Here is a 72,089-nt window from a genome sequence, read left to right as displayed (position 1 = left end):
GACCCAAAGGTCTGATTTTGTGTGTGCTTCAGCACTAGAATTATCCCCGTGGGATTACAGCTTCATTGCATGGTGGAGTTTTGCTGCACAGAGAACCCGCGTGCAAAGGAGAGAGTTCCCGCCACTTCGCAGCTGTCTTTGCAGGGTGCATTTTCTTTGCAGCACAAAAATACACGGTGCAAAGAGTTCCCGCTCTTCAAATGCAAATTTGTGTCCCGCTATTGGCTAGTGCTAAATTATTCCCACGTGGCGGCTAGCGATTGGCCTGCTAGCCGTATAAGAGGCTCGAGCAGTTTCCGCCCAAGCCGAAGAGGACTCCACATCCATCTCGTGGGGACTCTGGGTACGCGGCAGGGTCATAGAAACCCTGTGTGGGACTCAGAGGAGTTTGGCGGCCTGATCCACCGCCCACCTCTTCCCGTCTTCAAGCGGTAACCTTTTATAAGACGTATAGACGAGTTTTGAGGCGCGCTTGTCCTGGACATCCAGAGTTCTGTCTGCGTGGAGCCTAGCAAACTCCACGTGATTGTTCGTGTTCTGTTTGTAACCGCAACTCAAGCAAGTTTTCAGCCTGCACTGCGACCATCTCGGTGTAAGTAAACAATCTTAAAATCAACCGTTACGTGTCTGTGCCTAATTCTAGCTTGGCACCCGCCCTCTCCAGCCCAGCGTGCCCAGGCTGCCGGCCACAGCCCGCGTGCAGCGCGACAAAGGGCCACAGGTTCGCACCTGGCCTGCACATAATCCATACCATCCATTAAATTGAGACTTGAAAGGAAGACTATATATATGCATGTACTATACACACACACAACATTGCTACAATCTTCATATAAATTATTCATGAAAGGTTTCAATGATCTGACCATGTGGCAGTAACAACTCTGTGATAAAACTGAAGAGTTATTCTTTATGGAAAAGGTCTTTACAATGTAATAGAAGGTGACAGGCTCTAGATCAGAATTTTAAACCAAGTTTCATCACGTGGTGGAGACACTATTAAGTGTCATGTCAAAAATCAAATGTTCCATAGATGAGATATTCTCTATTACATTTCATGGGTTTAAAGCATCGTTTCTATAGAACCAAATTCGTTTCTATGGAACCTTGCTGGCTCTGTCCCTATGACATTCCATAAGAGATGTAATAAATTTCATTTTTTCACTCCTTTGCCTGCCTCGCCTGCACTCTGCCCACTGATCCGTCTCCCTAAGGACCAATTTTAAGTCCCAAACCTCTGAGCAGTGCCATCTCAAGCAACCCCTATTAAAAAAACCAAACTGGTTCCATCTTCCCAGCAGCGATTTTCTCATCAAAATTCCTTGTCCAAAGCGCAGAAAAGAACTTTTAGTCCAAGTCCCATGACAGAAACTTATTCTCTGTTTTCTCACAGACCATTTGAGAAAGAAATGGCTGATAAAGGCAATTTAAAGGAGAGAGGGAAATCCCTAGGTTTCCAGTGAGATATATAGCACTGCCTTCATACACCATAAAAATCAGATCCTTCTGTAATGAAGAGGTACATGAAGCAGTTTTTAATAACTTATGGTAAGGCTGTCCAAAGCTTCAGTCCCCGATTCGATTTGGTGAAGATTCGGCTCAATTTGGTGGCCAAATCTCCAAATCCGAATAGAACCAGAGGACCCTTTAATCTCTCTGAATCGAATTGGAACCCTCCGAATTGATTCAGAGAGATTTGGAAAGATTCGGACATAAGCACAGCTTTAAATATTTTTTCTGCATACTTCTAGGTAGCAGGTGGCTCGTGTATGCTGAGATGCTGGGCTGCATGGAGCATCCCACAGGATCACAGGGGGCTCCCCAGCACACTCGGCAGCAGAGCAGAAGTGGACCAGAAGCACTTCCAGTCCACTTCCAGGTCCGCTGGGGAGTGTGTGGGGGAGGCCCACCTGCACCCCTCTGGCTCAGTGACTGGTGCCTCCTGGGTCTGGGGGGGCACCCGCAGCCAATCACCAAGCCGGGGGTGGGTCCCCCGCACTCCTGTGGGACGCTCCATATGCCTCAGCATCGCAGAGATCACAAGTCGCACTGGTAACGAAGGTACATACACAAAACTTTTAAAGCTGTGTCCATGTCCGAATCACTGATTCTCCAAATCAGCATTGAATCTTCAGATTCGGATTCAGCCAAATCGAATCAAGGACAGTGATCTGAATCAACAATTCGAATCATTGTCCCTGATTTGGACCGAATCCAAATCAAATAAGGCCAGCTTTGCATACCCCTAGCTTATGGCATTCATTTATCATTTATTTCCATCTTAAGACTCTAAAGTTTGAATTAAGAAAAAGAAGGTTTTTTAGGCAGTGATGCAAAAATTTCTACTAATAAAATGATTTCAAACTGAGATATAGCTAAAATAATTTCTTTAAAATATACACTATATAAAAATAGTTCATGGTGAAATGTAAAGATTTTCTATGTAGATATCTGAGGTGACTTACATAACTCACACACATTCACTTCATGCATTTGACAAAAGCAACACACTGTCAGGTATTCCACATTACCGGTTCCAGTTCAGTACGCTCACTTATGCCGAGTTATACCTTCCTTTAAACAGCCTAAGTGGAATTGCTCTCTGAGTAAAGAACTGACCACAGCAAAATTATTGAATCAGGTTCATTGGGAATGTAAATATTTAACAGAAAGTAATATTAGTGGAAAGATATTTGGCGTATGTGCTCAGTACTGCAACTTTAATGTAGGGGAAAGTCTTGTCTAAAAACTCTCACACCTCTTTTGGACATGAGGCACCTCTTGCTGGACTCATGGGCACCCCCCCCCCCATACCTTTGTGAATTGATTGGTGCCCTATTTCAAAAAATAATGTATATACTACAATGCTTACCTCCTTGCTGAGGGCATAGGTGCTAACTCCGTGGGTGCTGCGGGGCTCAAGCACCCACTGAAAAAAATTAGCAGGTGCTCAGCACCCACAAGCCATGGCAGGCTGCTGCTTGCAGATGTTAAAAAAAACCAAACAAAACCAAAAAACTGCACTTTACCAGAAGAAGCAGAAGCAGTACTTTACTTCAACCTGACTCTGCAACAGCTGTTAAGATCAGGCGCTTTAGCAGGGCTTTTTGACTCTTTTAGCTAAAGCTGATTCAATCAGCTATTAGATAAAAACACCAAAGAAAAGCCCCACTAAAGCACCCAATTTTTACAGATGCTGCAGAGCCAGGTTGAAGTAATCCACTGCCTCTTCTGGGCATTTTAAAGTAAAGCATCTTTTTTGGGTAGTATTTTTTTCTGTCTGCCAGTACCCACTGGAAAAACCCAAAGTTGGCACCTATGGCTGAAGAGCTAGGCATTTGGGGTGGGGGAACTGTCGAGGCAGGGACAAGCCTGGGCCTGTGTTTATCTGCTTATCTCCTCACATCTTATGGCACCCTGATTGAGAATCACTGGTCTATGCTCTTCCACCACAGCTGCAACTACCAGGGTCTGTATCCTTGCTGGCAGTAGTGGCCACAAGGATCAGGCTGGCTCCGGCAGCAGTGACGGTTGCCATTCTCATGTCCCTCTCTTATGTGGTGCCCTGATCACCCACCTCACCTCTCATTACACTATCGTCTCCTATGTATTCACAGATTTGGAGGCAGAAGGAATTGTTTTGATCTTGTATTCTGAATGCCTGTATAAACAGGTTATAGAATTACATCAGATGTTGTTCCTTTATCAGATATCAAATCTTGAGCTCCGAGAAGCTTTCATATGCCAACTATTTCACAGAAGAGATGCTCTGTCAACTAGTATGTTCACTTTGGGAGCAATATTAACAATTTCACAATTAACTCTCATGCAATTCACAATTAGCTTTTATGCAACAACAGGCTGTAACACAACTAAGCAGAAATTAATAGAGTGCTTTTTCTCCCATTTATATTACAGAGTTTGTTTTGATCATAAATTTGAGGAAAAATTGCAAAGCTAGTGGTTTGGAAAAAGAGAGAGTGGCAGCACTGTTCACCATTGACTGCAGCCCTTTGCTCCCCCTCTTTCTTGTGTATTTACTACATATGCTACATTTTCAAGAGCCTGACTTTTCCTTTTAATACAACTTCAGGTTGCTCAGAGGACTCTTCATACCAGGGACAATATATGGGACTACTCAGTTTTATCAGCAATGGAAGACACAAGGACCTCCCTTCTTTTGGCATGCTGCACTGAGCCTAAGCACAACCCATGTAGATACTAATATAGCCTTTGTTACCATAGTATCTGAGCTCATGCTCATCAGAGGAATTACTGCCAAGACAACCTGCAGACAAGGAGAAAATGTTATTCTTAGGTTAAGACAGCAAGCTGAGAGGCACAGTAAAAGGCACAGTAGTTAAGAGACTTAATCAAGGACACACTGGAAGTCTGTGGCAGAGCCTAGAATGAACTCAGATTTCAGAGTCCCACCGAAATAGTTTAAAACCATCCTGTCTTCCCACTCCTCATGTTCCCAGCTGATGCAGACTACAGCAGTCCAGCATAAAGAGAGTCACATCTATAGGGAAAGGATTAACACCAGGCAGGGAACAGGCTACATGTATATCTTTTCCAAACCAGCCAGCAGAGGTAGGCTTGTGCAGAGGGCTCATGTCCTCTTTAAGAGTGAAGAGGAGCTAGCACACTCATTGTTACCCATTCTTGTGATTGCATCTGAATCCTGCAATGTTAGGTATCTTTCACACAAGTCCAGGAGCTGTCGCTTAAAGATTAGGTCAGAATCAGCTATCCTATATAAAATATCTGTGGTTATCACATTCACAGTTGTAAGCTGATGCTTACCTTGGCTGATGTTTGATTTGACAATGCCGAGGGAAGGAGAAAAAAATTAATGTTTTGTCCTCTCTCGTGACAGTCTTGATGCCACTCTGAGGCAGTGATTACCTCCTTTCTTGGCCCGTGCTAATGCCAATTATGAAGATATTTATTTCCTACCTTTTAGCAATGCCTTTGATAGAGGCATTTTATAACAGTGCTTCCACCAAATAATGATTCTTTTCCCATGAAGTGCCTGCCAGGGGTTTAATTTTTTGCATGGTTGGCTTTATAACCCAGCATCTCCAATTCTTGAGTGTATGTATATAAATAAGTTGGTATTAATTACTATTAACTAATCTTTTAATACTCACAAACCACAATTCAGATCAAGACTGAGATGAAGGGTGGAGGAGGTCAAGGATTTGCCAACATCCATGCTTTGAGAATATATTTATATTCTGTTTAGACAATATTTTCTAGTAGTTCGAGTGCTAGAACTATTGCCATATTCAGTCACCCAGAATTTTAAGTACATATCTTCTACAAACCCATGCTATAACAGTTAAGAGCTGCTTCTTACTGTGGTGAATTACACTGATCAAAATTATATACATCAGGGTCAAACAGTAAGGTTCCTTTTTTCACATTACAATGGAAACAAGTGAGAATCTACCACAGAGTAACTTTTCTGCATGCAGCCTATGTATTCTCGCACAGAAGGAATTGCTTCATGAACTATAATGGTATGTAAGAAGGAGAATCACATGACCAGAATTTGACATATTCTGTTAACTTGATTAAAGTCCTCTTCAAGCTGTACAAATCCATGCTGTAGTCCAGTTACAATGCACTGGTCCCCTACTATGGTTAAAACAGTTTGATAGCACAGATTTTTGGAGTAATTGGGTGTGTCTACACATGCTATTAATGGACAGTAAAGTTACTGTGCATTAAAAAAGGAGTAGTAAATTGCCCCAGGGGAAATGGTCTACATATGCTTCAACTTGGGAGCAAATTTGCTCCCAACCAGAGCAGGTGAGACCAGGGATGTTCCTGGCTGCTGTCCTGCTCTGTCCTGTTGCAGCAGCCAGGGAGAGCTCCAGTCTCCCCCAGGGGGCCAGCTCAGGGATGGCCAGGGGTAAGGGGCTGGTGGACTGCTGCGTCTCAGCCACATGGGGATCAGATCCAATCCCCATGTGACTGGGAGAGGTGTCTCCATGGGGATGCTGTCTGGCAGCCATGTGGGTATTAGGTGGGTCCCAATTCTCCAATGTGGTGGGGAAAGGAGTCCTTCCCCGAGGGGGACAGCCATTTGAGGATAAGGAGGGCCTAATGATGCTTCTCCTGGCAACGTGGGGATTGGGACCCTCCTGATCCCCACATGGCTGCCAGGCAGGGGCTCTTCTCCCAGCCATGTGGGGATCAGGACCCCCCTGATCCCCACATGGCTGTCCCCGCTAAGTGGAGACACCTCTTCCTACCATGTGGGGATCGGGTCCTGACCTGATTCCCACCTGGCTCGGATGCAGCACTCCTAGCTGCCAGGACAGCTCTCTCAGCTGGGGGGGGGGAAGCGGGGGCGGGGATCAGGAGTGTACTCACCTATTTTACTGTGCAGTAGCTTAATGCACGGTTAAATAGGGACACTTTACTGGACAGTAAAGCATCTCATGTAGACACACCCACTGAGTCCCAGGACTACGTTAAGGCTCCTCTGGACTGCAAGATGGCCTGTGTTTCAACTTCATCAGAGGATTATTGGGTTGTCCTGCATGGCATGTTCAATAAGACACACAGAAGTGAACATGATTCAACAGGCACAGGCAGCAGTAGCTGTTCATTTTGGTGTTTTTGGACCTTAATACCCTCCTCTACTGTCATATCAATGCACTGTAATAAAACCTGGCCAGCTACCCTATACTGCCTTGGTCCCTGGTGTTCCAGGACAGAGAATGGTAGGTATTTGCCACATGGTACTTATTTTGGGATAGAAACATAGAATCATAGTGTTGGAAGGGACCTCAAGGGTCATCTGGTCCAACCCCTGCACAAATGCAAGAATGTTACTCCTAAACCATCCCTGGCCAATGCCAATGCTATCCAGTCTCCTTCTGAAATTCCCCTCCGACCAGAGGCAGCCTTTGGGGTGGGCAACTGCCCAGGGTGCTGTGGTCAGGGAGGCGCTAATCCCACCCCCCCCCCACACACACACAGTAGTGCTGTCTCCCTACTCTCCCCTGGCCAACTCCTACCCTAGGCAGGAGGAGCAGTGCCCAGCCCCTCCTGCCCCTGCCCCCCCCCCCCCAGCCAGTGCTCAGGAGGAGCTGAGCTGGGCACATGCAGGTGGGGTGGTACCTGCCCCAGTCTCCCTCATGCCTCTGCTTGCCTGTCTCTGCCTCAAGCAGTGCCACTGACTTGGGGGAGGGGGAGGAGGGGTGCCAAAATACATGTTTGCCCATAGCGCCATTTTCCTTAAGACTGACCTGGCCTACAATGAAAGGGATTCCATAATTTCCCTGGGCAGTCTGCTCCATAGCCTTGCTACGAGGATATACCATTCCAGGTTAATCTGGTTATGCAAATGGGTTAGTTGGTCCCATTTATCCAGTAAAACCACATTAGAAAGCAGTTTTGGCTTAGTGACCATGTTACCATCCTGTTAAAAAGCAACAGCAAATCTATTATACCCATGCAGTTAAGAATAATAGGGCAAAGCTATAAATTTGGGTGGGTCAAGTTAGGCACTTAAACCTATCTCTTTAGACAGTTAAAAAAATGATACTGTTTGTGGGCTCAACTCGTGTTAGTCGGGTTACAAAAATATGCAGTGGGCATTATTTATCTTGCCTGGTGACCTCGAGCCCTACCAGGAAAATAAGCACCAGTTTGCAGCAAGCACTTTTGTTAAACTAGGAAACAAATGCAGAAGGCATCCCATCCACCTTCCCTTTTCCAAAGGGAGCAAAATGGGGCCTTTGGTAACAAAGTTTCGAGCAGTTCATGATTCAGATGAATGAATTTGAGCAGATGGATACAGCTCTCATTAAGAGATAAACCTAAATAACTTTACTAAAGGTTTTACCCCTTCTGTTATAGTGAATTGAAATGCTTAGCTTATTTTTCACTACTTAGAAGAGCTTATGCTGGATTTAAAACTGGTGAGTCTCAAAATGCTGTGAACTACAAGAGCATTACAAAATGCAATTAATTTTTTTAAAGCTTTTAAACACTTGAAAATGACATGCCAGGCTAAAAGCTTCTGCTGCAATATATTGTTCTGTTCTGTTTTCTTTTTATTAATGCTCAAATAGTGCCTGATGATTCACCTGCAAGATATCTAAAACTGTCCTAAAACCAGATAACAAGAGATGGAGAGAGAAATTATATTTAAGAGGCATAAGCTGTTTTTTATTGTTTTGTGCAGAAAATACTCCCCATCTCACCAGTACTGTAGCAATGGCAGTGCCAGTGGAATAGGGGCACTGGGAGCCCTCACTCAGGGGATGCCAAATCAAATGGAAGTAATGTTTTGCCAAAAAAGTATGCTTCCATATTTAATTTTAAACAGCCAGAATGTAATGACTTTTATGACACTGAGATATGATATTCATTATACGCTGCACACAAAAACAAGTATCTTGTTGGATTTTATAAATGTATCATTATGTTGACAACTAGGGAACCAGAAGTCCAACATCACACCCATTGTGCCTGACTGTACAAGCTACGTAAAGGCATAAAACACTTAGCTAGTCTTGTATACTACCTATTGTAAAAACAATGAATATTGTAATAGAATTTGAAAGTTTCAGTAGTGATTTTTTCCAATTGAATGTTGACATGAATTAAAATGTTTGTAATTACTACTTATTATTAATGTTGTGTCAGCCAGTGAAATGATATTCATAGATTCATAGATGTTAGGGTCGGAAGGGACCTCAATAGATCATCGAGTCCAACCCCCTGCATAGGCAGGAAAGAGTGCTGGGTTTAGATGACCCCAACTAGATGCCCATCTAACCTCCTCTTGAAGACCCCCAGGGTAGGGGAGAGCACCACCTCCCTTGGGAGCCCGTTCCAGACTTTGGCCACTCTAACTGAGAAGAAGTTCTTCCTAATGTCCAGTCTAAATCTGCTCTCTGCTAGCTTGTGGCCATTATTTCTTGTAACCCCTGGGGGTGCCTTGGTGAGTAAAGCCTCACCAATTCCTTCTGTGCCCCCGTGATGAACTTATAGGCAGCTACAAGGTCTCCTCTCAACCTTCTCTTGCAGAGGCTGAAGAGGTCCAGGTGCCCTAGCCTCTCCTCATAGGGCTTGGCCTGCAAGCCCTTAACCATACGAGTGGCCCTTCTCTGGACCCTCTCCAGGTTATCCGCATCCCTCTTGAAGTGCGGCACCCAAAATTGCATGCAGTACTACAACTGCGGTATGACCGGCGCCCGATAGAGGGGAAGTATTACCTCCTTGGTTCTGTTCGTCATGCATCTGCTGATGCACGATAAAGTGCCATTAGCTTTTCTGATAACTTCGTCACACTGACGACTCGTGTTCATCTTGGAGTCCACTAGGACTCCAAGATCCCTTTCCGCTTCCATGCCACCAAGCAGGTCATTTCCTAGGCAGTAGGTATGCTGGATATTTTTCCTCCCTAGGTGCAGCACTTTGCATTTCTCCTTGTTGAATTGCATTCTGTTGTTTTCTGCCCATTTGTCCAACCTCTCCAGGTCTGCTTGTAGTTGTTCCCTGCCCTCCGGTGTGTCCAGCTCTCCCCACAGCTTTGTGTCATCCGCAAACTTGGACAGAGTACACTTCACTCCCTCGTCCAAGATGCTGATGAAGACATTGAAGAGTATCAGTCCAAGGACCGAGCCCTGCAGGACCCCACTGCCCACACCCGTCCAGGTCGATACCGACCCATCCACTATGACTCTCTGGGTACGACCCTCTAGCCAATTCGCCACCCACCGGACTGTGTAGTCATCCAAGTCACAGCCTCTTAACTTGTTCACCAGTATGGGGTGGGATACTGTATCAAAGGCCTTCCTGAAGTCTAAATAAACGACGTCAACCCCTACTCCTGCATCCAGGTGTTTTGTAACCTGGTCATAAAAAGAGACTAGATTAGTCAGGCATGATCTACCTGCTACGAACCCATGCTGGTTTCCCCTCAGCATAATTTTTCCTTCTGGGCTCTTGCAAATGTGAGTCTTGATAATTTTTTCAAAGACTTTTCCAAGGATGGAGGTGAGACTGACTGGCCTATAGTTGCCTGGGTCCTCCTTCCTCCCCATCTTGAAAATGGGGACCACACTGGCCCTTTTCCAGTCCTCCGGGACCTGGCCCGTGCGCCATTAGTGTTCAAATATTCCCGCCAGTGGCTGTGCAATGACGTCAGCCAGTGCCTTCAGTACCCTCGGATGGAGCTCATCCGGGCCTGCCGACTTAAACGCATCCAGTTCCTCCAAGTGACTCTGCACCATCTCAGGGTCTACACTTGGTAGTCTGGCGCCCTGCTGTTGCCTCTCTACAATCCCAGTGAGAGACTTGTCGTGCCTCTCGCTTAGGAACAGAGGCAAAGAACTCATTGAGGGGTTCAGCCTTGTCCCCCCTGTCTGTCACCAATTGCTTCTGCCCATTTAGTAGAGGTCCTATTCCACCCTGGACCTTCCATTTACTCCTTATATATCTAAAAAACAATTTCTTGTTATCCTGTACTTGGGATGCCATCCTCAGCTCCATGGTAGCTTTGGCCTGTCCACCTGCCTCCCTACAAGAGCGAGCAGAGGCGGTATACTCCTCTTTAGTAACTATGACTCTCTTAAGGAGGCGCCTCCTTTAAGGGCAATGGTCTGGTTACACGGTCGCAGCAGGTTTGTGCCGGGTACCTCCCCGTGGTTCCCGCCGGGCGTCGAAGCCCCAGGGCTGTCGGCAGCTAATCTCGGCACAGTGCGGCCTGGGGAGTTCCTCCCTGCTGCCGAGCGACTCACCATCGCTCACAGCCATCGCCTTGCGGCGAAAAACACATACACCCCTTTGGATGGGTGCTAGCTAGTCGGTTCTGCCGCTAGCCAAACCTGGTCGCCACCCAGGGTCCTGTGGCGAATGGCCGGTCGTCGCCGTGCCAACGTCTTGTGCCGCTAGAGGGGGACCTCAGTGACCGGTGCAAGCCGACCTAGCTGTGGCTACAGCATGGCCAGGCGGGGGGCACGAAGCCCTCTTTCCGTCCCGGGGGAGTCCCTGCGTCTTGTCCCGGGAGAGCGGAATCTTGTTGATCGGGGCAACACGAACTGAAAACCTGTTAGTCAGCCGGGGGCAACCCCCCTGGCTGAGGGCCCGCCAGGGCTGAAAGACCGGCGGGGGGCCCCAGCCTCCTTTCGGTCTACGTCTTGTCCCGGGAGAGCGGAATCTTGAAGATCGGGGCAACACGAACTAGCTGAGACCCGTTCCCTTCCCGAGGGGCATGAGGCATGTGTGCTGTGCCGGGAGGGGTGAGACCCGGCGATCGGTGCAGCACAGACTGAAGGGAGGCACTTGCCGAGAGTGTACCTCTCCCCATTTCCATTTTTTATATGCCCCCCTTTTAGCCCGTAGGCTGCTCTGGATTTCTTTGGTCAGCCAAGGAAGCCTCTTGGGTCCTTTCCCCCCACATAGGGATCATCTCCCTCTGTGCCCGAAGGATCATTTCCTTAAGGCACAGCCACACTTCCTGGGCTCCCATGTCTTCAAAACTCTTACTCTGCAGTGCGTCCTTGACTAAACGCCTGAGTTCATTGAAACCAGCTTTCCTAAAGTCTAGCACTTTCACCCTACTAGTTACCTTACCCACTCAACGTCTTATGATGAATTCTATTATTTGGTGATCACTGTCCCCCAGGTGACCACCGATCTGTAGGTCTCCTACTATGTCATCCCCCGTTGCCAGTACCAGGTCCAGTAAGGCATTCCCCCTAGTGGGACCGTGTACCTCCTGCGTCAGATGGAGGTCCTGTACACAGGATAGGAACCTGCGTGAACGGTGGGACTTTGCTGTCTGCGTCTCCCAGCAGATGCTATCTGCGTCTCCCAGGTATTATATTTACCTACCAGATAACTGTAAAAATTCCAAGTGTGTTTGATTAGCAGCATAACATTTCATGTTATTTTAATATAGGTAAGAAAATTGTATGTTTTATATTGTGAAATAAATGTTACATCAAACAACTGTGATACGCAACAAATTAAAATATATTACAGATTTACTGTATTTTTAACTGCCGAGAGGAAATAACTTCCGTTTTTGACACTGGGCCCAAGAAGAGTCAGGTGTACAAAGAGCAAAGCTGCAGAAGCAGTCAGAAAAAGAAAATAAACTTACAAATCATTTTAAAAAGTGTGTTTCTGCAGCAGAAGAACACATTTTAGATCTAATGATAAGACACCTAACCAAACAGAGAATGATGGTGGATACTCATACTTGGACAAATGCAAAAATGAAGGTGACCATGAAGGAGAAGTGGCAGATAGTGAAAGACTTTCAAACATGTCAACCCAGGCAAAAGATGGCAATTATTGTTCAGACTTGGATGAAAAAGAAAATACTGCGGCTACAGGTTTTGGTTTAACCAAAACTCAAGCTGACTGAAAAAAACCAGTACCTGCTTAGACAGAAAAATTGATTTTGATGACCCATCCAGTTGCTTGCACTTTACCAACATTAGAAGTATTTTGGTAGAGCCTGGGGCTGACCAAAACGCTCAGTATGATTTCACTCAAACTGTGTCAGGTAATTACAAATGAAAGGCATTTGAAATTGGCGATGGGTAGGGGATGCACACGGGTGCACGTGCACCCCCTGAGATGGGCAGTGCACCCATGAGACAACTGCAACTGATCTTGCTGGCGGCACCTGCTGGTGGTTGCCGCTCACCGCCTCCCAGCTGCTGACACTACCAGCGGCGTCTGTGGGTGCTCGCTGACTGCTAGTGGGCGCTCAACCCCACCCGCCCACTGCTGACAACACCATGGCCGCCTTCAGGGGCTCCCCGCTACCATGCCCCTGCCACCACCGCAGCCACCTGCAGGCGGTTGCTGTGCCCTGCCAGCCTTCAGGGACATGTGTCATTCATTCATTTGAGTAAAGAGTGGTTTGATAAGAAACTGCCTAATGGCAAACATGGAGCAACAATGGCTTTAAGTACAATAAAAAAGCATTATTTTGCTATCCTTGCATACTCCTTTTAAAGCGAATTTCAAATATTTCCAGTCTGGCCAATCCAACGAAGGGATTTTGCTAATGGGGGCACTTGCGCCCTAGAATACCTAAACATGAAAACTCAGTGGAACACAGGAAAAGCTATACAATATAATAGGACTTAGAAAAAAAGACCAAAAGGAGGTGCTGCTGCTTAGCTTTACACTTCTCAAACAATTTGGATGCTGCAGAAATTGCAGAGAAATAAAGTTTTCAATTTTGAGGTGCATCATTCATGGGAAACTTTGAAACTGTTACAGCACTTGATCATCAAAAAAGGGCACTGTAAGAGAAATCTATCCTAATATTGAAATTGCCTGGAGGATATTTTTTATATTACCCATAACTATTGCTACTGCCAAGCACAGCTTCAGCAAATTAAAACTAGTTAAAAACTACCTAAGGTCCTTGATGAGATGAGAAAGGTTATCTAACCTAGCAATCCTGTCAACTGAGTAAGACGTAACAAATTTGCTAAACTACAATCTCCTAACTGACAGGCTTAGAATGTTAAAGGTGAATGAAATTAATGTAACCCTTCTGCTGGGCACCACTCAGCAGCAAGAGCTGGGTTCAAGTTCTGGGGTGCCCAAGAAGTTTTCACTGTGGCTCAAGCCCCCACCAAGATATCTAGGATCACCAAATTTGGCTGAGGTGTGTGTCCTGCATAACCAAAGCTCTGTCCTTGCAAGCACTGTAAACATAGAAAGCAGATTTATTACAGAAAATAGGGGCAAGGAAAATGCCAAATGCAATTTAAAAGACTACCAACTACAAAGGGCACTCCCTATTTTGCACCCCTTTTGGGGAGACTCCACCCATGCCCAGACAGTCTGAGACATGGGGGTTCACTCAAGGGTTAGTTCTGGGGGACCTCCACCCCTATATCTGCTACTCAGCAGGAGACTCCTAAGCTGCTCCTTGGGTTTCGCTGCATCTTGGGAGATGCTAGTGAACGTGGGTCCTTCAGCAGTGTAAGAGGCCCCTCGTTGCGCCCTGGGAAGCTGCAGAGCAGCAATCTCCACTTCCATTTGGTGGCTTTGGGAGGTGACCACACCTCAAAACTCCTAGTCCCAAATCCCACAGCTCCAGCTGGGGCAAAAACTGGAAAAGAATTCAAGAGAAGGGGAGCCAGGCCTAGGCTGGTTCCTGGGCCTGAACTGCAGATAGGCAGCTACCCAGTTAGGCTGAGACACAAGAACTGCAACAGCCACAACAGGGACCAGGCTCCAAATCCTGACCCACATAGGGATTAATACCCGCCACAGTGTTATCCCACCCAAAACACAGGAGGGCAAAGAGGTGACAAAGAAAGGAGGAGGAGAGAAGAGGGGAGGAGAGCCAAACTCAGAGACTCTCTCCCTTCCCGTTGGTTTCTCCAGCTGGGGCCCTCCTGGGATCTACCCCCAGCCCCCACCTCTCTCTTCCTATGAACCTGGCATGACATCACCCCAAGCATCCAATCAGGGGTCAGCCAGGCCTTTCTCTTAGCCAATTAATGTAAAAAGAACACTGTCCAGTTTAACCAATCAGGCTAGGGGTCTGATCTCCCCCTCTTTAAACCTGACTGAACTAGCTTTTGTTTCCAGTACATAGCAGGGGGCACTCCCAGATAATAGGCCTAACAAAAGCCACAGATATTTGCCTACATGCAGTATCTCCTGTCTCTTCCAGCTTGCCGGAGCAGGGGAGAGAAAACAAGATACTCAGTTATAGAAAACATGGTTACATACAAAACAGAAAAAAATACATATATACAAACATATTTAACTAAAACCATATTTTACAGCAGCATGAAATGAGAACATTTTGCAGTACAAGATGCTTGCACATTTTGTGTGTGTGTTACATTAATATTTAAACTAGATGTTGTAGCAAGCCCGAGGTATCTCAGGCAGTCTGACAGCACCCCTGGAGGCCTTCCTCAACCTGCTGGATTCGCGGGCACCTGGCACCTTCTCCCTTGCCACACCTTGATTGTCTCCAATAACAGTTGGGACACTATCCTTAACTGGTCAGATGGCCGGTCTAGACCCCTTTTCTGCTGTGGAGGTCTCTGTTTCTCTACCACCGTGCTCTTGGGCCCTCCTCAGTCTCTCTGGGCCTTGCAGTAGCAGTAGCCTTGCAGTAGCAGTAGCCCACATATCATTTCTGGACTTTGCAGTAGCCTCCAGAGGGTTCACTTGCAACATGTTTGCCAGGCACCCTCAGTGGCTTCCTCCTGCCCCTTTTCAGTTCCATGCCAATTACAAGCAAACAAGAAAAAATATCAACTTCTCACTACCTGAGAGTTGCTTTCCTGATGAGCTCCTTCTGCTACCACAGTCTGAGCCAGACTCCCTCTAGCCCAGGAGCCAGGCTTTCATTCCTCCTGTCTCTTCCTCCTGCTCATCATCACACTCACCTCCCCTTGCAACAAGGCGCAGATACCACTCATCCTCTATCCACAGGTCTACTGTTCTGCAACCTGTGGTTTGTCCCTGCACCTAACTACCAGGCTCAAAACCCTGCAGTTCTGCCTTTTAGAACTAGGTATAGGAGGTTTCTATGATCCCACGTGTAGGCTTGATTACATGATGGTCCTCCAAACAAACTGCACTTTGCGTTTATTTAATTAGCTGACTGTCCCTTACTCTCAGTAACATTCAATGTGACCCCTGTTACAAATGTGAACTAGCCCAGGATTTCCTGAAAACCCTGGAAACATCTGAAATTTTGTCTTTAACACTAGGTTTCTCAAAAACTCTGGAATTTATATTATTTTGGGTTATTTTAATAATTATTGTTTTTAATTTGAAAAAGGGCTCATTTTAATAAATTACTATTGGTACATTTGAAACCAAAAGTGCCATTTTAGTTGGGGAAAATCTAGTACCTAGGAAATGTGATAACCTGCCCCCTCCATATTATTAAATGGCAGGGGAGTATTTTCTAGACGGCAGGTGGGTTCTTGATGGAGAAGACTGTCAGTTTGGAAAAAGGCTGAGGATCCATAATGCCATGTGTATAAACACCATGGTATACAGTGGGGGGGAAATAAAAGCTACAGCATTGTGTGTCCATTACAGTTTTCTGTTTCATAGGATCATCTGCAGTTTCAGTGTCAGCCTTTGGAACCTATAGGGAACCTATAGAATCCTACACCCTAGGAAGGAGAAACTACATGTAATTTCAATAGAAAATAATGCTTGTAACAGGATACATTCAATAATGCCTGCAGTACAGAAGTTCTATTAAAATAGAATCAAAGCATAAAGTCATAAGCATTGCATCTTCTAAAGCTGCAAGACAGAGGTGATTTTGGTTAAGTGTAAACAGTTTCTCCATCTACACTAGTTAGCAGGCATAAGCTAACTGATATCTGTGTTAAAGAATGAGCACAAGTCATACAATAGTACAATCTATTTTTTTGCTATTTTCAGGACTGTTACTATCATTTATATTTGTTACAGAAGATGGAACAATTTTTATGAAACAATCAAGATCAATAAATATTTGGAACTTAGGTAGCACTTCTTCATCCAGAGGTGATCTTGCATTTTATGAAGGTTGAGTGTCAATTATTATGTCCATTTTCTGGATGAAGCAGCCAAAGCACAGAAAAAATAAGTGACTAGCTTAACATTGTGCAGGAAGTTTTGTGATAAGGTTGAGAATGTAAATATGGTTTTCCAGATATAGATTTTAAATGATTTGATAAAACTCCTTAAAGCTATTTTTCCTATATTTTTAGTACAATGTAAGTACAGAAAAGGTTTTTTTTTAGTTTTTATACCATTTTGGGGGGGAGAGGGAGTTCAAATTCTATTGATTATATGCCAGGATTTTTTGAGAAGAAGTTAAGCACATTTAAATCCAATATGTTTTCAGCTGGTCCATTTAGAATATTTCTAGCCATTGATGCCAATTCATTATTGTTTATGAGCAGATAAAGATATATCTGATTCTCTGTCTTTGATCTAGCTGAGATTTTGATCTTCAGAAAGTAATTAAGAACCAGTTTTTTGGGTAGAAAAGAAGTAGAATTGAACTCCTACCCCCAATAAGAGATACATTTTATTACTATTCACTTGAACACTCAAGAACACAAAAAGGGTATCAAAGCCTGGTCTGTAATGGGGATAAGTGGCATTATGTTTGTAAAAAATATTATGTGTAAAAAACAAAATAAAGAATCACGGATTCATGTGCTTAATGCATAGAAGATAACTGAGTTGCTATAGTTAAAGATAACAATTTTAAAGTATGTTTTTAATGATTGGTTTACATCTCCTTGTGTTTCAGTAACAAAAGAATACCTGTATTGTTTTAACTGAATTAATAGCACCAAATATATGGTGCTGACGCACATTTTCCTTCAGAAGGAAGATGAGCCTTTAACAAAAATAAAGCTATTTCAGGGGTTTGTTACACAGTAAGTTTAGGTAGCTTCTGGAGCTCTTAACCCCTGGATTGGCTGCACTCATTCAAGTGGCTTAAAGCACTCATTATTAGGCTTAAAGTTACCTTATTTGTTACAAGAAATAATGGCCACAAGCTAGCAGAGAGCAGATTTAGACTGGACATTAGGAAGAACTTCACAGTTCGAGTGGCCAAGATCTGGAACGGGCTCCCAAGGGAGGTGGTGCTCTCCCCTACCCTGGGGGTCTTCAAGAGGAGGTTAGATAAGCATCTAGCTGGGGTCATCTAAACCCAGCACTCTTTCCTGCCTATGCAGGGGGTCAGACTCGATGATCTATTGAGGTCCCTTCCGACCCTAACATCTATGAATCTTATCTCTAATCTGCCTAATTTTGCTCCTCTTCCGTTAAGGCATGACGGCTCCCTACAGTTATTCTGCCCAAGCTGAAGTCCTCCAGCATCCCAAGATGCAGCAGCTCCTCCAGAGTTAAGTGCAGCGGGGACACTGGGGCACAGTGGATCTGGGCACAGTGCCTTGCTCCCTGGGGATGTCAGGCAGAGTGAGCAACACAGCCTCAGAGCGCCTGGCAGCCATGGTGCTTCCTGCTGCCACCTGGACCAGCTCACTGCTCCCACTGGCAGCAATGTGAGGGGGGCAGAGTGAGCTCAGGAGAAAAAAAAGATCAGGCCCCTCAGAGCTCAGGTGGTGCCCAGCCAGCCAGCTGCTTGCCCCCCTGCATTGCTGTTGGTAAGGCTACCAGCTGGCCAGGCACTGCCTGAGCTCTGAGGAGCCTGATCCTTTTTTTCTCTGGAGCTTGTCCACTGTGCTGCTGCTGGCTGGGCTGCTGGCTGGCCAAGTGCCACCTGAGCTCTGAGGGGACTTATCCTTTTTATAGCTCAGGTGGCACCTGGCAGCCCAGATAGGGGTAGCACAGGGGGGCAGTCTCTGGAGAGAAAGAAAAGAAGCAGGTCCCTTGGAGTTCAAATGGCAAGCTGGTCCAGGCGATGGTGGGAGGCCGCTGGGCGCTCCAGGGCTGTGGCACTTATTCTGCCTGGCAGGAGTAGCGAGCCAGTCCTGCCCATAGCTCCTAGTCCAGTGCCTGCTCACCATGCTGCTAGTGGCAAGTCACAGCTGTGCAGGTGAAGGACAGTTAGAGATGGCTTTTAGCCTTAAGGTGCAACTGCTCCATTAAGCCAAACTACACTGAGCTAATTAACGTTTGTTCATCTTACAATGTAAGGTGTAACAAGGCCCTAATAGTGCTCTCTGTGCTTAGGTATACTTCCAGATACAATTCTTTGGGACAGAACCTGAAGAATTTCAGTTGCATTAGCTAAGTGAATGCATTTCCCACTCCTATTTTCATCTTCCTAATCATACGGCGCAGTAGCCTCAAGATGGCGATGTTTCCCCCTCTACAATGACCTAGATTGAAACCTACTATAACCAAACTCATTTTGAAGGCAACAAAGTGAATTTCTTCAGTATTAGATACAAAAGTGCACCAGGCAGTAAAAATCTTCCCAACTCCCTTCAACATGCATGCTTAACTGCCACTGGAAAGTAATAAATCTTGCAGGCTTGTAGTGAGGGAAAAGTGCAGTAGTTTCTTGAACAATTTACTGCTTCTCTATCTTGTTAAATCTCCAAATTCAAATCTGTTTTGTAGTTGGTAAGCGATCTTTATCTGCCTTCTCTATTTAAAGTTATTCACTGAGAAACAGATTGTATTCAATATGTAAGGAAGAACTAACAAGCATCTGCAAAGTTTGAAGATGCTACCTGTCAATTAAACGTTCTATTTGAGTTAACACAAAGGCACACAATCTACTGCTTGGGGCTAAATATGAAAGATCTATTTCAAACAAGAGGATCCTGATCATTATGAAAATGTATTTCAGTAATGGGCTTTGAATAAACACAGTTACACACACGTGCGTGCCTGCACACACACATACACACACACACACACACACACACACACACACACTCACTGTATATATTAATGAAAAGTAAACTGTTACCAGCATCTGTGTTCCCTCACCTGCAATACTGTGCTATTTTCTGAGGATCCTTCTAGCAAGGGAGCTCGATTTTCTCATACTGTGCCTTGTCAGCTTCTGAACAAGAAGGCAAGCACCAGAAGTTCTTTCAGCTTTACAGTTCCTCAAGAGTACAACAATTTAAAATGTGGTTGAACAAATGCCATTTCAATACTAAACTTTAAGCAAGCAATAGTAAACGTTAACAAACTCATGCCAAAGATTTACATTCAGCTGTGAAAGGTAACATGACAAACATGCAGCTTCTACAGAGGCTTCTTCTTTCACCTTTGGCCTTTTGTTCTCTGAGCAGAACATCAATCTGAGATTGAACTGTATGCACTGCTGAACTGCCATACTTGTTAGCTGTGTCATAACTAAGGCCTCTGATAGATGCTAATATTATAGCGTGATTGAGATCTGAGTGATTTTATGCCGCATCCCATTTTTGCGATGAAGCATAAAATTCCTCAGGTCACAATCATATGACAGCTAGAGCTAAACCAGGATCCTGGAGCTGCCCCCTGCCCAATCCAATCAGGCATGGGGCAGCCCAAGTCTAGGATACATGTCACAAATTCAATTCAAGGCATGATACAAGCCAGTCACAAAGATGTTAAATGTGGAACATCTTTGTGGCTGGTTTGCCAATTTATCATGCCATAAGTAGGCTGAACATGCAGCATATTGCAGTTGACTATGCAATAAATGTAATATCTAACAGGGCCTTACAGCTGCTTTATATTACCAGTGAGGTTGAAGAACTCATTCTGTTTGTGGCCATTTTCACTAATGCTTTAGGGTGAGATCTTTATGAAAATATCCTAATCTTTCAACTGACATAAAGAATTGTAAAGGCTTCTGGGTAGAGGAAGGAAGGAATATATTGGATCTGTGGGAAAACTTTTTTCTTTTAAATCTTTTGTGACTTAGACATATGGATGAGACATGACTAAGGAATTTAGGAAGAAAAGTTATATAGAGGATTCTAATGCTGCATCAGGAACTCTTTGGCCTCTGGCTGAAAGAAGCCATCTTGCTACAGAGGCTTGTTCCCTCAAATGGAACTAGTCCCCCATGTAAGAGAGTAGAACACATTTATCACTCAAGAAAATTCCACAGTTTAATACTTAGATGAAATATTTAGAGGGTATCAGACCTTGAGGTAGACCAAGGAAACAATGGGAAGACAATATAAAAACTTATCTAGAAGGGACAGGCAAAGATGCAACAAGATGGAAGGAGACTGCAAGATAGGAGGAGATGGAAGATTTTACTTAAGGTGGTTATTGGTCCTCAAGGCCTGTGAGACCAAAGAGAGAGAGAGAGAGACTTAGATACAGGGTTTTAATTATGGGGGAGCTCAGGGAGTGGGGGGGGCTGAGCCCCCTCATAAGAGATGAAAGGCCCCCTGTAAGATTTTTAAATCATAATCTGGGGGGGCGTCTCCGATTTTATTAGGGCATCGTGATGGGCAGCCCAATTTTTTTTGCAGACACCCCCAAGAGTCAAAGTGGCATTCAAACACTGCTTAGATAAAGCACGGAGAGCTCATTCCCACAGTCCTTATTCGGTCATGGCTCCCAGTAATATCATTATGAGTGCATGGCTAAGGCAATAATATTTAAGCTACCTAAAAAAAAATCCTTTTTAGATTTTTTCAGTAGCAATAAAAACTGTTCAGAAGCAATAAAAACTGTTTTAGTCCCCCGCCCCCCCCCCCAAACATACAGTCCACCCTACACATGATGGCATAGTCCAATCAACTGCATGCTTTCAAATATGGGGCAAAACAGCCTGTTTCAATTAAAACTTTGGCTTTAATGTGAAACAGTTCATACCATAGATGAAGGAAAATCTCTCATCCCATGGATGCTCACAATCCTGTGCTAAACCAGTAATCTGCTGCTTGGTGGTGGGCATGAGGTGGAATAATTTTCCCCTCCAGCAGCTGACCCAGAGGAAGGAGGATATAGGACCTCCTACTATCACCACATGAAGCTAAAGGACTAGAACCCTGTGATTCTGCAAGTCAGGAACAGGCATCTATCCCACAGTCCGAGCTTCCTGCATCTCTAGCAATTGAGTCTTTTGTTTTAAAACAGATCAGAGATTCACAGCAAGACTTGGTTTATAACTCTTATCATATGTATCTTTTAGTCCTCACCTCCCCTTCAAATGCACCAGACTTGTGCATCCCTTTTTCAGCCTCAGCTGGTATCTTTGCACAGTTTACAAGACTGTGCACTTTCTGTCCCCTTCTTCTGTACCTCTTGCTAGAAGGAAGAAAGCTAAATTGCCTTGCCTTCAGAAATGGACACAGTGGTGTCCCCAGTAACACCACAGTGCCTCAGTGATCTAAGGACCCTGTTTATGAAGCAAGAAGGTAAATCTCAATTAAAGTTAGATGGAATAAAACCCTGTATAGCAGCTGGGTACCAGACTTGAAAAATAATTAGAGTGGCTTAAGGCAGGGTTTATTTATATCCTATATATAGCTAAAGAATGTGGGTCATTTTTGGGTTTCCCATATAAGTCCCTTTCTTCTGTCAGTGAACCTTTGCCACTCCTTTGGAAATCTTCCTTTTAGGTCATTTTGATGACTCACTGTGAACTGCCTGTATTAGTGTTCTAGCAAATAGGCAGCTAGAACATGTCTCTTATAAGCAACAGATAACAATATTCATTCAAGTTCAGCTTTGCAATTGTCATTATATTTTAACCTTTTAACTGAAGCCATAGCCACCCATTTCCAGTTATCTGCCCTTGTTTTTCAGATTTCCCTCGTGGAACGTGCACATCCAGGGAAACCTCTGAATCTTACCATCTACTGCTTGTCTCTAATAATGTTCATGACTTTTCTTGACCCAATGTAGCACTGCTTCCCTCCTTCAGCAACCATCTCCCATGATTTAGCACACTTTGGGATATTAGGCATGTTTCAGAAGCCTGTGCAAAGGTATTAGGCCACTCTCTTGTCATAAACTTACAATGTCCAGTATACAGTTATATTTTGGGCCCTGTCCAATAATTTACTGGACTGAAGACAAGGTTTTAACTGTATGCTTTTAATAAACAATTGTGTCCCATATGAGGGAAGTAATTCTTATAAAGCTCAGTTAAGTATACTTGAAAGAGAGCAAGAACACACTGAAAGAAGAGCACTTGAGACTATCATTAGCAACATGAAGCCTGTATAAAGATTTTAACTAAAATATTTTCCTGGATCAAGAGAAGCCAGAAACTTCTATAGCAATATTTTCCAGCAACTGTAGTTCATTAATAATTATGCTTCTCCTTTTTAGAACCATTTATATTACAGTAACACCTAGGACTCTCAACCAGCTCAGGGTGTCATTTCATTCCTGCCCCAGGAACAATTCCTGTTCCACAGCGTTCACAATTTGAAAGAGACTTTGTAGATGGATAAGTGGAAAAAAGCTGACAGACGACCTATCACAGGCCATGATATATAGCTGCACAGGCATTTTTACTACTCCGTAAATGCTCTTATCCATAATATATTTCTTGTAACACCCTACAAAAACTATTTTAATTTACAGTAGAATTCACCCAGTCTTCCTGCCACTAGGCATCATGAAAGAACTGACCAATTATTTAGAGCACCCTGTTTGGAGGGCATCCCAAACCTGAAACATCTTAAAAGAGTCTTATTTACAAGAATGGGTGCTCTCCCTTTCTGAAAATCTGGTTCCTTTAAGCGGGCAGGTGATGAGAATTGAAGAACTCTAAAACCACTACCCAATTTTAAAATCCAAGGCCAACATTTTTAGCAATATGCATTTACTTATGCAATATGCAACAAGTACCCAGTTTCTGAAACTGGGTGATTCCAAATTAAGCTATGCAGTATTCTAAATCTTATTTATATTCAAAGATACAATAAAAAGATTCTCAAAAGTAACTATAACATGGTTCCCATATTGAGTGCTATAAAATGTATTACAATTCAATAACTGGTTCTAGCGGTTGCAATAACCGCCCCCTGTAGGCGCTAGTCTATGGAAGCTCATGCCTCTGAACAAGTTAATCTATAAAGCGCCCTGCCTTCTGCCTGAACTTCAGACTCTGCCTCCCTTTGTTCAACTAGCAACAGATTTAAAAAACAAGACAACTCCCCACCCCAAAAATGTTAAAGGGAATTAAATCCAAATTGACTTTTAAACCTGAAACAATATCCATTCCTTAAAAAGGCTACTACTAGACAATAAAGAAATGTAAGATACAATTATGCAGGCCAGCTTACTCTACTGAGTGTATTGACTCCTTTTTGTAGAGCATTGCTGAGATGTGTCTTGCTCTAGGATTAAGAACAAATTTTAAGCACTTCTTTGGTGCAAAGTCAGTCAGTAGGAAACACTAAAACATATTTTCATGGTTAACACAGAAGCCATTTTGGTTTTTAGTGAGAAAGATATTAGGTTGTTAAAGGAATGCGGTACAAGTTTATAACAAAACAATAAAAAGCACAATTTAAATACTTAATGTTTAAAATAGTTCTGTATATGCTCAACTATAAGCAGATAAATAGTCTCAAAGAGCCAATCTAACTTCATTTGGGTAAAGTGGGTCTGGCTTAAGAGCTTAAATTTTCATTTTTTCCCTGCAGATAGTTCTATAAAATTCAAACAAGCGACCTTACTAGTAGTCATATTTAAAAACAGCATTTATCATTTAGGTCATTACTCATCTTAATGTAAAACTGCACTGTTGGACAAATTAGTGTTACAAAGCCTCAACTGAATTTAAAAAATAGATTTAAAGTGCCTTGCTTTAAATTATTCCAGCCTGACGAACACCCTTAATATGAAAGTCCAGGAGTTCTGAGATCTCAGTCTTGTGCACTCTTCACCAGATCAGTCTGGGTCCTATTTCATAAAGGGTCATTTAATGCTTATTTAAGGTCTGGGATAAGTCAGGAGTAGGGAACATCATGTCTAGCAGGAATGTAGCTGTGGAGGCCCAGTCTTCCCATGTCTTCAATTGAGCACACATATGAAAAGCATGTTTAAGTTGGACATGATGTTTTTACTATTACTGGCAGAATGCCAAAAGCAACCCACTATCCTTATTATATACAACCAGCAACGGTAAGAAAGGGAGTATCACTATAATTAATGAACTGGCATCAGACCTGACCTTTGCCCTTCAGTCAGTTTTCACCCACTCAGGAAGTACAACACTCATTATGGTGTGATATGGTTTATGACCAGGAATTGCCCTTCATTAAGCAGTAGTACCCTACCTCCCACCCCTTCAACAGTACCATTACTGGTTGTGCCTCCTGATGCAGTGGTATCCTGTCCGTTTAGGAGACGCATTTCAAGTTTACCTTCATGTATTTCACTAATTGTATAGTTTCAGTATTCAGCCTTATTTCTCTTCAGCATTCACAGCTGCACTGAAAACATGTTCTGCGTGAGTGCTGCAAGGATGGAAATTAAAAAAAAAAAACTTGTTGCAGGCACAAAGGCAGGCATGTTCTTCCCATATTGCCAATGTTTTGTCATCATCATGTATTTGTTGCTAGCTGTGGTCAAAAGCAAACCTGCAGAAATAGCATTTTGCTGTCTGTGATGGTGGCAATATTCCAAGCTGGAGGGAAATAAAGGCATCAGGCATACTTAACTGCTGCATATTTACTGCTAATGGGAACTAATATTCAGAAACACACAGCACCTGAAAATGTACACGTGATATATACAATCTTAATTATATTGGTACAGTAGAGAAGCAATTCTTGAATGCGTGGTGCTCAAGATAGCACTGGGATTTTCCACACAATACCAGACTCGGGCTGGCCAACAGTCGATTTTTATTTCCTATGTTCCTTAATTGATGCCACTCTCTACCACCTGGTATTATTAGCTGTTCCCTCTATGTGATCTCTATTTTTCACTAGGGGTAGAAATTTTCTTCTTCCAGTTTCTCCTGGCAATTACAAGGCTGGCACGAAGTAGCCATGCTATACCTTGAAGAAAATCACTGTCATGGCTGCACTGCTTTACCCCTGTTGGTTCCTCAGACAGTAGGTAAATGAGATTTTTTCCTTCATGCAGATTAAAATCTAAGCCTCAGCCTCATTTGAAAAATGCAGGAAAAACTGGAAGGAAGGCTCCATTCCTTACTTTCAGATAACGCTTATAAACAAGAGATGTTTTGGACAGCAGGACCTTTCTCTCAAGCAAAACAACCCCAAGTAGAAATGTCTGTATCCCAGTGTAAAGGGCAATACCATAATAAGTACCCATTTGCCTGAGATACTTTTCCCATCTTGCAAATCTCTCCTGTTTCACACTGCAACAAACCCTCAATGTTTCTGTTTGATGAAAAATTTTGGCCCAATGAATATATAGTTTATACCACGTAAAACAATTCCATCCGGAGAGACTGAAAGAGATCCAAAACAGCATCTGTCCCAATGGCTACATCATTCACTGGGGATGTGGAAAAGCTGGGTACAAGTTGGTCTGAATCAGGCATGATGTGAATCCAGAGGTCCCCACAACCCTCAGCCACCAGTCAGCCAACTATTCCAGAAAATAAAGTCTTCTCTTTCCTCTCCCTCCCTCACCAACCAGGAATTCCACTGTGGAAACAAGTTCAATGAAAATGTCCTTAAATTCAGCATGCTCACCAAATTGGTATCATCCAGTGAAAAGCATTTTGCCTGAAAATATTTAACTGCTTTTTCCCGGGATGCATAGTCCTTTTCACCACCCTGCTAGTGTTCTTTCTATATAGTCACATTCACACCCAATGATACTTCTGCTAATACTCTTCCCCAGTGGGTGCAATTTTGCTGGGGGATTGAGAATGAGAGGAAGCCCTCAGATCCCTTTATTACACCTTCCAGCAACTCTCCTCATCCCAAGCATATCACATTGACTCAGGACCACAAGGCCAGAGATGTTTGTCTTTGATTTACAGGTTTGGCCAGTTCATTTCTCAGAAGTAACAGGTAGAGACAGTCAAAAATGAAAACCTATCTGCATAAATAATTTTGCTTTCATTTTAAAGTGTTAAAAATGTACCCATTCTGCATTTTCAATGACTTTTCATTTAAAATTTTGAATAAAAAGAATTTTACAAAAATAAACATATTGGTCCATTTCAGTAAAATCTTTAAGCAATAAAGTTGTGCAGTGTCTCTTTTTGAAAAAGCCATTTTCCTTGAGGAGAAGGTTGTGACAGAAGGCCAATAGCAGATGCCCTGTTGCAAAAGGACTCTGGGTAGAGGGTCGGATGGACTCAGACCCACCTGAGAGAGCTCTGGTGTGGGAGCTCCTTAATGTGCTTTCATGGTCTATGTGTATTATTCTTGTGACCAGTCTTATGTGTTGTGTAATCTCTCTTTAGGTGTGAAAGGTGACCCTTTCAAACGAAGCACGCTCGTAGCCATAGTTCTGTAAAGCCATGTCCAAGCTTTTAAAGGGGTGGGGGGGGGAGTGTGGCAGAAGGCCACCTCTGTTTCTCCCCATAAACTCTGCTCTGTGACAATTTGGTTAAGATGGGCCCAGCAGAGGATAAACACCTTACCCTATCTCTTTAGGTAACCTGAGCTGGATACATTCCTGAGGGAGGGGGGAAACCTGCTCCCTCTGCCTACGTGACTTAGTATCACATACCTGGGTGAGGGGCTTGCTCCCTCGGGAGCTAAGAACTGCTAGTCTGCCCAGCAACTAGTGATGCATTTCAAATTGGTTGGCTGACAGCCAACAGGTGCTGGCCTCCTTTGGACCAGGTAAATGAGGTTACAAGGGCTATAAATTAAGGACTGCCCAGGAGGAGGGGGCAGCAGCCATGAGGAAGGCTCACAGAGAGAGAAGAGCTGAACCATCTGAAACTTGCTCTCTCTCTCAAAACTCACGATCAATGAACTGCCTGCCTCCAGAGGGAATCTCCACCTACCTCTGGATGATACTTGTGAGTAAGCTACCTGAGATCTAACTAGATATATAGCTTGCAGTAACTCAGATGCGTGATCAAAGGCTACCCAGCCATGGGAGTTTGCTCTATGGGATTTGTCTGATATTGTTCTACCCTCTACCCTATTCCAACCCTACCCCTTGTAACCAATAAAGTTCTCCTTTGTACCTAGTGTGGGAGACTTATTGGGAGTGGGTCTAGATTATGCCTTTGGGTCCGCTTGGTTCGGCTGACTAAGGGAGACCACTACTTGTGCTTCTGACTGAGGGAAGCAACCCAAGTTCTTCAAGTGAATCAAGTACCCTCGAGGGTTACTAGGACTGTGTTTCCCAGGGTGCACAGAGTCAGAATCAAGCCCAGCCCTGGGTGGTGGCAGTGCAACCCTCAGGCTAGTAGGTGTGCTCCAGGAAGGGGGTCGGCCAGACGTGAGGCACCCCCAGGGAGGCACTCAGAGCCTGGAAGGTGGTTGGGCACAGTGAGGTGGGTGGCTCAATGCAGGAGCGCCCCCTACTGGCCGGCCACAAAGGTGCAAAAACCATTCAGTAGATAAATGTTCTAGGTTATCAAAAACAGGTTAGAAAGACACCTGTCAGTTATAGTCAAAATGATCCCATCTCAGATGAGGGGGATGGACTAGAATGGGGCTATCCAACTGGTGGCTTGCAAACACATGGCCCACAAGCATCCTCTAGGTTCCCACCCAGCCTCTTGCTCCAGGTGTAGTAGCAGGAGCCAAGGTCTTGGGGCTCCTCCTTCTTCCCCTATCTTCTGCTGCCTGACTCAGCCCTAGTGGGTAGAGCAGCTCAGTTCAGGTTGCCAGGTGAACTGGTAGCCTGGACAGTCTATGCAATAGGGGTGTGCAAAGCGGGGCCTATTCAATTTGACCGAATCTGAAGATTTGATACTGATTCAGAGAATCAGCAATTCGGACATAGACACAGCTTTGAAAGTTTTTTCTACATACCTCAAGGTACTAGCATGGCTTGTGAACACTGCAATGCTGGGGTGGATGAAGCATCCCACAGGAGCATGGGGGGGCCCTCCACATGCTCGGCAGTGAACCCAGAAGTGGACCAGAACTACTTCCAGTCCATTTCTGGGTCCACCAGGGAGCATGAAGGGAGGGGCCCCCATACCCCCTCAGCTCAGCAATCTGCCATGGAGGGACCCTGGGTGCCCCCCCAGACCCAGGAGGCACCAGTTGCTGAGCCAGCAGGGCATGGGGGGGGGCCCTGGCACACTCTTCAGCAGACCCAGAAATGGACCGAAAGTGCTTCTGGTCCACTTCCGGGTCTGCTGCCGACCACGCTGGGGAGCCCCCCACGCTCCTGCGGGACACTCCAAGCGCCCCAGCATTGCAGCATTCACAATCCACCTGGTACCCTGAGGTATGTAGAAAAGAATATTTAAAGCTGTGTCTATGTCCAAATCTCCAAATCTTTCCAAAGCTCTTCAAATTGATTCGGAGTGTTCCGATTCAATTCGGAGAGATTAAAGGGTCCTCTGCTTTGATTCAGATTTGGAGATTCAGCCACCGAATCAGGCTAAATCTCCACCAAATTGAATCAGGGACCAAAGCTTCACACAGCCCCACTATGCAACATAATGCTGCAGGTCAGACATGGTGCAGCAGGGTTGCGGAGCACCCACCTGTGTGTGCATGGGGTGAGGGGTGGCAGAGTGACCACCCTTGTGAATGTAGGACAAGATGCCTGGGGGGCTGTGGCACCTGCTACTGCAGTGCACCTCATGAGGTACTGGGCTCCTGGGCACTGAGAATTTGGACAGCCTTGGGTTAGAAGACCTCTTGAGGTCCCATTTCCCCTACATTTCTGAAAGTCCATGATCTGTCCTAGAGGAAGGGCTCAACCTCATCCCCCATTGATAGTAGCCGAAGCCATAACACAAAAGGTTTTTTAATCCTTTCAAAAACTCTGTTTGCCTTTGTCATTAACGCTTTGGGTACAATTCGTGTTAATTTGCATAATAAAAATGCAGTATCTCATTCAATCTTTGAATCTTACCGTGTTTTTGGCCCCAGTGACATCCTGCAACATCCACAGTCTGTACACACTAAAATTATTTCCCTGTCTCAGTTTTGAATTTTCTGCCTATCCATTTCAAAGAATGTCTTTTTGTGCTAATGTTGTGAGACAAGGAGAAGAACAATACAATGGTCATTCATCCATCTGACTTTTTTTGTTGTCCTCCTGGCCATGTGACACTTCTATTCCAAACGGATCAGAAACTGACCAACCCCCAACGCCCAACCCACTACTCTTTCCTTCCACTCTGATTTTCAGATCTATTCACAAATTCACCTTTGGTAAGTGCAGCACATTTTCCCAAAAACCTGTTTTTTGGGTGACCTACAACCCCTTTTTCTCATCCATCTGGGTCATGGATCATCTTTTGAACAGTCCTTCTTTGAAACTGTCATATTTAGATGTTGGCTTAGCAACTTTTCATTGGTGCCTTTGAGATCAGTCCCAACAATGCTATGTGGATACACTTTAGAATTTAACCAAATGGCACCTAAAAATATTGAAGTACCGCAATAAAAAATCTTGTATTTCCATCAAAATCAGATTCTTTGCCAAGGATGACTCACATAACAGTTGTGAAAACTTAGTTTTTGTCAGTCAACTGAGCAGATGGGGTTTTGAAATAGCCATTCTGCACTTCTCAGGCTCCACTCCAGCTGCAATTATAGGCGCTGCTGGGATTCAGGAGCCACAGGAGGGGGGTGCTGGGCACCTGCTGTTTCCTCTCTTCTTCATTATCAAACTGTAGCTGCTGGAGCATGAGACTAGCAGCTTTTAAGGGAGGCTTGGAAGTTATTCTTAGCTCACAGTTTAACCATTATCAACAAGGACAGGGAAGAGTATTTCATTTTGTGCAAATGGGTGTCCTTTTGAAACATGCTAAAAAAAGCATTGTGTAATTTCTAAACACAAGTCAATATTGTGCCTCAAGTTGTGTTTTCTAATAAGGATGAGAGTAGAGAGAAGAAAATAACTTTATTTAGCCATTCTGATCATTTATTCCAGGTGTAGGCAATCAGCCCTTTATTCTCATGCATTTTAATTGGACTGATTAGCTTGGCAAATCAGATTTGTTTTTTTCAATTTAAAAAACCCACAAAAAGCTTTAGAGAAGTATTATCTTAAAACTCCTTTTGCTCAGTTACCTGTGCCAGAATTACCTCCTCGCTCCTCCCACATAGCTCTTTCAATAGCCTGAAAATATCCTGAGTACCATTAAGATAGCTATGAGAAATGTCAGCACCCAGAACTAGCACTGGTTGGGGGGAAAATCTCCCAATTTTTTCAAAAGTGTTTATTAGTTTTTTCCAGACTTTCAAAAACTATCAGATTCTGATAAAATAATCTCTCTCTTTCTCTCTCTCTCCAGTTAGTTCTACAGTTAGGTGAAAAGCATTTGGCAGGGGTAGGCACAAAATACAAAAAAAAAAAAAAAAAAAATCATCAAATTTGCAATGAAAAATTTCACTAAATACACAAAATCCTGAAAATATTGTGAGCTTCACTCATAATATCACCTCCTTTTTTGCTATTGTCACTTCTCTACATACAATATGGCCATAACATGTCCCCCTCCCCATGTTCTTTAGCTTTTCCAATGTGTGAAAAGCAAGAGTTTTTTTGTGTGACCCTGGTAAATTGTGCCATTTACTACTGATATTGCAGTAGCACCTAGGAGCCCTAGCAGGGACTCCACTATGCTGGACACTGTATACATATATTGTAAGAGAATCTCTGCCACGAACAGTTTATGATCTACTGTTCAACTATGCTTCCTGCAGAGGTCAACAAGGAATGGGCCTGTACTGAGAGGATCTAAAATGAATACAGATTTTCAGGAATTGAGGGTGTCACTTAACATTTCTTTGTACTATAAAGAAAATCATATACTGGAATATGAGTCACTCAGTGCCAGAGGTCAACTTGGCCATCTCAAAGTGCTCTTGAAGTACTGGCCCTACGGTCAGTGAGTATGGATGAGCACAGGAACCTGATACGTTCTTACAACCAGGGAGTTGTTCCCCATGCTCCTCTGGAAATGTTATATTTCTTGTTCTCACCTTTTAGCTGCGGATTCCTACTGACTTTTTTATCTACTGGGATCTGAACATAGAGTTCATATAAGGAAAAAAAACCAACCTTCCCTTAATACTCCTGTCAAGACAATGGCTGCCTTTTTAAATTGATTTCATTGAACAATCAAGCAGGTAAACAGACCAGATGGCCAGCCTTGAATGGTGGCTGCAACATCAGTCGCCCTTTAAACATAATGGTAAAACAGCTACATTTGAAAGCCTGGACTGTTTCATTCCCTAGAGCTAAAAACGCAGACTTCAGTGTGTTCTAAAATTCTCTGTGTAAAAAGTATCCAGCTTCCTCCATCCGTAAGAGCAGTCATTAGAAATCTCCCAGGAACAGGGGCCACCTGCTCCCCTTTTTTATCATTAACAATTTATGATGATGTGTCACCTTTTATCCTCAAAGCGCTTTACAAACACTAATTCTCCAAAGATCCCTGTGAGGTGGTTAATAGGGACAGAGACAACCTAAACCCCACTTGCTGATGAAAACATTTTACCTATTCTTAGGAGTTCTGAAAATATTTTCCTCCATTTCTGTAGCTTAGTTTATCTTGTGCACTTGACAGCATTTTGGATGCATGTTTCCTCTGCCTAATCAATCAGTATTTCCTGTTCCTGACAGCTTCACATAGCAACAGCACAGAGAAAAGTATTCACACCAAATAAAAAATGTGGAATAGATTTCCCAATGCTTCTTAACTTTCCAGTCAATTACACCAATGCAAGGTGTGTGGGGAATATTACCAAACCTGAATGGTAAAAATTCACACTCAGTTTATAAGGGTCCAGACAGGAATGCAAGATTTAAAGCAATGGAAAGTCAGGGCCAAATATTGCAAACCCTGCTGTAAGCTAAGAGGAGGATTTGAGGCAGGTGCATTGCTCAAAACAGCTTTGACATCCATTTTCAAGTCAAGTGCCCCTTTGTGTATTAGACCTATTTTAGAGCTAGAAACATAAAAGCAAGGAAAACAGACTTGCCTATCATCACACATCCAGCCTGTGGAGATGTACAGAGTAGAACCAAAGAGTTGTAGGCTCTCACCAGTCCAAAGTTCATTTTAGACAATCAGCCAATACTGTCTTTGAGGAAGTAAGGCCAGCCAAACAATGGACAGCAATTAATCATACTGATTAACCCTCATCCAAATAATAAAAAACAGACAATTCCTTTAAAACAGAGGAAAAGTAAAGAGGAGACGGGTACAATTCAAAAGGTTTCTAAAGCACTAGTTTTAAAGGTAAATGAAAGCAATAAACCTTAAGGTTAATCTCATTAAACTGTCTGTAGTGAAGAAAAGCCATCACCCCATCTCAATGCAAAATTTTTTTAGAGACGATAATGATTCAGGGTCTGTTTTAGGATCAATTAAGTTTAAACTGCTCAAACCAATTTCCTAATATCAAACTGTTAAATCATGTCAAGTGAGGAACAAACTCTGCCATGTTGCTTGGCTTGAGGCAGTTATGCTCCTCAATAACATGAAAGATAGTACATACAAGCACATTCTTTTGAAGTAAGAAATTGGAAAGGTGTACCTAAATGGGTATCTGTAGAGAAGGCTTAAGCATTGCATATTCAGAGCCTAGCAAAAGTAAGAGATAATTAGTCTCATCATTAGGAGGCACTACATAAAGTGCAACTGGTTGCTCCAGGAAATTCTGAAACAACAGGGCCACATCCACCATCACATTATGAGGCAATAAGCCCAATCTATGAGACAAGAAACCCATTTTTACCATCCCGCAATAGGTTTGAAAATACATTTTTTCTACTTAAGTCAGAACCCTCCCCTCCAAGGCACTTCTTCAATATAAAGCATACTATGACAAATCCTTACAATCCAACGAGTTGCAGAAAACTCAGGAAAATTGACAATGGGCTCTATTAAAAAATAAAACAAAGCGCCACCTCCCTACTGGTGCATTCAAGATACCCTTAATGACAATTATTATGTAACACCATCAAAAACCTCAGTATCTTATAGGATCCAACAGGAGGAACCAAAGTCTTTTAAACAAAACTGAGGAGAAAGCCTGCTGTTTTTTGAGGATATCTACAATGTTATTAGTAATGCTTATGTTCTGACAGAATTAAAAGCTGTCCACCCAATCCATGCCATTAACAAATAATGCAACGGAACAGTCACTGGTGTTAGGAAAGAAAAGTTTCACAAAAAACAAAACAGACAAACAAGCACACACCCATGAAAATGTTTCAGTCAGCCCTGTCTGATGGACATAAAAGGGCTAGAGAAGTTCCAAAATCCTGAAACCCTTTACCAGTAAGTAACTTTAAAGTAATAGGTCTGTTCAGGCCAGAAAACATTGATGTTTCGACATCAGAAATTTAAATGTCACTTTATACTGAAAGCTTACCTGAATGTGTGTTTTCAAATCCCTTGCATTTTTGTTGAAGACTGGTGCAATCCTGTGGAAACTTAGTCATAATCCACTGAAGCCAAATGCTATGTAAAGCCTTCCAGTTCTTAAAGATAAATAAATGATTTACACTAATCACCCTAACTTAAATAGCAAAGAAAAAAGCAGCAGTCTTTTCAACTAGAAACCAATAATATTTGACTCCAAATACTATTGGAGAAATTCAGCCTATCTTCAAGACTAAAAGAGGCAAGGATTTTTTTCCGTGATCTCTTTTATTGGATCAGCTGCACAGTTGGGATAAAGTTAGACAAGCTTTTGAATGCAAAGCATTCTAAGATTTGGCACTGATATTCTAGAAAATAATTAGTGGATTTGGAATTTCTTGGCCACAGAACAGAATGAGAGTTCAACAAAGAAATACGACATTTGTAAAGTCTGTTTATTTTTCAAGGGATTGCCCAGAACAGCCGATACTCAGATTGGGCACGTTCTTTTGCAGATGGAATTTTTAAAAAAGAAGTACAATGTAGAGTGCTGCAAGTCATTCCAAATATTTCCTACTGCTGGTTACTCTGATGCCACTATAGGTGGCTCTAGTTGTTAAGAGCCCTTTAAATAAAATGTTCAAAAGTACTTAAGAGAACATCCACCTCCAGCACAGAGCGACAAAAATGATTAGGAGAAAAGACTGAAAGAGCTAGATTATTTAGTCTAGAGAAGAGAAGACTGAGGAGGGGGAAAGGTGGGGGAGGGAGGAGGAGGGAGGAGGATTTGATCACAGTCTTCCAATACAAGTGCAATTACAGAGAATGGAGATTGGCTTTTATGCATGCCAGTAAGGGACAAGTCTAGGAGCAATGGCCTTGAGCAGGGGGCTGGAATAGACAACTTTGTGAGGTCCCTTCCAGTCCTACTTTCCTATGATCAGCTGACAGTACTGCTTCATGAGTGCTTGCAGTCAAGTTAGTCCCAGGGAGTGATAAACCAACCTGATGAATCAAGCACTGGGCTAGGGACAGTCATTCAAAAAGCCTGACCCTGAATTGATTCAATCTTTGCAGGTTAGTCTAACCTGGCTAGGTTGAATCAGTTTGTAATTGCACAGACATCCCAGAAATACAGGTGCATGCCTGAAGTGTCTCAGGCTAGAAGCTAGGGGGTGCTAGAGCATCCCTCCCTTCCCTTCCATAGTGTTGAGCTGAGGGGGGCATGACCAGGCCCCAGCAGGGCACTGATTAGGGAGGGGTCCCTCCCGCCCCCTTGATAACAGAGCATTTATCAACTCTGTTATTAGCATTTATCACACCATCAGAAAACAAAGCCTCTCTCATTAGTTCAAGCTCTTAAACAACTTGTTCCAAAGAAGGAATGGAGGGACATTACCAGCTAACCTGTTGATTAGCTCCAAAAAGCCCTAACTGGACACAGTCCTGTCTCCTACAGCAAAGACTGTAGCCAGCATGTGGTCTGCTAGCTAATGCTGAGAGGTGTATGTGTAAGGCAGAGGGGAGGGGAAAATCCCTGCACTTAACAGGGAGTGGGGAGGAGCAGGGGGAAGCCAGGCAAATGACTGCAGTCTCTCTGCTGAGCTTCATCCAGGGAGCAGAGGAGAAGGACAAGCCCTGCTGTGGAGCAGAGGGCCCTGCCCAGCCCAGAGAGCATGCAGGGATGCTGGAGGAGTCTGGTTTAACTTAATCCAGCAAGGGGATTGGGACAGACATTGCATAAACCAGTTTGACACAAATCAGTTAAGTTTGATACTACATTCAACCAGGTTTATCTCAAACTGGTTTCAGCCATTTTCAAACTGGTTTATATGCACTGAACATCTGTTCTGTTACAGGTTTAAACCAGTTTCTGATCACTTATATCAGTTTATGTGTAATGTCTGTCCCTAGCTCAGCTCTCCACATCAGTGCTAAGATATGACACTCCCATGTTTTCCTAATTTAATTAAAAGTAATGCAGTACAATTAAAGAAGCCACTACATAGCAATGCGGCCTTTTAGTGTGTTATATAAATGGCAACACTTACATCACATTAATATGCACATGCATAAATATATCAGTAATTTGAAAATAGCAACACCATAATAATCACCATCTAAATGATCTTTCTTCTGCCGTTATAGCAGTAACAGGAGAAGCACACAGGAAGACTGATCAGGAATACAATATAATTTCCAAGAATTCAATTTCTTTATCAAGCCTGCCAATACCATATACTCAAATACCTCATCCAATACTAAAAATTATTTCTTTTTTTTCCCCATAGAAAAGCAGGGTTGGAAGGGACTTCAGGAGGCCATCTAGTCCAGCTTCCTGTTCAACATAGGATCATCCATGACTAAACCATCCCAGCAAAGTGCATGTCTAACCTGCTCTTAAAAATGTCCAAAGATAGAGCTCCACAGCCTAGCATAGCTTACTCCAATGTTTTACCACTGTTATAGTGAGAAAGTTCTTCCTAATCTCCAGCCTAAATTTCCAGCCTAAAGTCAACCTCAAATTGGAGATAAGGTTGTCCTTAGTGAACTTGCTCATCAGTAAAACTGATGTGCTCCTTCTAGCTCGAGAGTGCTGCAGTATGGTTGCTTCTCTATTACAGCTGAAAAGGACTTTTATCTCCCCCTCGAACTTTTGCTTGCCTTAATTTGTTTTTGTTTCTCCTTCCTTTTGAACTGTAGTGGTTCTTAATTACTATATTTACTTGATTCTAAGATGAGATTCCCTTTCCCCTCCCAATTAACGTGGGGAGGAGGCTCTTGTCTTAGAATCCAGTACGAAGTCAGTGAGGGAATAGGCATCTGCTGTGGCTTGGGCTCCAGCCCCTACCCAGGTTCAGGGCCATAGCTGCTGATCTTCCCTCCCTCCAGCACTTCTCCACCCCACCATCTTCCCCCAGTACCCTCTTCTCCCCAACTCTCCCCACATGCAGCTCCTGCCCCCCTAACCTGCCCCTCTCCCTCCCCCCCCACACCCTTGTTCCATGCTAGCATGCTCCATGCTCACTGCAGCCTGGGGCACTGAGCATGACCCCAGCCCACCCCCATGGCAACAGCACACAGCCTACACAGCTGCTGCTGAGCCCGACTGGGGCCAAGCTCCCATACCACCTGCTTCCTCACTGCCTACCCCCCTGTAGCAGTGGGGGGAATGAATTAAAGGTGATCCTACAATAATCAGGTTCTATATATGGATAATTATAACAGCTTTATAAATTTTTCATGGATAGGATCTAATTATTAGGCATCATCTTAAATTCAGGGTCCACTTAGATTCAAGTAAATGCAGCAGTTAGCTACTTCCTGGCAATACGTTAATATTTGGCTCCAGTCAGTCCAGCTGTGGCTAATTACAGCAGTAATCTAAGAAGATTTGAGGCAGTATGAGCATTCAAATGCAGGGAATCTGTAGAAAATCTCTTCAGAAGAAGCCTAGATTACTCCAAGACAACATGAGGGGCTGATGCTTAGCTGGTATAAACCAGCTATTTACACTAGATGAACATCTGCCCCAAGTCTAGGAAACATCTTTTAATCAGTGCATCCTCATGCTGATAAACTAAAAGGTATTTTATTAACAAAAAGAAAAATAAACAGTGGTTGTGTTCAATGCATGTTGGCCCTCATTCAGCAAAACATTTAAGCATATGTTTAAATCAATTGATTCCCATATTGAAGTTGAGCTTATGCTTAACTACTTAGCTGAATTAGGGCTTTACTTGCTAGGACAACAAAACTATTCCAATCATATGGCTGGTGACACAAGATATACTTTAGAAATAATGACTTCAAGAACATCCAAAATACAGCTTGAATTGAGCATGAAAATACATGAACTCTACCTCATCATGCTTCTCTTTACCCAGAATAAGAGCAAAGAAAGTAGTACAGGGATAACAATATGGCTGAACTACTGGAAAAAACTGCATTCTTATCAACTGAAAGCAGATGCTTTTTAAAGCTCCGGTTGCCTGAACCATATTTTCTTGAAAACTGTTCTTTTTATTAACAAAACATTTCAATCAAATACTATCTGTAATGCTTGTTATGGATTATGAAGTAATACGGGTATATTCCCAAATGTAATTAATAGATCAATGTAGAACAAGCTAAAAGTGCCAGTTCATTGCTAGTGCTAAGTTTACAAATAAACAAAACCAAAACAACACCCCTCCCAAAATTGTTACTATTAGCATAACAAAGAGGAATATTGCTATCATACTGAACAAGCCTTTGTGAACTTTTGGAAACTCATCAAAAAAAAAAAAAAAAAAAAAGGAACTTTGCATTTTAGTGGGCATGTCTACACAAAACATTTACCACAAAGTTGACTAATTAGCTCCGCAGTAAACATCTCGGCTTCTACATGTGGCATAAACTAATAAACTCAGCAGCAGGATAGTGCTTGTAAATACAAGTACTATCCTGTTGTGGAGTTTTTTACTCCAGAGCACAGCACATGCAGGTGCTGAGCTGGCTGGCTGGAGCATGAGAGGACAAAAGTGCAGGGACTCCCGCTGGCTTGCCCTGCACCAAGCACTCTCATGCTCTAGCCAGCTCCTCCATAGCCCACTGAGCCAGACTGACTCCCTGGGCCCCCTGCCAGTCAGGGCTGTTCTGACCCAGCTCAACATGCTACAGTCCTGGGCTCCTGTTCAAACAGGGTGCCTGGGAGCAATAAACTCCAGAGTTTATTGCTTCACATTAACTGTATGTGCAAAAACGCCCAGTATCATGCACTCATGCCAGGTCATAAGAAAGTATGCCAAGGCACTACAGGAACTTGTGCTGGCAATTCAGTAGATACCATTCTTCCATCTGAGTTAAAAAAATGAACAAGTATGTTGTGCCATAGTCCAAGAAAGTTTGTGTCACATGATGTGCGTGACTCTTGCCCATCCCTGGTTAAGAAAAATCTGATGGATCCTTTGTTAGGTTATATTAGCCAAAAGGTTGTGATGAAGTTCTGGATCAGATTAAACTATCCCTCAAATTCTTACTGCATTTTCAACTGGATAAGGTGTTTTTTCTGTAAAGCTCATGCAGTTCTTCAGAATTTAAAAACTTAAGCAGTAAGAATACTGCCATAATGCAGTTGAAAAATCAGATCCAGTTTTGTAGGAGAATAGTGGCGTTAAAAGCAAATGAGTTTTAATCAACTTGAACAAACATGCATGCCTATGGAGCTGAAGATAAACATGAGAAAAGCATAATTGTGATGGGTTGCTGTGTCCTTTTAATCTGTCAGACCTCTGGGCACCGGGAATTAGAGAAGATTCTGTAGTGTACATTGCCATTTCTAAAGCACCTTGAGACTAAAAAGAACTCTATAGAAATAAAAGTATTAATGCAAAGATTATGAAGAAGCTTTGCACAAAATTAAAGCTTAGTATGATTTTATATTCTAGATACAGTAGAACACTGTGTAATTGTATAGCATCTCTTGATATGGGGTAAAGAGAATACTCCAGAAACAGGAATTAGAGAAAGAACGGTACCATTAGTAGCATAGCAGAAAGCCTTTCTGGTTTAGCAATTTCCCCCCACACTGTTCAAAGGAATTTTAAAATTATATCCTACTGCCTGAAAAATGGATTTGAAAAATCTACCCAAGCAACATTTTAAACAAGGACAAGCTTAGCTTTTCTTTTTTTCTTTTCATTTTCCTTTTTTTTTTCCCAATCCTAGATATTGAAACATGATCATTGATGCAGACTTCTCTCTAGGTCAGGGGTTAAATTAATCCACATACCAATTACACTAGGGCATGAGGCCCCCGGCCCAGCAGGCAACACAATGAGTTTAACATAGTTTTGGTTTCAGCAGCACAGAAGTAGCAGCAGCTTCCTCTCTTTGTTTCATGATGTGGGATGACAGAGGACTCTGGGCCACAGCAGAATTGGCTTTGTCTACTTACTTTGAGAAATTGGGAGGGAGTCCTAGAAAGCAGACTCTTGTCCTGCTTCATGTAACAAGGAGTAGAAGGTGCTGTTCTGGACATTAAAGAAAAGGTATGTTAGCCCCAGCCATCCTCCCCCACTTTCAATCTCAAAGAATGGCTTCTCATAAGGCCCCCATATCTTTTGATCTGGTTTTAGGTTCTCACACCTAAACTGTCTCCAGATTCTTTCTGCGTAACATCTCCAAGATATGGCTTTTCTTGTTTATCGACAGCTAAAAACATCCATCCAAGTGCTCATCAATCTCATGTTTGATTACTGCAATACCCTTCTTACCTTTGTCAAGGCCAAAAAAAAAATCTTGCTCACTGACACCTATTCATAAAGCCATTGCAAAGATCAGTTTCAGCTTTGGGACCAGGTCCTCTCTCTTTCTATTCTACTTCCACCCTTCACCAAGTTCTTCTCACTCTACTTTCAAGGCCTTTCACCTGCAACCTACCTATCATTTCTCATTCAGTATGAAAAGTCAATGCTTGTCTGATTGGACAACGATGGCACTTTTGCTTTTTCTCATGCTGCTCTTCATGCTTGGGAGGAACTCCCTGTATAAAAAAATCTACAAAAGCACTTGATTGTTTTCCTTCAAATACATCCAGAAAACTCTTTGTTGTTATTTATGCCTAGATAAAAGGGCACATGGGTAGACTCCTGGAGTGAAAGACCAATGCCTATCATGCTAACTAATACCACGTCACTGTTCGACAGACAGAACCCCCTGGTCTAGATCCAACCCAGGGCATGGGGTAAGTTTAACACTTGTGTTGCAGATGAAAGTGCCTTAGGACTGTAACAGTTACTTCGCCTTGTGCTTGCACAGCGCTTGCTGGGGTGCTGGTTCATGACTAGAACTTCTAGGTGCCATAATCCCAATAAACAATATAGCAGGATTACTCACCTACTTCAAAATAGATATATGCATAAGTGTCTTTCTACATGTGGGCCATAATGGCTGCTTGTAGTTAAAATGTCATATTTCCATTAAAAGAGTAGTGACTAAATAGAGCATACTGCAAGTTGCCTTCTGACAGCAGTGGTAGTTTGTGACACTATAAAATAGGTTTATTGATGAGAAGTGTCATCCTGCCAATGAAAATGTGGTGGGAAGTGTAATTATGCATCAAGTTATTTTGTTTCTATTATGCCTGTTCTTTCAGAATTGTACTCTGGATGAAGACATAAATTCCATAACAAACTATCTTATGAATCAGACACAATGGCTTCAAGAGTGAACAGCAACATAAAAACTATTGTTTGATTTCCTTCAGGTAGTAAATGTGGGGCTGAAATTTGCTTTGTTGCTCTTTTTGCTTAACTCTAAGGCCTTCCCTAGGTAAGTATTACATATTCTTGATCCCAGAACAAAGACATTCAAACAAAAGCTCACAGTCTTGATGCTTCCTTATGAGGGAGCATGAAACAATATATGAAAACCTGATGTGTCTTGACTATATTTTTAGAAAGTTTTCTTCACGATCATGAGGCCTAATTTTATTTGACTTGAAATCCTGGATTCTGGAGCACAGGAATACAGCTTTGGAACAACAATCCATGCTGTAGGTCCTCACAAGGGCTGAGAGGAAAATCCTTCAAGAAAGCATTGACTTGCTGAACTGCTGTATGCCAAATGCTGCACGCCTTGTCCAATATGACGTACATGAATCTTTGATTCCAACATGAATCTTTGAGGAACAATTGCTTTCATTGCTTGTTACATTGCTTCTGTTGCCTGATTTATAACATAGTAGAGATATTAGTATATCCTGCCCTCCAGATTTACTGCAGGAATTTGAATAGTCAACATTACAGCCTGGAGTTCAATGTAGGCTGTGAAAGTACAGCAAGAACATGGCTTTCAAAATATTTTCCTGAAAGAGCTAATGTGGTCCCACAGCATGGCCTATAGTTTTAGGACATTAGTATCCATAATGGATGCTAAGGAAGTATCTTAGGTCCCGTCTAGGCTTGTTATGCTGATACCAGACAATTCTTCCAGAGAAAAAGGGAGCACCAACATGTTAAGGCAGGAAAAGAGGAGTTAAATACCCTCTGCTCATCTCAGAGACAACCCTCTCCAGGGGAAGATTATCTGCAGCTGGCATTAGACAGCATGTATTTCAGTAACTTTAGTCTGCTCCATGAGGCTAAAACCATGAATTTGCAGTCCTACTACAGCACAGCATCCCAGGAGGCATAACACCCAGCAAGGACCAGCTACCATCCAGAGCTCTACTGCCCTGGGCTGACAGCTGGCGACAGCTGAACTGAGTGGGAAAGGGGGGGAAAGGGTGAAGTGGGAAGGAAGGGAGCAGGGAGCTGCTGAGCAACCATGGGTGGGCCTGGCAGCCCCCTGCATACCCAGATTGAGCCCACACTCCCTCCGCCAGACCCTGGGCCATGGGCAGGCAGTTCTCCACACACCCAGATTGAACCTACATTGCTCCTACCAGGCCCTGTGGCTGCCCAGCAGGTTCTCTTCAACCTGACTCCCTACCGCCCAACTCCGCTCTTGGAGCTGCCAGGAAGCCACAGGCTCAGTGGGGGCCTGATCTGGGCTAGTGAAGTAAGTGTTGCAAGAGCATAGACACAAAGCCTAGGCCAGCCACCTGTTTCTGAAGCTTGTAGCTCTGGCACTGCAAGCTTTCATTGGAACCAGGTATATCAGCAAAAGGAGAAAGTTTAAGGATTTTCCCATCTCTCCTCACATTTGCAGAGGGGAGTCAGAATATAGGGAGGATTCTGCAAATCTCCCCATCATCATCAATCTTTCTCTCATCTGTCTTATGACATACCTCTTCCAACATGTACACTAACATGGTATCCACTTCGCTTCCCCTTCATCCCCTGCTAGGACACCTGGATTTAGTGCTTAAGGCCCAGGTTTCCAAATTCAGTTCCTGTCTCATGCTATATTGATCTAAACAGGAGGTCTGCACCTCAGTTTCCTCCCAGTGAAAAGGGAAGGGATATCAACCAACTACACAAGCATTTGTACTTTAATGCCTGTAGAATGCATTGAACAATTCAGATAGAAACACTGCAGAAGAGTGAAAGCCGGTTTGGGGATGTTGACTACCAGGCTAGGACAGAAATTACACATAAACTGATTTAAGTGATTGGAAACTGGTTTAAACCTGTAACAGAACAGAAGCTCAGGGCACATAAACCAGTTTCAAAATGGCTGAAACTGGGTTAAGATAAACCTGATTGAATGTAGTATCAGATGTAACTGATTTGCGTCAAACCAGTTTATGAAACTCCTGTCCCAGACCCCTTCCTGGTTCAAGTTAAACAGAGTCCCCCAGCATCCTAGCATGCTTTCCTGGGCTTGGCTGTTTCAGAGAGCAGGGCTGGCTCTGCCCCTTGGCTCCCTAACTGGGGCACTGAGGGCTGGTTTATGTGGATGCAAGCCTGACTGGGGCTGCAGCCCATTCTATGGCGGGGACTGCTCCCACAGCAAACCCTGGCTGGGGCCTGGGGCCGGGGGGGAGGGTTAAACACCCCTTCCCTGCTCAAATTTATTGCTGGCTGCAACTGTGGACTACAAATCCCAGAGGCACCTGGAAGCAGGAAGAAGTGATGATCAGAGTCCTGGTGCTGTAATTCTGGACAGCAAATCCCAGAGACTTTGGGGGAAGCAGGAAGAGGAAGTGAGCACACAGCCAGACAGCTGTGCTCTCACAACCCCCAGCTTCTGGCCTGAACCACTGCAGGCATGTGGCTGCATTTCCTGAATCAAAGGTCTGTTCACTTCTTTTCAATTTAATCTGTGCAGCTGATAATAATCTGCAGAGACTGAATTGATTCAGCCTCAGGCTTTTTAACTGTCTGTACCTAGTCACAGTGACTATAATAAGTCCTTCGAAGCTAGTTGTTCTTTGCTATGCAATTGAGACTGCAAGTAATGTGAATTAACTCTGACCTACTAATTTTTGAAAAGAGCAGGCTTTGATCCTCCCCCACAGCCAATTCTTTAAAAAAATGGTATGACTCATTTTACGTCCGATTCAATTGTGATCTGTGACTTCTACTGACACAGGCAATTTAGCGCATGGGCATTTTTAATGGGAAAGCAGCTTATGCAGAAAGTTTGCTGGCACTTTGACAGGAAAATGTTCTTGTTGATAAAATACTGCTCATAATGAGACTTCAGATCCTTAAACAGAAACAGAATTTAAGGCAGGCTAAGCAGACTGAGTGGAAGTCAAACCAGAACTAATCAGAAGACTGCAGGTTAAAGACAACTATAAAATACCTTCCTGAGACAGGGGAATAGCGCCTGTTTTTTTCTAGTACATATATATCAATGGTTATATATGGGAGTTAAAAACCAAAGTCCCGATGAAGAATATATAAATAAATCATGTCTTCTTAGCTGTTCAAGATGCAAGTAGCTAATCAGAGGTATTTCCAACAGGGAGAATATTTCTTAGATGTCTAATCAGTCTGGTTGGGAAGTACAATAAAGCAATAAAGCCCTATGGGAATGGTCCTATTGGGGTTGTGGCTCTACTAAGAGACTGTACTTTTGCCCTGTAAGTGAGGAGATAGTGAATCATTTTGAAGTAGCAGATATCCATGAAAAAGACCTTTCCTTCTTTAACAGGCAAGCTCATATTCAAAAGCCAGGAGGAAAAACAATCTATTGCTGTCTCCTCCATTACTCAGACCAGTTTTTATGCTTGCTTGGAAGACTTGAAGGAAGAGAACCAGGGGCAGATCAGGAAGGGAAAGTGCATTTGCATTGCCCACACTCTCCCCTCACCCTTGATCTCTGTTCCACCCAAAACTTTAAAACCGACTCTCCGGGATGGCAGTAGCATTTCTATTCAGACTGTGCTGAGAGATTCAATTGACTGCATGGCTCATTATCATCACCCTGATTCCTGCTAATCTCTCTCTACTCTGCAGGTGTTAACAACCTTCTATCCTTTCTAATGGTTTTGATGTTCTACCCTTCAAACTATCTTTTCTTCTGCAATTTTGTCTTGTAGGGCATTTATACACATACTTTTTGGTCCCGCGACATGCTGGAGGTCAGCTTGGATACAAGCTGACGCGTGCTGCACTGCATCACATGCAGTTGTATAAGCAGCGAAATGCGCATCAGCATGCAGAAAATGGCAGCGGTGTGTTTTTAAACTAAAGCACCTTCGTTGTGTTTTAGTTCAAAAGCACACAGCCGCCATTTTGTCAGTGCTGACACAGATTTCACAGCTTATACAACTGCAAGCGTTGCAGCACCGGGCAGTTTTCAAAGTGCCTGGTGCTGCAGTGCTTGCATGTGTAAAAATGCCCTTAGCCATTCCTGGTAACATCTCTCATTGCTTCACAGCCCTGCAGATTGTTTTTAAATCTAGTTAAAAACCTTAGCTTGTGTGTGACAGTTAAGTATTGGAGGCCTCTGAGAGGCTATGGGTGGAACTTATTTTGGTACTCAGCTTGAAGGGAGGAGCCATTCAGGTGAGCTAAAGACCCCAAGCTGCCTCCTCCATCTCCATCCTCTGATGACTCCATGCAGGCTCCCTGGTAAGGGAGTAGTGTAGAGCTAATTGTACCATAGTGGTCCGTAGAAGTTAATGGACCTCTTAGTGATCCACCCTCAGTGATTCAGTTTCTGCATGTGTAAAATGGGGACAACAACATCTAGTATATATGTAAAGTTTTTTCGAAATTGTTGGGGAAAAAAGTGTGTATATTGTATCACGAAAGAATATACTTAATCTGAAAGTGCAGAAAAAATGTATTTAAATAGCAGACTAGGTTGCGGGGACACCTTCCTTCACCGCTTTTGTCTTAAAGGATGTTAGGACACCAACAGTAGTCACATGTAATTGGAGCTATTCTTTGTCTCAGCAGAAAATCAGCACCTCCAATAGCAGAGTGCTACTTGTAACTTGCTGGGATATTGATTCACTACAAAGTTAGAAGGGAAGAACGCACTTCCTGATTCTTTCCACATTTTCCTCCTAAACTGTGGGGTTTCAGCTGTGTTGATTTTAAGGGCAGCAAGGGGACCTGGCTCAAGGCAATTTCAGTGTATGGTTGCCTCATACTGACAAGATATCTTTTGCTGATTGCATAAAGACATTCATAAAGGTAAATTGGAAATGGATATCGAACAATCAACATTAATAGTCTTTGACAATTTTTTTTTTTTTGACTAAACCTGGGGAGGATTTATTTTAGTTAGGGACATATTTGTTCTTTTCAGCTATGACATTTTTTGTTTTTAAGTTTAAATCAGAACATTCAATGTTTGTTTTTCAATAATAAAGTATTATTGAATATTGGATCCCAATAGTCTCGCAAGGGAATATGTTTAACAGAAAGAAAAAAACTGAATGTCTCATTTTCTTTCATTGCAATAAACTCACTAGCACTCTGATTTTTCAGTGAGGTCAGACCACATTCCCATATCAAACAAGTAGTATTAATATTTATTATTATTGCAGTCTGAACGTGTAGGCAAAAACCAAAATGGATTGACATGGCAAATGCCTCAAAGTGTAAGCGATATTTTAGAAAGCTCCTTCCGCTCGCATATAAACTGACTTATTCACGCTTACAGCTTACCACCTCCCATAGTTTATTATACTCCAGTCAACAAATAACATTTTTATAAGAGTGTGTGTGTGTGCGCACAAGCACATGCACATGCAAAATTTCCTGCTGCCGGAATTTTTGAATGGCAAAAAAATTCAGATGTAATGATTACTGTAGAAAAAAAATAAAGCTGTGACTGGAATGACAGCTGGAAAGCAAATTACTGAATGTGAATTATAAATACATATGATTAAAAGTTATAAATACCTGGTCTGACTGAAGAGAGCAGCATTTTTAAATAAGTGCTCTGGTGTAGCCTACCTTGTTTATCATACCATCAGCAGAAGAGAGACTTTTTTCTTAATACCATTTACATTATGGTTGCATCAATCTTTATGCTAACATGCAGGTAATCCATTTATAACAGTAAATGCTCTATAACATTGTGGATCTCTTCATTCTGCAGCTAGAGTAATATATTTTAAACTACATTTTCTAGGTTAATGGTATAGCTCCATAAAGTGACATTAAAATGTTTATGGTAAATCACCTTATGCTTCATATTCCACAAATGTGGATCAGGATCTTTCTAGATATAAAAATGCTATAAAGCAGGTCTGGACAAAAAAAAGAGCTGTAAAGCTGCTGAATAATCACTATTTATGGTTATGCTCAAATGCTGCAATAATTTTGAAATACCATGTCTTGCGGTACATTTTTATGAACTATGTACTCCTAGAGCACTTAGTACTTCCAGGATCTTAACATAATAAGCATTTACCCCGCAGTAATCAATGAGAGCCTTTGGATCATGCCTCTAAATAGGATTTAGATATTTCTTGGCATTTTTCTTCTCATTCCAGCTTCAGGATATTGCCTTAGAGAAAATCTCTGTGTAAAGATTCTCAAAGGTACTAAGGCACCTAGAGAGAGAGACATCTATATCAATCATTTAGGTGCCTCTGACGTCCTCAAAATACTGCCTGGAAACTGCCTAATCTGATCAAGTCTCTGCATTTATGCCAGTGGGCATGTGCAAGGCTATGGGCATTAATGCCACACTACAACCTCCAAGCTTCTTCAAAATGCTCCCATCTATCTTGCCAGTAGGGTCCCAGCCCTTTGGTGTGCTCTGAGCATGCCTCAGAGGGGGCTCAGGCTAAAGTGTGTGTATCCATATACACTGTTAGATCACTAACCTCATCTTTGGTAGGCATAGGTTAAAGTCTCTGCATCTAGTAAATATTTAATTTATATGAAGTAGAACAGTGCCCACCCTAGAATAATGAAAAGCCTGATCCTTATGGCCCTCTCCTGGGATGCAAGAGACCACGGTTCAAGCCCCTATTGTAGAGAGAAGAACCTACGTACATCTCATGTGTATCATGAGTGGTCTAACTCCAGATTAGTGCCTCTCAGAGGCATAGACCTTTTAGTCTGGGAAGGTGGGGGAAGAAATGTGGGTGAGTGGATGGGAAGACTTATCTTCCCGGGCTACTGCTGCTACCGCCACTGCTGCAGCCCCATAGCACGGCTCCATGGAAGCTGACCCTGGTACCCCATTCGCTCCCTCCTTTCTGTCCTCATATATACATACTAGGCACTGAGCTATTCCTGCTCTAGCAAAGGCTCCCCATGGAGGAGGTGGGGAGAGCCCCATTACACTTGCGCCACTCAGCCCCTGCCTCCAAGATACACTGCTTGGTGTGGCACTGTGCTGCTCAGCTCCTATGGCCGTGTAGCAGCAGCACACAATTCTGGTGCCCACTCCTACTCAGCACCTGGGGCTGGGGCTCCTCCCACCCCACCCTAGTTATTCTATCAGTGCCTATTTCAGGTTGAGGCCTCACTGTCTCTCATTCTTTTCACAGACAGGATTTAGGCACCTATCTCCAGCAGAGGGTTCATGACTCAGGAAGGCACATGAAAAAGGCACTTTCCCAACTGAAGAAATGGATGCCTATCTTCTGGCAAGCCACTTGGGCACCTAGATCCCATCATTTTTCTCTGTATTTCATTCCTAGCTAGCTCAGGCAACTCCCCAGGCAGCTGCTGTCAGAGCTGCCTGAGGAGTTTCCCCATGCATTGCATAATGAACCCGAGTTCCTAAACTGGGGATGAGATACCACCAGGCAGCAGAACAAGGTTCCGTCTAAGCTGCACGCGTACATGGCCACACACAAAAAAAATCTTGCTGCACATTAACTTTTTAATACTGTGCACCCGCCCGGAGAGGAGCTGAGCTTCAGCTTCCTGGATACTAGGAGCTCAGCGGAGGCACTGGGGCTGGCGTTGCTGCTCAGCTGCACTCCTCACCGCGCCGGCATCCCCACGGAGAGGGAAAGTGGCATGGTGCAGGCAGCGGATCCTCCCTGAGGCAAGGCGGGGGTGGAGACAGGGGCTGGGGCAGAGCCAGGCACCGCATGGGCTCCGCTGGCTTCAGGGAACTGCTTCACTCCTCAGTCCCTTTGGGTGAGCTTTGCACCAGAAAGCAGCACGACGCACATGGCTCCAACGCCACTGTCAAAGACTATAGAGGCACAGAGGCAATGTTGATCATTTTTGAAAGACTGATGCATCTGCCAGATGGGGAAGAGGAGTAGCTAGATGTGTAATTGTGACATTTCTCAATAATACATTTCCTAGTGTTTGATCCAGTCTTGATTTAAATGTTCCAGACAACTGGACTGTATATAGCGATGTACTATTTCATTTATTCTATTCTGTTCTTTTACACCTTCAGTGTTTCCCAGTACCTGAGAGCTTTACAGAGTATATTAAATTATGTGATTTATGTCTGTCACATGCAACCCATTCTCTTTTGCATGCTCTCCTCTGGTAGATAATTATACATAAACTTTTCTGTTTTGGTAGGGTTTTATATTTTATTTTTTTTACTGCACACTTTGTAGCTAGCTGAGAACAACTATTGCAAACAAGAGTGGTGCACACACAAAAAAATCTACTTAAAACTATGCAGGTGAAAGAGAGCTGCTTAGATTAGAGGCATAAATAAAATGTTAATTTTTATATACAGGCAGTCCTCGACTTACAATGTTTCGAGTTACAACATTTCGTACTTACAACAGCTATAAATTGACACCCTGTTTCAACTTTATGATACCAGTTTCGACTTTACAATGCTTGATCTGATGTGATATCATGCCAGCGAACAAGTTCACTGCATCACTCATCTCCCTGGAGAAAATCTGTCCAAACTTCCTTGGACACTTTCTTTAAGAAAACAGACAAGGCTCCAGAAAAACCTGCGGCCAAGACTCCTGAGAAGACTCCAGCCAAGAACCCTTCAAAAAGTTCACCAAGAGCCTTTCAAAAAGTCCAGCAAAGTCACCTCAAAGAAGTCCTTCCAAATCAATATGATTGCTATTTACAATATAAATACATTAATGTAGCTATATTACTCATCTATAATTGATCGAGTACAAAATTCTGGGGTATTTTTAGTGAAAATAGGGCATCGGGCCTTGGTTCAGGAACTAATCCCCCATTTATAACATTGTTTCTTATGAGAAAATTGGTTCCGAGTTACAACATTTTGACTTAAGACATGGTTTTCAGGAACCAATTGTGTCGTAAGTCCAAAGACTGCCTGTATAGTTTAGTATATGATATATATATATAGAGAGAGAGAGAGAGAGAGAGAGAAAGAGAGAGAGAGAGAGAGAGAGAGTGTTTAGTATTTCAAGGCTCTTTTCTCCCAAATAATGGTGAGAGAATAATTTGTTCAGCGTGCCGAAAGGGGGAAGTGGGACCAATTCAGGAACGGAACGAAGCAGTGTGCTCACAGACCAAAACGGCGCACTCATGGTTTGCTACGCCAGAGGAAACATTGCAGCAGAATGCCTAGAAACTAACCATTTAAACACCTAAGGGTGCTTTAAAGGATCACAGCCCAAGACTTTGAAGATGCACAGTGCTGAATGACCCCCACTCCTCTCACTTCAGTGAGGTGGAACTTGGGTACTTGGAACCATGTTGGGAAGCCTGTAACAAAATGGAAAACAGAACAATGGAAAGTGCTGTCTGGAAACTTTCAATTGATGTCTGCACCTGGAAAATATATAAGGAGTGAAGATATACAAAGTAAAACCCTTGCCCCATTGACATCAATGGCAAAACTCCCATTGACTTTAATAGGGCCAGGATTTCACCTGTGAAATCTGTATGTTGGTTTCAACATTAGTGATGGAACAAATTCACATCATGGCTTCTTGATAACAAAAGTGTAATTGTTAAAGTTTTAGTTTTGATATAGTTTGTATTTTTTGTTTAGGGTGTAAGTCATACCTCTGGTGCTAGTAACAGAAACTAAAAAATAGATTTTAATGAGCCCAGGATTTCATCCAGTGCTTTTTGCTCTTTTTTAAAAAGCCCGATGAAAAGTTTTAATATTAAAAGTAGGTATTTTTGTTAGCATTATAACTTTCTGCTGTAGAAATGCCCCCAAAGTCTTCATGACTTGCTATAAAATGGTATAGTGTTGCTCTGTGCTGTAAAACAATCTCCATTGAATCTTGGAGGTGGATGAGTTCACTGGTAAGTAAAATGACCTGATGGAAACTCAATGACCTGTCTTCAGGAAACTCTGAAGACAACTACATTGTCCGAGTTAGGCTAGAAGGATTTATAATTTTGAATTGATATTATATGTATATGTATATAAGCGATGCCTGATCTAACCAAACACATGTACATGTTCAGAGCACAGCCCTGGAGCTGGAAAAGAGTAACTGCTCACCCCAGACCCAGGGCTGTGCTTTTCCTACCCCCCACCAACCTTGGCCAAGTTTTTAGACCTCCAACCCCCACAAACAGACAACCCTTCTGCAGACTCACCAACCCCCTCCATGGACTTGCCAGCCCTCCTCAAGCCCATCCAAACTCCTAAGGACTTGTTAGCACCCCGCCCCCCACCTCGATTTACTTAGATCATGTTCCTGGGACCAGTGAATGTGTTCACAAGTGAGGACCCAATCTACAATCTTGTGGCTTGAAGATGCACAGTTGTAGAATGGATCCCACCTTAAATATACCAGATAAATTAATGGAAATATATATCAACAATGTGTTGGCTAATGTATGTTATATAGGATTCTTCTACCAAGACAGAAATAGTCCTTCAAACTAACATGATTGCAACAGCTTCGGAAAGTAACTTAATAGTACTGGATCCAAGCTATACAGAATGACTTCATGAAAAGTCATGCTCTTTAGCATGCTCAGGTCCTCAGAAGGAAGTAGTCAGCAGTAGAGCATTCTCCATTCAACATAGAATCCTGCCATTATAAAGATAACGATGTGATGATTAAGGAAATGATTAGTGCATCCAAGTAAGCCCTATCTGAATAAAATAGAATATTACTGCCATTAATCCCTTCAAAAATGAAACCAATTCAAATGATTCCAACAGTCTGACAGAACTGAAAGTACCCCTCAACACGTCTAGATGTCAAAAGCTTTCAGATAACCTCCAAAGTATTTCTATATGGATTTAATGAGGGAATGCATGAATACTTTAGCACACTTTTTCAGTTATGTGTACCATGATAATGCGAAGATGCATCAGATTGGGCTGCAGAGTCAGTGAAAGTATCCAATACACTGGAGAGTTGTCTAAGAGCACATGAGATTTGTGTACAATTTTCAACAGTGTTGGATTTGAACTCTGTCTACTATTTTGTGGGGAGAAGATCATCAGCAATGCCCATTTTCACAGCAAAGGGTTCAGTTATTTGCTTTAGAAAGACAGCTAAAATGGTAGTACATCACAGAATCATAGAGAATGAGGCTGCAAGGAACCTCCAAAAGCCATCTAGTCCAGCCCCCTGCCTGAGGCAAGATCATATCCCTACCCAAAACGTCCTATAAAAATCCATAATCAAAACTCTTCATAAAACTACTGCCAACCCTGACACAACATGAAATACAAACACAACACACAACATGAAAAGAATACCAGAAGCTAGAGCTGGTTACAAAACATGTTTCATTCTATGGAAATTTTCAGCATTTCCAATATAAATTATTCCAATTCAACATGAAAACAGTACATTTCAAATTTCTCAGTGAAATCAAATTCTAAAAGACGTGTTCTCAAGAGTCATTTTGATTAATTTCATTTTGACTTTTAAATTATATATAGCATATAAACAGAAATAGTAAAAAAATGATACCATCAAAACAAAATATTTTGACTACTGTATTTACTCAAATACAAGATGAAGTTCCCTCCCCTCTCTTCCACACCCTCCCCAAATTGGAATGAAGTTAATTAAGTGCAGCAAACACTGAGCATAACAACAAAAACACATGGCCCACATTGGGCAAACATGCTGATGGAAACCTTTTTTCCTCTTTTTGTATATGGCCCTTAAGAAACCCCGCCCCCCCCAAAACAGGGGCAGATATTCCCTCTGCAGGGAACTGCAACCAAGCCTGGAGGTACTGCAATACCAGGCAATCACCAGATAAGCCAGAGCTAGCACTGACACCCTTCCCTTGGTACCAAAACTTATTTTATTTTAGCCAAAAGGCCAAGATTCTGATGGGAACCTATCAAAATTATTTTTTTGCAAAAATATTTATTCTTTTATTTTTTTATATATATATATATATATATATATATATATATATATATATGCACACATACACACATATACATATATGAATAAATATATTTATTGTGTTACTTCTACCAAAAGACTGTCCTGTAGCCACTAGGGCTTGCCTGACAGTCCACTAAACAGATTGCTACTATTACATCACATATTTTCCCATCACAAAACCTGCACTGCGAACCTTCGCATCCATACTTCCATGTATCCACCCATCTACATGTCCATTGCCATCACCCTTGCGCATCACAGAGACATGCAACCTACCCTACACTCTAAGCCGGGTGGGACAATTATTTCGGCTGGAGAGCTGCTTACTGAGTTTTGGCAAGCTGTCAAGGGCCACGTGGATAGCCCAGCCCCTTGACAGGTGCCCCATGCCCTGGTTGCCATCTTGTGACTGGAAGTCCTGCCCCCTAAACCCCAACTTTTGCCACCAGAAGTCCCTACCCTTACCCCTGGAAGTACTCCTTTCAGTAAAGGGTTTTGCCATCTAGGAACCATTAAAATATAAAATTATATTCTAAAAATCAAACATCTACAACATTCATTAATTTGATTTCAAATAATCTTTTTGTCCTGATTTACACGTGTTTGGGTAGTGTACATAGAGGTGATTGCACAATAGCTTAAAATAAAGCCTTAATCTTGTAAACTGTGGAGGCCTGGGGGGCATAGGGGTGGGTATAGATTTGTTGGGGGCTGTGGGTTTGTGGGTATGTGGGGGAGGGTGTGGGTGTGTGTGGGAGGTATGTGGTGAGGGAGCATGTACATGTGTGTAGATATGTGGGGTGTGGGTGGATATGGGGTTTGTGGGGGGCTGTGTGTAGGGGGTGGGTGTCTGGGCTGTGTGAGGGGGTGTGGGTGTGGGGGCCTGCATGTATGGCAGTGCGAGGGAGGTGTGGGTGCATGGGTATGGTGGGGGTGCTTGTGGGACTCACCCTATGGACAAACACACACACTGTTCTTGCCTCACTACACACACACTTGCCTCACTACACACACGCTGTGTTTGCCTCACTACACACACACACACACACACACATTGTGCTTGCCTCACTGCACACTACACACGTTTGCCTCACTACACACACACACACTGTGTTTGCCTCACTACACACATACCTACTGGCCCCAGGGTACCAATGCGCCCCTGCTCCCACAGTCCAGCGATGCAGCCAGGGCCACATGATGCTGGAGCAGCCACGTACAGGGAGAACTCATAGATTTCATAGACATTAGGGATGGAAGGGACCTTGGAAGATCCCCTGCCCAAAGGGCAGGAAGTCAGCTGGGGTCATAGGATCCCAGCAAGATAAGCATCCAGTTTCATCTTGAAGGTGTTCAATGAAGACGCTTGAACCACCTCTGGTGGCAGGCTGTTCCAGACCTTGGGGGCTCGGACAGTAAAGAAATTCTTCCTTACGTCCAGCCTGAAACGATCTTGTAGTAGTTTGTGAACATTCAACCTCGTCATCTCTTGGGGCGCTCTGGTGAGCAAACGTTCCCCCAGATACTGGTGGTCACCCCTGATAAACTTGTAGGTGGCCATCAGATCACCCCTGAGCCTGCGCTCTTCCAGGCTAAAGAGCCCCAGGGCTTTCAGCCTGTCATTGTAGGGTCTACTTCCCTGACCTCTGATCATGCGCGTGGCTCTTCTCTGGACTCTCTCAAGCTTCTCCACATCCTTTTTGAATTGTGGAGCCCAAAACTGGATGCAGTACTCCAGCTGCAGCCTCACTAAGGCTGAGTACAGGGGGAGAATGACATCCCGGGATTTGCTTGAGAAGCATCTATGGATGCAAGCCAGCGTTTTGGTTGCTTTACTAGCTGCAGCATCGCATTGCAGGCTCATGTTCATCTTGTGGTCAATGATGACCCCCAAGTCTCTTTCTTCCATAGTGCTAACCAACATAGCACTGCCGAGCCTATAAGGATGCTGCGGGTTTTTCTTCCCAAGGTGGAGAACCTTGCATTTATCGGCGTTGAACACCATCAGATTCTTGTCCGCCCACTTGCTGAGCCTGTCCAGGTCAGCCTGGATCACCCGCCTGTCTTCTGGTGTGGATGCTTTGCCCCAAAGTTTGGTGTCATCGGCGAACTTGGCCAGTCCACTTCTGACTCCAGTGTCCACATCATTAATGAAGACGTTGAACAGTATGGGTCCAAAGACAGAGCCTTGGGGGACCCCACTGGTCACAGGACACCACGATGAGTGACTTCCATCAATTACTACCCTCTGGGTCCGACCACGGAGCCAATTTTCCAGCCAGTGGATCGTGGAGGACCCAAGGCAACAATTGGCCAGTTTCCCCAAGAGGTGATCATGGGACACCAGATCGAAGGCTTTTTTGAAGTCAAGATATATGACATCAATCTCTTCTCCCTTGTCCAGGTGATAGGTCACCTGGTCGTAGAAGGAAATGAGATTGGTCAAGCAAGACCTACCCGCAACAAACCCGTGCTGGCTATCCCTTAAGATGTTGGCGTCGGCCAGTCCATTAAGGATGGCCTCTTTAATAAACTTTTCTAAGATCTTCCCCGGGATAGAAGTCAGGCTAATGGGCCTATAGTTAGCTGGATCCACTTTCCTCCCTTTCTTGAAGATAGGCACCACATTGGCCTTCTTCCAGTCTTCGGGCACTACACCAGAGCGCCAAGAGTTTTCAAAGATCCGTGCTAGAGGCTGGGCTATGATGCTCGCCAGCTCCTTGAGTACCCTGGGGTGAAGATTGTCAGGGCCTGCTGACTTGAAGGTATCCAGCTTCTCAAGATGTTCCTTCACGAAGTCAGCATTAATGGAGGGCAGGGGATCACCCTCACCCGGACTTCCTGGCCCTGTAGCGGGCATGGGCGTCCCATGGGGCTGATGAAAGACTGATGCAAAGTACCTATTTAATAGGTTGGCTTTTTCCTGGGCGTCAGTTGTCAGTTGCCCCATCTGGTTCAGCAGGGGTCCAATGTTGCCTCTGCTTTTCCTCCGGCTCCCCACATATCTGAAAAAGGACTTTTTATTGTCCTTGATGCTCAAAGCTAGTTGGAGTTCAGTTGCAGCCTTGGCTTTCCTGGTCTGCTCCCTACAGGACCGGACCAGTGCAGAATAATCCTCCTTGGAGGTGACTCCCATCCTCCTTGGAGGTGACTCCCATCCTCCATCCTTTGTAGGCCTTTCTTTTTAGCCTTAGGAGGTCTGCTAGGTCCCTGGAGAGCCAGGGGGGCTGCTGTGCCCTCTTGCTGCCTTTCCTCCGAGATGGAATAGACTTAGTTTGTGCATTGAGGATCACTTCCTTGAGGAGCAACCACTCTTCTTGAACTCCCCTCTCCCTGTGGTCACGGTCCCTTAGGGCCTCACTGAGAAGCCTCCTGAGCTTGTCAAAGTCGGCTTTCCTGAAGTCAAGGACTTGCGTGTTGCTGACTGACTTGCCAGCTTTTCAGCGGATGGTGAAGGTGATCAGCTTGTGGTTGCTGTCACCCAGCTTCCCACTGATCACTAGGTCGCCAACTAGGTCGTCCCCAGTAGCCAGTACCAGGTCAAGCAGCGTTTTGCCTCTCATTGGCCCATAGACTTCTTGAGTCAGGTAGAGGTCATCCACGCATGAGAGGAAGCTCTGCGACCGCTCAGATTTTGCTGAGCGATCCTCCCACGAGATGTCCGGGTAATTGAAGTCACAACTGAAGTCAACTGTGCCAGGCAGAGACTTCTGGGTGGGGTGGCCGGGGCTGGGAGGGGGTTGCGGGTGGGGCTGGTCAGGCTGGCCTTTCCCCTGACTCCTGCTGGCTTCCCCTGGGTCCTACTGCCCCTGGCTCCTGTCATCTTTGACAGGAACAGATAAATATTAATTTTCTAAACTTCATAGGTGCCCCGCCGGCCGGAAAGAATAGCTTGGTGAGCTGAAGCTGACCTGCAAGCCATATTTTGCCCGCCCCTGCTCTAAGCTTACTCTGGCCTTCTTCCTCACTCCCATCTTCCCTACCCCTGTCTATTTCTTTCCCACTTCTTTTAGTCATTGTTTCATTGCTGCTTTCTTCTCTCTCATCATCTCTGCTGCCTTCATCATCATCACCATCATCATCATCTATGTTGCTCTCTTCAGGACATTCATCCTCAAAAAGTTGGTGCCCATCCATCCTCTTCCAGATGATCCCCACCATCTCCTCCCCAATGTCTTCCATTGCTTTCTGGTACTATCCCTGTATCTCGTTCAGTCCTATTTTAATAGCCATCTATTGAAAGGTCTGTGCACCCATATACAAGCAGGTTCCTGGCCTTCCACAAGACACTTGTAAAGCAGGAAATCAATTGGTTGAAGTGGGCTGTTGGAGTCACTTTCTGCTTGGGCAGGTACCTAAACAGTGCTGCTTCTCTGGTCAGGGTTGTGATCCCTGTCACCATCTTGAAAAGTATAAATACTTCCCTCATACCCCTCTGGCAAAAGGACAGTACGACAAGAGGTGGTTGATTGTCTCTGCTTTCCATGGGCAGGTTTCTCTGGGGTAATACAATTTATTTCTGTGCCTCCCTGTATGACACTACCCCCCACACCAAGAGCACACAGTAGGTTACTTTCCTGTCCATGTCTCTGTGCTTTTTTTTCAGGTCTTTGTGGAAAATCCTTTCCCACAGTCTAGTAGACATCATCAGGGAATAAATCCACAGTTAATACCCACATCTCATCTCCCAGATTAAGTACTGATAGGAACCTCCCACAAGGACAGGTTAGTATAACCCATCTGAATAAAACATATAGTAGTGCTCATTAAGTAGAGTCCCCCTCACAACCAACTCTTTTTCAAGTCATGGTGAGCCACTACATTGCAAACATTTTTAATTCCTCTTCACTCCCATAGCTGAGCTGAGCCTTTCTTTCTCCTTTTCAATGATTCATGTTTCTTAATTATCCTTAAATGCCTGGCAAATATCACCAAATGGGGTTCCAAACAGTTCGCCCAGAATTCCTCTGTTGTCTCCTCTCTCAGGCTGGGGGGTCTCCAATTTTCTTAGGGCATCATGATGGGAAGCCGAACTTTTTTACAGACCCCTGCAAGAGTCAAAGTGTAATTCAAACTCCGTGGGGGTAGTAGGGGAAGAAGCAGATCTGGAGTACACACACATATTAAGCAGTGTTAAGCTGTGGGGTAACTGACGCTTGAAATACTATTGACTAATAGGGCTCAGTCCAATGAACTCTGTCATAAATCATGAACCTTTGTCTTTGGAGTAATATTATGCATAGTTTTTATATGATATATAAGTTGGTGGGAAAGTGCTGGTCAAAAGTGTGTGTATGGAGAACCTGTGCTAAAATCTGCAGCGGTTTACAAAAAAAAAAAAAAAAGGTAGCATGCATCAATTCTGGATTAAATAAGTGTGTGTGTACTATATGAAAATTGCTACAGTCAAGTTTAATTTCAAGGTCATTGTTTTTAAATTTGCCTCTCATTTCCATTTGTTCAGGAAGATCAGGGTCTGACAGAAAGGAGAGCGGCAAGGGGCTGGCAGGCAGAAAAGTTGAGTGAAAGCAGAGGGCAAAGGGCTACCTTACCCCCCCCCATTTATTTTCCCTGCTGTAGCAGTGTGAGGGAGATAAATTCAAAGTAAACCTCCAATAATTATATTCTGCACCTGGAAAATTATAGGGCTATGCAAAGCTTCAGTTGCTAATTCAATTCAGAGGAGATTTGGCCTGATTCAGTGGCTGAATCTCCAAATCCAGATTGAATCAGGAGACCCTTTAATCTCTCTGAATTGAATTGGATGCCTCTGAATCAATTGACAGAGATGTGGCAATTTGGCCACAGGCATAGCTTTTTATATTTTTTCTACATACTTCAAGATACCAGGCACGGCTCGTGAATGCTGAGATGGTGGGGTGGATGGAGCGTCCCACAGGGGCATGGGGGTGGTCCCCCGTGTGCTTGGTGAGGAACCTGGAAGTGGACCAGAAATACTTCTGGTCCACTTCCAAGTCTGATGCCAAGTACACTGGGGACCCCCCCCCCCATGCTCCCATGGGACGCTCCATCCGCCCCATCTCAGCATTCACAAGCCATGCCTGGGACCTCAAAGTACGTAGGAAAAACATATAAAGCTGTGTCTATGGCCAAATCGTTGATTCTCTGAATCAGAATCGAATCTTCAGATTCAGATTTGGCTGAATCGAATTGGGACAGTGATCCAAATCAGTGATTTGAATCACTGTCCCCTGAATTGGGCCGAATCCAAATCCAAATAGAATACTGTCCGCTTCACACATCCCTAGAAAATTATAACAAATGTATTTAAAAATTTCCATACATAGAATCTAATTATTGGAGGGTCATCTTTTAATTAGGGTCATCTATTCGAGTAAATATGGTATTTCCTTTGTTGAAGTCAATGCATGCCTGCAGAATGTTTTGATTTTGGCAGAAATCTGTAAAACTATCAAACATTTTGACAAACCTATTGTGAGCTCTGAACAAGCAAACTCTCTTTCCAAGAGGGTCTCTGTGACAGTTTTCAAATGAAATACATCATCTTGTACATGCTGTAAATATAAATTATCACTGTGTCTAGAGAAATGACTGGACTAGGTTTTACAGACTGAAATAAATAATGTGCGGCCATTCTAAATGTGAAGATTCTTCAGACAAATTCATTCTTGTGGTTCTATTACCACCAGACAACTAACTCCTGACTAAGAAGGTTTGCCTTCCAGCACATTCAGCCAGAGAGAAAAGATTTTATCTGTCATTTTATTTTCAATTTTATTTAATTCCCAGGAACTGAAGCTGTTTTGAATGATAAGTTCCAGACTCAAAGCAACACAGTAATATTAATGAAATTTTGACTACACATAATTCTCAGCAGAGGTCTAAAACACATTTTGCACATTTGACAGCTCTTGTGTGTTCAGTAAAATACTCCATGTTTGGGGGATCTGAAACAACTCAACAAAATTTCCAAATCTCATTTAAAAACCTAACTGAACTTTTTAAAAAGAAAGGCAACTCATCCATTTAATCAGTCACTCTGGCACTTAGAGATCGGCACTATTTACTGGTAGTTGAAGTTGCCATCACAGAATTGGCTTAGGTTCTTTAATATAACTCACAGCTATCACAAGCTTTTGTGGCCTTTGCTAACAGAAGGGGCTCAAAAACTTAAAAGTCCATTATGGAGTACTACCTACGTTGTTCTATTACAGGGGTGCTCAACCCCTGGCCTGCAGGGCTCCCCATGGGTGTGGAAATTTGGTACCAGGGGAGTGATGGCAGCTATTGTTCCTTCCCTACTGTCAAATGTATGGACTGGAGGGATTTTGCAGGTTGGGTTGAGCATACAGGGACAGCATGGGTTGGCGTGGGGACAAGTTGAGACAGTTCGTGGCCCAGTGCTGGAGCACAGGGCCCACTGCAGCCCCTGGATGAATCCCACATCACTTATCTGGCCTGCAGGACCAAAAGATTGGGCACCACTGTTCCACCACTCCCTTGGAGAAGTCAGAGAGAATGTCATCAAATATGGTGATTCCATAGGAACCTGCAGCAGACCCGGGTTTCAGTACAAGAGCTGGCTCTGTATGGCATGTTTAAGATTCCTAACAGCAGAACACCATTGCAACTGTGATATAAGTGACTGTCCCTAGCTCAGGCTTTATCCAAGATTCTCTGGAGGTAGCCATTCTGCCTAACCTTTACAGGGAAACAATATACATTCACTGCACTCTAGCCTACCCAATCTCCTTCTTTGCCTAGTCTTCAACCTTCCCAAGGCCAGAGGCTTACAGTAGGCAGCATGTGGCCACAGACATAGGTAAGCCCTGTCCTATTCTGAGCAAGGGCAGACAGGAAGGAGAGGGAGAGCCTACCCAAGCATACATTAAGCAGCACCATGTTGTAGGGGGTTTAGCAATATGGAAAGACAGTAGGAGGAAGCCAATCAAACTCACAGAATCATAGAAAATGAGGGTTGGAAGGGGCCTCAGGAGGTCATCTAGTCTGACCCCCTGCTCAAAGCAGGACCATCCCAACTAGATCATTTCAGCCAGGGCTTTGTCAAGCCAGGCCTACTATATTCCCCACAGCTTAGTGTCATCCACAAACTTGCTGAAGGTGCACTCTCTCCTATATTCCAGATTGTAATGAAGATATTGAACAAAAACTGCCCCCAGCACAGGGGCACTCCACTTGATATTGGCTGCCAACTACACCTCAAGCCATTGATCACCATCCATTTAGCCGGACGATTGGGCCAGCTTTCTATTCACCTTACAGTCAATGGGGCATCCAACCCTTACTTCCTTAGCTTGCTTGCAAGAATGCTGCAGGAGATCATATCAAACGCTTTCCTAAAGTTAAGGTATATCATGTTCACTGCTCTCTCCACATCCACAGAGCCAGTCATCTCATCATAGAAGGCAATCAGGTTAGTCAGGCATGACTTGCCCTCGGTGTATCCATGCTGACTGTTCCTGATCACTTTCTTCTCCTCCAAGTGCTTAGAAATGGATCCCTTAAGGATCTGCTCCATGATTTTCTGGTGACTGAGGTGAGGCTGACTGGTCTGTAGTTCCCTGGATCCTCTTTCTCCTCTTTCTTAAAGATAGGTACTATATTTTCCTTTTTCCAATCATTCAGGACCTCTCCTGGTCCAACATGTGTTGGCCCAGGGGCAGGGCTGGACTAACGCATAAGCAAACTAGGCACATGCCTAGGGCCCTAAGTGAAGAAGGGGCCCAGATGGGCTTATTTTACCTATTATAAGTATTGAGTGAAAAAAAGTAGGGGTCCATGAATTTGTTTGCCTAGGGCTCACTAAAGGGTTAATCCAGCGCTGCCCAGGGGATTGGAAGTAGTAATTAATTACATCTATAAGCCTAGGCTAAACAGTATTCCATTCTGGAAGAAAAGTCAGGTTCATATTCTGAAAGGTCCCGCTGGATGAAAAAAAATAAAAATAGCCAATATGAAACATCCCTAGAATGGCTGAGAATGTCAACATTCAACACTTGGATCTGGCAGTAGTGTGACCCTGCATGCCAGATCCAGCTGTAGCCTTACTCTGTGTGACAGCCCAATCTGAGCTTGCAACCTCATATCCTGAGGTTAGGCTCTAAAATTTAGCCCCAAGACTGTAGGTCTTCAGGGCAGGTGCCTGTCACTTATGGCTTGCCTATTCTGCACTATTCCTAACTATATGACTGTGTAAAATACATGTAACAAGCCAACGCTAAAGCATATTTTTTCTTGCAAGTTGCCAACAGTTCTCAAGAGGAGCTCCTACCATGAATCAGTCCCTATTGCTCCAAAATAAGTTTGTTTGGTCAAGCCAACATGAAACATTTTTACATACTGCACACTAGGTATAATGCCGGAATATTAACAGTAAGGGAGAACACACACCAACTGCAGATGCTTCCTCAGCCTAAGGGTTTTTAAACCTGAAAACTTCCTAAGAAGAATTTTCCCAACTATTTGAATTGCTCTAATAAAAGATAAGAGATTTACCCAAAGAACCTTGTCTACCTCTGTCCTTAGACCAACACAGCTACAACCTACACCCTTAATATATTTCATATTCTTCAATACAACGGTGCCATTCCCTTGGAGGACACCAGGTAGCACTCAATGCATCCTTTAGCTGCTTGTTGAATCTATGCTTGGGGATGTGTGGTCCATTCCCATAGTATTATTTACTACTTATTATTACTGTATTATGATGAGTACACAACATTTCTGGATCATTTTTGCCATCTCCTTTGCAATCTCATTTCCCTGTGTTGTCCGCTTCTGTTTATTATGCACTGCACACCAACAAAGATTAGGGTTTAGGAGAGGTTTAAGTGTGATATGGGTGTGATATGTGATATGATATTCAAAACCTCTCTCTAAATAAAGGCTTTGGCCACAAGTCAGCTGTTTCTAGTCAGAGCTGAAGGCTGTTGCCTTGACAACAAGTCTGATTCATCCACAGCTAACCATCAGGGTCACACCTGGGATTTGCCAAATATACTGCCAAAAGGGCACTTTCTTGCTGGAGAAGCAGCCTCCAGGCCTTGTAAGCCAGCAAAAAATACCAACATAGGAAAGGCTGACATTTTTGATTAAACAAAGATTTGTTGGGTACTTGTCAGGTAAGCCAGGGACATAGGATTCACCATTTGTCCTGATAAGAAAATGAGCAAGACCAGTTAGGAGGAGAAATTGGTGGTCAGGTATTTTTCATGCAACTGTTTTTTCTGCAAGAATGCATGAAGTCCTTCTTGCTTGAGCCTAGGAGGAACTGAAACAATCAGAAATAGCTTCCCTGCCATAGAGCTCTAAGCCCTCCTCAGCCAGCACTGCAAAGGTCCCCACCCCACAAAAAGTGTTTTTCAAGATCATCTTACCATCTTTCAAACCTTGCAAGGCTCTCTTATACATATGTATCTGTGTCCATCTTATCCAATCACACACATATCTGATCAAAATAATACCTTTTTTTTGGCCAACGCCTTTCTACCCAGATTATTTGAATTTTAGACCTAGAGTTTCACTTGCCTTTCTTTTGGGCAGCAACATATGCTCAATTGTCTCTTGCTATCTGAACTGAGAAGCAACAATTAAATCTATCCATAGAAATATGCGTTCAAGAGAACCCAGAACACCCACGGCTTAGCTTTGCTTAGCATCTCAATGAAGCCCAGAACAATAGTACTTTAAAATTCATCCCCAATAGAAAGAAAAGAACTAATTTAGCTGATTGCATATTGACAATGTCTTTCATTCAGAAGTTTCACATCATCAACACAGGCAAAGGACTTACTTGAGGCTGTTAGGGCTCTCTTATACTTTTCCTCAAAGGTAATTTTAATGATACCTCTGTCCTCCTAGCTACAGTAAAAGGTGAGGCGATTCCCAGTAGCATTATGGCACTAATCCAGAGTAATACAATTTATTAACTGTTAAGTCAGACGAACAACACCTGACACCTAATTTGAAATCTCAGACCATTCTGTTGGCCCTTATAAACGTACAACACAACACTACAAAGGCAACAAATTTGGGGATTGCTCCTTCACCCTTCCCTTCCTTACCATTTTCCTCACTAGATCCTTTGCCCCATAGTTTGCAGCTCTGTTTCCCTTTTCTTCGTATTTGCTGCTTGAAAGAAACATTCAGAAAATGAACAGGGATCATTACCCATTTCACAGCCATGAGAGATTTAACAGGTAAGATTCTCCCAAAAGTTTTGGTCTCAAAACAGGGTCTCACCCACTCCCATCTTTCCTCGGAAGACTGGAAATAAAAAAGTGAAGTAATCTGGTCCCATTTCATAACAACCCAAGAGTCTGTATGATCTGAATAAGATGGCATGCTGGAATTTTCTACATGCAAGGAGAGCCGAAGGTAACTTTGCCTACTCAAAAAAATGCCATGTTCTCACAAACAGAGGAGGCACAGCACCTATGTCACTAGGTATATTCATTGAAGAATGCAAGAATCTTCATTGCTCTGCAAGTTGCAGAATTCATGACATAGATTAAATGTGGAGTAAAAGCTTGATCTCTTTCAAGATTTCCAGCCTAAGTTATTTCTAGCTTTGTCAACAGTGAAATACACAGATCTCAAAAGCGTTAGACAACACTATCATGTCATCTGTAAATCAAATTTCCTTTGCAACGCACCCCCTTACATCCCCCAATCCTGGCCTGTTCAGATTCCAGTCCTGCCCCTGGCATAAATTTGAGTACTATCCATGTTGTTCTCAGATATGCCAATTCTCAGGGACACCAAAAAGCTGTTCTGAAACTTAAAGTTTAATTGGAGATAAAGGATGTTGTTCAGTGCCCATTTCACTGGCTTTATGCCTTACACTGGTGGCCAGGAGGACATATCTTAAAAGTTGCTATGGCATAAAAATTCCCCACCTACATTGGTGGAAAAATCAGTCAATAACTAACTAAACCAGCTTCTGAGTAGCTTTTAACTAGATGAGTACTGCAGAAATGCTCCAACAGACCACAGGTTTGGGCTCAACCGCTTCAAATAAAATTTTTCTGGAGTGATAAAGGGTGCTCATGCTCAATCCCTGTCCCACAGGCCAGATCCGGCCCATGGAGCCGTGTCATCTGGCCTGCAAGGCTCCCCATGGGTCCAACTATTTGGCAGAAAGGGAAAGGTGGCTGCTCCTCTACTCCCAAATTTCCAGACTTGTGGGAGCCCCATGGGCAAGACAGCATAGCCCTGTATATTAGTTTGGGAGTGAGTCCCAATTTGAGTGTGTGGGGCCCAGTACAGGTGCATGGGTCCAAGTGGAGATGATGCAGAATTTATCCAGATGTCTATGGGCCGGGTGGAGCTGGAATGGGGCCTAGTCTGGGCTGGTGGGCTGAGGAGAGATGGCACAAGGCCCACAGGACCAGCCACTCATCCAGCCCCCAGGGCCCAAAGCTTGAACACCACTGCTTCCATGGCACTCCTGAAGGCACCTCGGAGAAGCAATTTCCCCGCTTCCTCCATGTCCCAAAGTAAAAAATGAGGCAGTGAAGCTGCCCTGATGGTGCTTCTTAATGCTGTCCTCACTCATTCTGGAAACAAATCCATCTGTTCCTTAGCGCTTTTATAAAGTCAGTTTGGATCTTTGAACGATCCCAAAGCCTTGAGCCACAGTAATTCTCAATTACTGTTGAGTTCCCTCTAACTAAAACTATGAAAAACACTGGACATGAGGTCTGCTCAGGAAAAGATCGGTTGTACCATAGGAATGAAGAGAACACGCGCAAATATCTGGTAGAGAATTAGGGGCTTCAGCATCACTCAGGAAACACTAAGGCTCTCTTGCAAGAGATGTCCAAAGTACCAATGCTTCCCTATATGTGTAAAAACTTGGATTTTCAACTTGTTCAATGATGGACTTCCCATCATTGGTCTGCATCTAAGAGCCTTGCAGTTGTTTCATATATAGCTTATTCTCAGTAACCCAGGATACTGTATCTGAGTAGCCTGAAAAGACTTGGTTACTGGGCAGGCATTCAGATGGATTCTAACTGAGCTGCAGCATCAGATACAGCAGGCTTTGAGGGGTTAATGTAAGAAGGGTTTATTGTTACAGATTTGTTGACTCATTTGCTTTAAAAAAAATATTAGCGACCCAGACTTTAAATCCAGCTCGTCTAAACAGTAAGGTCAGGGAATGCAAGAATCATGTTTCCCAGGTGAAGTAATTTACTTTGTCAGTGACATTAAAGCAACCAGGCTCAGCTTTCCTCAGAATGTTTTTAAACAACAGCCAAAAAAAAAGAAAGAAAGAAATCAGGCAAACAAACTTGAGAATTCAGAAGCATGTTTACAAGAAAAGTCATTCTGTAATAACAGGAGCCTTTTCACATATGTATGAAAGAACACTGAAAACAGATATTCAGAGCCATCTCCATTATTTTCGGGCATCTCAATTAATCTATAGAAAGTCAGACTACCAAAACAGTCCCTTTCCTACTAAAGCAAGTCTACTATCTACACAGCCTGTTTCACATAGCCTTTGCTGCTCCACAATCAACATAGAACTGAATTTAGAGACTAAATCTTTGAAATCTTAAATAGAATGGCACCTTGTAATAATTGCACTGTAGGGAACAATAAGGGAAGCCTGCCATAAGAACTCTGTAGGGGTATGATTACTAGAGCTGTATCAAGGCAACTGAAAATTATTCATTCACCTAATTAACTGCCTTTTGCCCTTGTACCTACCACAGGAAATTACTTGAATTATATCAATATTGAGAACAGATAATAAGACTTGGCATAGCTGGAGAAATACATTTTTAAGAGTCTACCCAGTTTATAAGACATAAGCCCTCATGATCAGCAGGGATCCTGGTTTTCCCTGATAAAAAAATCCCCAATTTTTGGATTTAAAAAAGTAACCCAAAATCCACATTTTTCTGTGATTAAAATGAAGCACTGCTATCTCTCTCTATTTTTTTCCCATTATTTAATGCCCCCCACCCCAAGCTCACAACAGGCAGCCCGCATCTACCCCCCACACACACACACAGGCTCTGCTCTGGCCCACAGAGGAGGGGGAGCCAGGCTCCATGCTCTGTTCCCTGCTCAAGCCACAGCAGCTGCCACCTCCTGCAGGTAGCAGTTGGGGCTCAGGTGCTGCTGCAGAGGGCAGGGGGCTGCGGGCCCAGGTCCCTGGCCCCATAGCCTGGGCAACTGGAGGCCCCCTCTAGCAGGGCTGCAGGGGGAGTCAGGGGGCTGTGGCTTGGGAGTCAGGGGCCTAGACCTGCATCCTGGTGAGTGAAGGGGGGGGGACAGGGGGGCTCTGATTTTCCATGATAAAAAACCCAGAAGCAAATACCAAAATTTATGGGTATTTAGAATTTATTTTATCATAGTGATTGAAGCAGTGGTAGGCTTCCAAATTGCTTTAAAATTGTAAAAATATCAAGAAACATTGTGTTCAATTTATATCTATCGATCGATCGATTGATCGATCGATAGATAGATAGAGAGACAGACATTACACACAAACCAGTTTAAGTGATCAGAAACTGATTTAAACTTGTAACAGATCAGATGTTCAGTGCACATAAGCCAGTTTGAAAATGGCTGAAACCAGTTTGGGATAAACCTGGTTGAATGTAGTATCAGACTTAACTGATTTGGGTCAGACTGGTGTATGCAATGTCTGTCCCAGACCCCTTGCTGGTTTAAGTTAAACCAGACACTTCCAGCATCCCAGCATACTCTCTGGGCTGGGTGGTGTCCTCTGCTCCACAGAAGGGCTGGCCCCTCCCCTCTGCTCCCTGGCTGCAGCTTGGCAGAGACTGCAGGGTTCTCTCCACCTCTCCCACTCACCACTCCCTGCTAAGCAGGAATTCCCCCCTCCCTTCTGCCTTGCTGAGAGATGTCTGTGTATTAGCTAGCAGACCACATGCTGGCTATGGTCTGGGACAAAGGCAGAATCAACAGGTAACTGGTAATATCCCTCGTTGTTTTCTTAATGGGATGATAAACACTGACTTAGGGGTGATAAAACTGTTATCAGTTCCCTGCTGGCCTAATCAGAGTGTCCTGCCAGGGCCTAGTTATGTCCCCTCCCCGCTCCCAGCTCAGTGCTGTTGAAGGGAAGGAAGGGCTGCCCTAGCGCTCCCCAGCTTCTAGTCTGAGCCACTGCAGGCATGTGCCTGCATGTCTGGGATGTCTGTGCAGTTACAAACCAATTTAGCCTAGCCAGGTTAGACTAACCTGCAAAGTTTGAATCAATTCAGGCTCAGGCTTTTTGAATGTCTGTCCCTAGCCATAGTGGTGTTTCATTTTTATAGCAGCTTTTGGGGGTTTTATCAGAGAATTTGCATTTTTTTTAACGGTGAATTTGTGGTTTTTAACAGGGAAAACCAGGATCCCTGATCATGATGTACAAAATCACTATTTGAAGGTTGCTTTGTCATTACTTGTTAAATTACTAGTATGTCATGTGAAGCTACAGCAGTTGTCAACTGCTATAACTAGTTCCACATGCAGAAAGGACTTTGTTTTGTTTTATTACTCCAATAATAATAAACTATTTCAGCCTCAAAAGGGAATCTTATTTCATGTTTCTTTGCCTCTTGCCTCTGCGTTTGAAAGGATGGCTTTGTGGTACCTCACTATACTGTAGATGCAGGAAACGATGGTGTGATTCAAAGGCCTACCACAGACTTTTTATATGACCCTGGGCAAACTGATCCCCTTCACAAAATGGCAGCTGTAATACTTCTTTCTTTTGTCTGTCTTGTCTATTTGATACAAGAAGTTACAAATTCTTCAAACCAAGGACCACGTTTGCAGAGTCCTAAAAAAAAATAAGGCCTTAATAATAAAATCATAGCAAATTAGGGTTAAAAGGGACCTCAGGAGGTCATCTAGTCCAACCCCCTGCTCAAAGCAGAACCAGCCCCAACTTAATCTTGGCACAGTCTAGGTGCTACAGTCATGCAAACAAATTCATATTTTATTCACAAAAAATCAAAATCAAGATAATGCTGACAGGTAAAACTACCTAGGAACTCCGATTGTGCTTCAATTATTTCAGCAGGAGGGGTAAGGGTTGTCAGAATTAATTAAATTACTCAGCTTTCCAGACCGTCCCTGCATATCAATGAGTCATCCTTAGAAATACTAATAACAGCAACAATCAAGGGCACAAATATGTCAACATGAAAAAAAAAAAAAAGGGGACAATGACAAAGACAGGAGAGAGCTCTTCATTATCTAGTTAGCTAAGACGAATTCAAATTAAACAGTCCTGGCCTTCTGTTTTCTTCCTACTCAATATTTTGACCTGAACAAAATCTGTGGTGCTGTTAATAAAAATCTGCAATAAAAATCTTGGAAAACCACTTTGGAAGGTGACTTAAAGTACAATGTAACACTGTAGGCTTTACTGCAAAAATATGACATGTTTGGACAGAAAGGTTTTATTTGAGGGGGTTTTTGAAGAGGGCCTTAGGGAGTCCAGTTTCCTCTTAGTAACTAACACAAGCTATAAAAAGCCATTGAGCATATCAGGTGCTCTGAAGCAGCAGTCACTGAGTTTTTCCAGAGCAGCAATGTCTTAAATCCTTGCTAACAAAACATCAGCTCAGAGGCTTGCTTGAAGTTACACAGTGAAATAAAGCTAAACTGTCATGGACAGTATGAATTGGAAAACTGGGACATGCTTAGGGCTAGCTTCCTCAAGTCTTGTGCTAGATGCCCAGAGGCATCTGGGAGCATGGAGGCAGTTATGGAGAGGAGAAATCTCCATGGTTTTTGGTAAACTCCCTCTGGCAACACTGCTGCAGAGAATGCTGAACGGTTATATTGGAGATTGTGATGTGTATTGCAGAACACTGTTTACTACTGTCCTTCATGTCTTTAAGCACTCTGAGGTGCCTGAACACTGTTTTCTAAAAACAAGTTGTCCACCACATACAATGACTGTTCAGCCACATGAGGAATTATTTCCAGTAGCGTTAAAATTCAATTCACTTGAAAGGATTTATTTAATTAAATAATTAAAATACCTTGCACCTGCCTACTGCCTTTGGGAACTGGTCACAAAACAATGTATAAGCATAAATGAATTATGCCATGTAACACCCCATGAGCTAAGCAAATACTGAATATAGTTTGCAGTTCTCAAGAAGCTAAGTGGCTTGTTCAAGTATACACATGAAGCCAGAGAGAATAATTATTCAAGTTCCTTCCTCCCACCTGCCAGCACTAGCAAGCAACCCAAAACTCCAGACTACAGTATTCCATGGGAATACTCACCCAGGTACAAAGAAATAAACAAAACAGGTCTATTTGCTTTCAGACTGAGCAAAGAGATACAGGACTAAATCCTTCTCTTCGTTGTAGTGGAAACCAACAGAGTGCCTATTCAAGTCAATGGAGCTGTATTGGCTCAAAGTCTGGTCCGTAAATAATCTATTAATTACAAAATCACCCATCATGCAGTAAAAACACCCAGCCAAAAGAGATAACAAAGCATAGCAAAGCTGGACAGTCAAGAAGAGTGTAAACTATACATGTAAATGGAAGATGAGTTTTGGAGACAAAACCTGTCATATTTACCATAGTTTTAAGTCCTTTTAGGCGTGGAAGTGTCTCAGAGCCCAGTATGGCTCTGTCACAATGGCCCACTATTTTACCTAATCTTGATTTTTCTTCCCCCTTTTCTAATTCAAGTGGAATGGTTAAGAAATCTAATGAATCTCTGGTAAACATCACAGCTGATGCATGAGGAACTATTTATTGAAAGAGATGAACACAGCTATTCAAAGTAAAAATCCCCTCTGAATTTACACTCCCCTCCTCTCCCCTCAGTGTCCTAGGAAAGAGTTGATTAAAAGCACCCAGGCGGCCTCTGGGGTAATGATAACATGGTAGCCCAATATTGCCCACCGAGGAAACAGTGAGCTAAGTATTAACCCCTTTGAATTTCAGCCACTGAGAAATTGTAGAAGGAGCCAGCAGGTCCATCCTGGAGGGGCTTAAATTATCAGCAACCATAAAGCTGGGCTATTTTAGTTTTAATGTAAGCAAAAGTGAAAGTGAAGTGCAATCTAGCCGGCCCTGAAGCACTCATAAGCACAGCAGCTAATGTGCATTTGGAAGCACACACATTAGGAAACATGCATTTTTTAGAGTAGCAAAGTAAGAAACCCCATGATTGCATAGGCCCATGGTCCTTCATGAGCTCAGGAGCAGACCAAGGCAGTCAAAATAGATTTGTGGGGTGGTAGAAGAGGACTTCACTTGGCCTTGCAAAAAAACAAAACACGTTTTCTTCTGCTGGAGAAGATTAATCCACCTCGTAGCCCTCAGCATCTCTCCAGCACTGAAACAGAAGGCAGCAACTCAATGCACTGCTCTTGGTTGAAGTTCTACAAGCAGTCAGGCGAGTCTTGAATGGCACATGCAACTTCTGTACATGACCTGCTAAATTAGAAACATCATCATCTCCTTATTCAGCTCTTTAAACAGATACTTTCAAGGTATCAACACTGCCTGCAAAACACAGGAACCGAACAATTCATTGGGGCAACAAATAAAGGCTTTTACAGTTTGCTTTGCAATTGGATTTAATACTGGTGAAGACTCCAGACAAGAACCCACACACTGCCAGGATCGTAAGTTAGGGTAGGAGTGCTCAACCCCCAGCTTGCAAGCCAGATCTGGCCTGCAGAGCAGCCTGGAGGGCTCTCCAAGGGTCTAGCAATTTGGTGGGGTGGGAGAATGGTGGCAATTACCGGAGCCACTGCTCCCCCATTCCAGATTTCCAAGCCCCATAGGCCAGATGACATTGCCCTATGCTTAAAATCCCACCAGAGCATGGGGAGCCAGGACTGAGACAGCAGGCCCAAAATGGCATTCACAGGGCTGGGACTGGAGCAGAGGGGCCCCATCCAGTGTGCATGGAGCCAAGGCAGCCAGCTCAATATAATACATGTAGGGCTGGAGCTGGGGTTATGGGGCCAATCCAACACAGGTCTGGGGCCATGGCAGTAATATGACATGTGAGATTGGGGC

This window comes from Alligator mississippiensis, chromosome 2 (assembly GCF_030867095.1).
Source record: "Alligator mississippiensis isolate rAllMis1 chromosome 2, rAllMis1, whole genome shotgun sequence".
In the NCBI taxonomy this organism is placed as follows: Eukaryota; Metazoa; Chordata; order Crocodylia; family Alligatoridae; genus Alligator; species Alligator mississippiensis.
Note: the sequence above shows the minus strand (reverse complement) of the source record.